Source organism: Dipteris shenzhenensis, chromosome 7, assembly GCF_047967505.1.
Source record: "Dipteris shenzhenensis isolate YYH24624 ecotype China chromosome 7, Dip_SZ_1.0, whole genome shotgun sequence".
NCBI classification, from domain to species: Eukaryota; Viridiplantae; Streptophyta; class Polypodiopsida; order Gleicheniales; family Dipteridaceae; genus Dipteris; species Dipteris shenzhenensis.
In genome coordinates this window covers 55,292,359-55,364,447 of record NC_141602.1, presented here as the reverse complement: position 1 = coordinate 55,364,447, position 72,089 = coordinate 55,292,359, and the positions used below count along the sequence as shown (strand labels likewise).

General features: G+C 42.3%; 1 protein-coding gene and 2 pseudogenes across 2 annotated transcripts; 2 read left to right on the top strand and 1 right to left on the bottom strand.

Annotated features, from left to right (window-relative positions):
* The first annotated feature begins 5,400 nt into the window (after positions 1-5,400).
* Positions 5,401-6,247, top strand: LOC147900531 (uncharacterized; annotated as a pseudogene).
* Positions 6,248-13,050: 6,803 nt separating this feature from the next.
* On the bottom strand, positions 13,051-13,685 carry LOC147900530 (uncharacterized; annotated as a pseudogene).
* A 39,941-nt stretch (positions 13,686-53,626) lies between these two features.
* Positions 53,627-71,202, top strand: LOC147900529 (uncharacterized). Of its 2 annotated transcripts, none has more exons than XM_087376555.1 (6): positions 53,627-53,791; positions 54,609-54,860; positions 55,250-57,124; positions 57,239-57,286; positions 57,485-57,557; positions 70,537-71,202. In XM_087376555.1, exons 2-6 carry the CDS (start codon positions 54,721-54,723, stop codon positions 70,726-70,728), a joined length of 2,328 nt encoding a protein of 775 aa, XP_087232681.1. In that variant the 5' UTR covers positions 53,627-53,791; positions 54,609-54,720; the 3' UTR covers positions 70,729-71,202. The 2 variants fall into 2 exon arrangements, with proteins under 2 accessions (XP_087232681.1, XP_087232682.1); XM_087376556.1 differs by having other exon boundaries at positions 55,017-57,124.
* Positions 71,203-72,089: the final 887 nt, after the last annotated feature.

The following is a 72,089-nucleotide window of genomic DNA, read 5'->3' as shown; positions in this document are numbered from 1 at the left end:
TCCCTCGCCCTCGTCGAAGTCGTCTAAGCCAAATCCCTTGAGACCTACCTCCTCGTCATCACCGCTGGCCTCCACTGATGGGACGTTCAAGCTTGCATCCTAAGAGTGATACCATATTAATTGGAAATTAGATTGGAAATTAAAGAATAAAACAATTTAAAAAGTGAGATTACAAGCAGGAGTAGACTTATACCGAGCGAGAAACCACCTCAGCCCAATTGATTGTCACTCCCTGCACCTCCATCTCAATAAACCACAACTTTTCTCCTATGTGGACTACATGTCTTGTCTCTTCGTTTGTGGAAAGGCGATCCATCGTAGCTTGCTATGGACCCAAATTACGAGAGCTAAATAAAGTGCATGCAATATGTAATAAAACAAATAGAATAATAAACGAAATGAGAAGAAGTAAACTTACCACCCATGCCTCGAACTCGCCTCGAATGTGGCCGTTCTGCCACTGCCGAGGTGTGAAGTACCTATGGTGTCTAGCCATCTCCTCGTAGCTCTCCTCTAAGTGTCAAAATTTTGGGGGTGGTCCCTATACTCCTTCTTTAAAAACTTATAGTTAGCTTTATCCACCCAGCTAGGTTTAGCCTTCTTCTTTGCGATGGAAGTTCGTAAGATTGACCTACGATGCTTCAAGACAGCACACATGCGCTCTCGCATGTAATTGTCATTGAACTCTCAATTGGAGGGGTTAGGGTATTGTCTTTTCAATTCCTCGATGACTACCTTCTTCTTTTCATCATCTTGGTACCGCCAATCAATATTTATGCCGCTCTTGAAGTGGTGGCTCATCAACTGCCTCATGGTGGTGGCCAACGCTTCTTTGCCCTTTTTATTTTCTATTTTCTTCCACCCCTAGTGACTTCATAGTACAGGCCCTCGGGTGAGAAAGGGGGAGTGGGAGTGGCAATAGCAAAGCTAGAGTGAGGGGTGGTATTGTAAGCACTTACAGAGTAAGAAGTAGGAGAGGGAGTGGGAGAGGTCAAGGGATCTCTAACTGGTATTGGGTCTCATGACTAAGTGGAGACCTATAGGGATGTGAGTGTGCTAAGCCATCTACATCCCTCAAGTCACCACAGCAACCTTGACCCTTCCTACTCTTCCTTCCCTTATGATTGGTATGCCTAGGTGATGATCCCTCGGTCAAAGGGGCTATAGGGGACGGCTGTCGAGTAGGTCCAGCCACCGTCGATGGCCTTGATTTACCCCCAAGGGGTGTAGGAATAGCTGAGGTCCTCTAGGAGAGCAAAGAAAAGAATATCATTTTCTCCGCATCGCTCATATGTGAAACAAACTCGTCGAGACTCCCGAATGAAGCCATGGGCTGCTAGCAAAGGAGTTCCCTTGGTCCCCAAGGAGTAGTCGTAGTGCTAGGCATGAAAGGAGTCGACCCAAGGGTAGTCATCACATGGGTTGGCCCCTGAGGAGTCGACTGAGTGGAATCAAAGTCCTCTGGAGAGTACAGATCATGATATCTCCTCCTACGAGGGGTTCCGTATTCAGATGACATGCGATGTAATGCCATGTCTAATTTCGGGGAATTGGACAAATGCAGACACAAACATGAAAACAAAAAAAAACACAAGAGTGGGTAAGAAGTGGAAAGACAATTTACCTAAAAGATAATTTATTACTTCAAACTCAAATTCAATTTAGTAAAACTATGAAAAGACAATTAATTACTCAAGACAATTATGAAAAGACATCAACACAGAAAGGACAATTACTTACTTAAGACAATTATGAAGACACAATTATGAAAGGATAAATATTTATGAAAGACAAGTGGAATCTAAGAAGGTTTTCATGTATAAAAAATATTGCAAAAGTTACTATGGTTAAACAAGAGTTCTCATATACAAAAAGAGAGCACAAAAAATAGTATGCTTAAGCAAAATGTATCTCCAAAAGAGACATTCTTCAAAAATGCCAAAATAGTGGAGAAGATCTACTGCTTTGCATTACTGTCCGAGGTAGTTTCCTCCTCCTCACCACCACTAGGCAAGACACTCAGGACCTCATCTTCCACTTCTTCTAATCTGAGGTCATACTCTTCATGGATTATGTACTTGCAGTCCATGAAGACCTCTATACAACCCAATATGCCATTTATACAACCATCTTTGTAGGTCTAGCAGCAATTGTGGTGATCTCTCCAAAACCTATGGAGATCCCATGGGTTGTTTCGTGTTTGCCTCAGTCGCGTTGTTACTCCATGTGCCTTTGGTCAGAACCCCACTCAAGCACATGCACTTTGGCATTATACTTCACCCAGTCTGTATCGTGTGCAATCTTCTCTGCTACATGTAATATCAGAGTTTGGATGTCCCAAATCACTCCAACATGGGGGACCCGGTTGGGGTTTTGGGAGGACAGCCATGGGTGAGGGCGTGGTTGTTCCATTTAAAATCTGTTTGAAAAAAAAAAAAACCAAATACGACTAAGGAGAAAAAGAAAAAAGAGGAAAATGTAAGAGAGAAAAAGATAGCCTGACATTGAGCAAGCATTTACAGACTCCTGTATATGCTTGCTCAATGTTAGGCTATTGAAGCTTCACACGGGTGGAAAAGAGAGAAGGAAAGAGAGGAAAAGAGAGAAAAAGAGAGGAAAAAAGAGAGGAGAAAAGAGAGGAGAAAAGAGAGGAAAAGAGAGGAGAAAAAAGAGGAAAAAAGAGAGGAAAAAAGAGAGGGGAAGAGAGGAAAAGAGAGAAAAAAAGAGAGAAAAAGAGAGGAGAAAAGAGAAGGAAAGAGAGGAGAAAAGAGAGGAGAAAAGAGAAGGAAAGAGAGGAGAAAAGAGAGGAAAAGAGAGGCAAAGAGAGGAGAAAAAAGAGGGAAAAAGAGAGAATGAAAGAGGGGAAGAGAGGAAAAGAGAGGACATGGGAAAGTAAGGAAAAGAGAGGGGAGGGAAAAAGAGAGGAAAAGAGAGAGGGTAAGAGAGGAAAAGAGAGGAAAAAAGAGAGGAAAAGAGAGGAGAAAAGAGAAGGAAAGCGAGGAGAAAAGAGAGGAAAAGAGGAGAAAAAAGAGGGAAAATGAGAGAATGACAGAGAGAGGAAGAGAGGAGAGGGGAAAGTCAGGAAAAGAGAGGGGAGGGAAAGAGGAAAAGAGAGGAAAAGAGAGAGAAGGAAGAGGATGAAAGAGAGGAAGAGAGATGAAAAAACAGAGGGGAAAGAAAGGGGAAAGAGAGGAAAAGAGAGGAAAAGGGGAAAAGCATATGATTATGCTTATGCATGGGCATATGATCATGCATAAGCATACGCAAATGCATATGCTTATGAAGAGAGAGAAAAGAGGATGAAAGAGAGGAAATAAGAGGGGAAAAGAAGACAAGAGGATGAAAGAGAGGAAGAGAGAAGAAAAAAGAGAGAAGAAAAGAAGAAAAGAGAGGAAAAAAGACTAGAGAGGAAAGAGAGGAAAAGAGAGAAAGCATATGATTATGTTTATATGCTCATGCATAAGCATATAAGCAAAAGCATACGCAAATGCACATGCTTATGAATAGAGAGAAAAGAGGATGAAAGACAGGAAGAGAGGAAATAAGAGAGGGGAAAAGAAGAGAAGGAAGAGGATGAAAGAGAGAGAAAGAGAAGAAAAAAGAGAGGGGAAAAGAAGAAAAGAGAGGAAAAAAGAGAGGGGAAAGAGAGGAAAAGAGAGAAAGCATATGATTATGCTTATGCATGAGCATATGAGCATATGCTCATGCATTAGCATAAGCATACACAAATGCATATGCTTATGAAAAGAGAGAAAAGAGGATGAAAGAGAGGAAGAAAGGATGAAAGAGTGGAAGGAAAAGAGAGGAGAAAAGAGAAGGAAAAGAGAGAAAAAAGAGAGGGGAAAGAGAGGAAATGAGAGGGTAGGAAAGCATAACCATACGCAAAAGAGAGGAAAAGAGAGGTGTGGAAGAAGAGGAAATAAGAGAGGGAGGGAAAGAGGGGGGAAAGAGGGAGGGAAAGAGGGGGGAAAGAGGGAGGGAAAGAGGGAAAGAAGAGGAAATAAGAGAATAAATAAGAGAAGAGAGGGGAAGAGAGGGTTCCTATGCCCATTACTATAGCTAGCACTTAAGGCGCTAGCTACAAGCCAATGCAATTACGAAAAAAAAATAGGAAAAGAGAGGAAGCACTTTCTTACCTGAAAAACCCGCTCAGAAGAAGAGGTGTTTTGCATATTGGCCCTACAAAAGAGAGGAAACATACCATCATTTAGATAACTAATTAGTGAAAGGAGGAGTTTGGTGAGGCAACTTGCCAAAGGGATTGAGGGGACAAAGAGAATCCTACAAACAAGGAGAAAGCACAAAAGGAACGGAAAGATGAAGTAGAGAAATACCAAAAAGAGAAGAGGTAAGCCTTCTTTCTTTCACCAAATCTCGTTTTTGGTTCTTTAACTCTAAAAATCAAGCATGAAAATTAGCATATGGGCTTAGCAATGCAAGGAGAAACATGCTTCAACACTCACAAAACAAAATCTCACAAAAAATGAACCTACATTGCTTAAATAGACACACCTTCTTCAAAAACATCCTTTCACACGAGCAGAGAGGGAAAAGGGTGGAGAGGGAGCACAAGTGTTGGGAGAGGTGCTCGATAGGGGTGAGGAGTGTGGGGAAGAGGTTGGAGGAAAGTGAGGTCTCCGAATATAACGAAGGAGGAGAGTTTTTTACTTTTCCCATAATAGAGTTATGAGGGGTGATGACACTTAGGGTTTTGGGTTTTAGCTCCTAGCATTGCTATATAGCGACTCTATATATCCTACAAGCATTGCTATATAGCGAAGGAACAGGGTATCATGTCGGTATATAGCAATGATTCAAGGCACTAAATATAGCAAGAGAAAGAAAGAGCTCATAAGTGGCTATTTTTGGGATCTTGAGTGGATTTCCTTCAAGATATTATATTTACACGAAACCTTGAGACAGGGTGAGGAGGGTGGTGAGGGTGCATGTATACCTTCACACTTTGAGCAAGAGGATAGTCTCTTGGATGTGCCAGATGATGACGAGGGTATGGTGGACATGATGGATTCTATTTTAGGGGCACTACATCACATGTACACATGATGTCTGAGTCTGAGGCCAATATGTGAGAGTTGCAATCAACATGGTTGTATGAGGGTGCTGGGATGTTAAAACTACGGGCTTGTCTCTTAATCTTGAATTTGCAAGCAAAGTATGGGTGGTTCGATACAAGTGTCTCGGCCTTAATGAGGTTAGCTCCTGCATTAATTTATCTCATAATTTGGATACTGTTTACATTTTGAGAATCATCATGGTTTATCATTATTCGAAGCCTATGTATGTTTGAATTGCGATAGGTTGCTCCAAAAGATGTTGCCTGCACGAAATACCATGCCTGCATCAAGAGATGAAGCGAAGAAGATGCTGACAATGGTGGGTATGGATTATGATACCATCCATGCTTATCGTAATGATTGTATTCTCTTTTGTCGTGAGTATGGAGATTTGGATAGTTGTCCGAAGTGGGGGGAACAATGATACAGAGATGACTTGTAGGGTGAGCAGATCCTAGTAAAGGTCCTAAGACACTTTCCCACCATTTCTAGAATACAACACATGTTCCGATGCAAATCCATAGCGGAGTTGATGACTTGGCATGCTACACATCGGTCCACTGATGACACATTGAGGATTCCTGTTGATTGTGTTGCTTGGAAGCATATAGACAATCAATGGTCGGACTTTGCGAGGGAGCCACGCAACTTACATCTTGGGCTCACCATGGACGGCGTGAACCCTTTCGGGTTACACTCGACATATTGGTCGACATGGCCTATAGTCTTGGTGAATTACAATGTCCCACCATAACTAACAATAAAGAAGGGACACCTCATGATTGCACTGCTTGTGCCAGGGAAGTACAAGGCTAAAAATATGGACATGTACATGGCACCTTTGATAGAAGAGTTACAGATCTTATGGAGAGGAATGCAAGTCTTTGATATTTCCAGAGCTCCTAGACATACTAATGACAGTTTGGTCAAGGGAATCTTGATGTGGACCATGCATAACTACCCAGGATATGGAGAGTGTACAGGTACGTGCTTGTGTCTTTACACGTATAATGATACTTTTATGACTCTCTTTCTAGCTCATGTCTTATACTAACACATTCATGCACACATGCAAGACTTGCAATAAGTAGGTACCATGCTTGTCCTATTTGTGGGAAGGGTTTGATACCACTTGCACGACACTCCAAACATATGAGGAAAATGGTTTATGAAGGTCATGCTCAATACCTTCCGCTAGATCATCTCGCACGTGGAGGCCATCTTGATCCGCCACCACCATATTTGAAGGCAAGTGACTAGAGATTCAGGCTTGGAGGGCAAATGGAGAGGATCCTCCTCTTGGTATGAAGAGGCTATCCATCTTTCACGAGCTTCCTTATTGGGGTCAGTTGCAAATCAACCATTTCTTGGATCCCATGTATATCTTCAAGAATGTGGGGGCTAGTATTTGGGCACACTTGGTTGGTGCCAAAGACTCAAGAGGAGTGCGAGAAGACTTGTGCACTATGAATAGGATGCCTCATTTGAGGTGTTGCCTATTTCAACACCTAGTGAGACATTCCTCAGAACCACCGTGGAAACACATCTAGCTGCAAGCTTATTCATTGCAGCCAAAAGCCAAATCAACTTTAATCCCTTGCCACATCAGTCAAAAAATAGGGCACCTATTCTCCAAGCCATCAGGATGCAGAACCCCTTAGTTAAAGTAGCAAAGTTCAAGGGGAAGAAAGGACAAGATCTAGATAGTCATATCAGACAGCAGTTCGAGACCCATTGGACGGCTAGCAGATTTGGAGCTCGACCTGATGTAGTAAAGAAAGAGAACTTTGTAGCTACTCTTAAAGGTAAGGTAATAACTTGGTTTATGCAATATGGTCTTACAAATTTTGCAGATTTTGATGCCTTGAAAGTCTCATTCGTAAGTAGATTTAAAAAAGAAAAAACACCAAAAGTAGATTATGATGCTTTGAAAGTCATTCCTAAGTAGATTTAGAAAAGAAAAACACCAGAAGCAGTTCTAAAGAAACTTCAAAACATGGTTGAACAAACATTAGTTGTTGACCAACCCGATGGCGTGGTTGAGCAAAACTTAACAGTAATATATTTCGCATCAGAAAATCAATATATTGTTATTCTACTAAACCATCCCGGTGGTTGGAACATCATGCAAATGTGGCAGCTTCAGCTCAATCACCAGTTATGTGATTGTCTTGAACTAGCGTGTTAAACAGACATTAATTCTTGACAGTCCTGGTTGAAATTACTTTGCTTCTTACTACTTAAATTAGTTAAATTTAATTTCTTGCTATTTGGGTCATATACCAAGATGGCTTGGACTTTTGATGTGATTGTCATAAACCAGTCCGCTGCTCTGATTGAAATTGTGAAATTCATATATTGTTATTTTCTAATTGTGAAATGTTATTTTTTCTAATTGTGAAATTCAAAAATAAAAAGCAATATACTTGTTATTGTTTAATATGTGAAGTGGAGACTGTAAGGCTAAACCAACCCCTAGTGGTTGAAATTGTGACTGTCCTAAACCAACTCGGTAGTTGAAATTGTGACTGTCCTAAATGTGTTCTAAACTATCCCGGTGGTTGACTGTCCTAAATGTGTCCTAAACCAGCCCGGTGATTGAAATTGTGACTATTCTAAACTAGCTCGGTAGTTGAAATTGTGACTATCCTAAACCAGCATGGTGGTTGAAAATTGATTTGCTTCATTATATACCTTAATTAGACCATGTTTTTGCATGCCGTTGTGTTTTGTCTTGTTTTAGTAGTGCAAAAAGGGGGCTCACTATACTATTGTTCCATTTAAAAGAGGGATCACTATTCTATTGTTTCTGCAGTGTTGGGTCAGCGCGGATGGAGTTGTATCTCAAGTTTATGGATCACAATCTTGACATTTCAATTGGGAAGAGGATCTTTGAGAATTGTAAGCCCTGGTACGTCAGGAAACTCAAAGAGAGGAATGTTTGTTGTTGCAAAACACACATAGACTTTGACCTAGACTAACATGCTGTGAATGACTTGAGATCTAATCGTGTTGGAGCATTACTTCATGGGGATTGATGCCCATGTCTCCCTGATGAATGTGTAGTTTATAGGTGACCTGGATCCTCATCATGTGTTGCAAGGGAGAGCAAGTTTTATAGCCTAAGGCCTCTGTGGGAGCCAGTGGTTTTTCCAAAGGGAGACCATGAGTGGCACCACATTGAGTGCATTCATGGCACATGCAAGCATTGCAGTCTAAAGCTAAAGAAGAAGACGTGTCATGTTTATCCAAATAAAATGAGGGAAGACAACCATGTTGCTCTAAAATGGAGAGACTTGAAAATGTTAAGGTTGAAGGATCCGATAAAAAGAGATGGCTACTATCACATAAGAGCACTCAGTTGAGGGATCTTATAGGTCATGTGGCTATTCCATCCCAAAATATGTGCTTCATAATTTCACGGTAGCTGGATAAGTAGTTCAGGATGTGCCTTGCCAATTTTCCCCATGACACTATTGTCTCTGTCATAGATTTTGATGAAAATTGTTCATTTCAAGAACAAGACATTAGGGGAGAATTGAGGTCTCAAAAGGGCCTCATAAGGAATGGATTAGGGAATGCTTAGTGGGCTAATGCAAGGGGCTTGGTGGAGGGTCCCAAAGAGGCCTAACTAGCCCAACCTAGGTGGGTTAAGCCCACATTTGAGCCCACCTCTCCCCCCATCAATGAGGAAGGGGGCCACTTTTTGAAATTTGAATTTCAAATTTTGAATTTCCCTCCCTCCCTCTCTCTCTCTCTCCCTCCCTCTCCCCCTCCCTCCTCTCTCTCCACCTCCCTCCCTCCTCCTCCCTCTCCCTGTCCCTCCCTCCCCCCCCTCCTCTGTCTTGCTCCTCCTCCTCCCTCCTCCCTCTCCCCTCCTCCTCCTCCTTCTGGATCCTCTCCTCCACCTCTTCCTCTTTCCCTGACCTGCTTCTCCTCCTCCCTCTTCCTTGCTACTCTCTCTCTCTCTCAATGCTCCATCTTTGATAGCTCTCCACTACATTTTAGCCTGTATCACTGATACCTCTCTTTGAGTTCTCATGGTACCATTCGAGGACATGTCCAACAAGTACCATGTGAACTTACAAGTGGAGGCAGAATATGCAAGCACATATAGTTTGGGGTTTATTGGAACTCCTCAAAGTGTGCTCCACAGTCTTCGATTGCAAGGGAAGAAGTATCTTGATCTTTGGGTGGATGGAAACTTGTATCCTTTAGACCCTGCCACCCAAAAGAGTCCTCCTTTACATATAGTGCATGACGTTGTTTGGTTTGTTGGCAATGGACATGCTAGATTGCTCTGTTATTGCAATCGATTGAACCATTCTCAGACATTGGCTATGCAAGCAAGTGAGGTGCAGAGAGCCCAAGAAAAAGAGCTTGCACATTTGAGAAATATTACTATAATTGTGGCAATGCATAGTAGTATGCAGGATCTCAAATTGCAAAACAAAGAACTCAGTAAGAAAGCATGTGCACTAGACTTGGAGTGATAGGAATTGGAAGAATCATTCCATAAGCTCGCTGAAAGCAAACAAGATTTGGAAAGGTCTATCTATGGCCAAGTTCAACGTGTTGTGGAGAAGGAACGACAGAAGTCGATAGAACGAGTACAAAAGTTGAAGGGAACACCTTTGGGATAGAAGGAGAGGAAAAGACAATTGCAATCTATGGATGCATTATCAACCAATAGTGGTGATTGAAAGAGGAGAGTACGGGCTGTAAGGTTAGTTCCCCAAATTTTCAATGAAATTTCTTACTCCAAAATATTTGTGGTGTTGCATTGTTTCCACTAACTCATTTGTACTCTACTTTTAGGAATTTCATGGAGGATGTGATGGGAACAATGGAAATGGATGATAGTGATCCTTCATATGTTTTAAGAAGTTTAATAAAGCCAAGTGATGTCATTGAAGTGTTGAACGACCCTAGACAAAAAGGGCTATGTGAACAAATTTCTAGAGAGATAATGAAGGACTTCAAGGGCCTCGTGGAAGCAAAGCAGGTGCTTGGAGCTTGTGATGATGCTAGTGTAAGTCGTGAAGCTTACAACTCTATTTTTTAAATTTTCATGTCTGCTATGGAGGAAAAGTATAAGATATCCACAATGCCATCGCCAATGCCATGGTCTGTAAGGCTTGCACATCAAGAAACAAACCAATGTGCTAGAGAAAAGCTTGGAGGATACCATTGTGTAAGTGGCACAATGACTTGGAAGAGTAAAAAGAAATCTGGCATCCAAACGTTTGACATGAATGCTTTCAATAATGTTTACGTGGATGTAGAGAATTTTCAGAGAGCCATGGTCAAATTCTATGGGATGAGAGAAGAAGGTAAGAGAAATTCCCTCTTCGCACTCAACTTTACTTCTTCTCATTTTTATATCATTACTGTATTTATTTCTCTTTCATTGTATAGATGGCAAGCTAGTATTTGTTATAAAAATGGATGAAGCTCAGTTGGTAGAAGAGTACAAGCTAGAGAATATTCTTTACGCACATGCACCATGATTTGTGGAGCAATGGGGCCCTTTGTCCATTTGGAATACTCAAGGAATGGAGAAATTGCACTATAGAGCAAAGGCAACATACTTCAAGAATACAAGGCATGGGGTTGGTATCACGTGAAGCAATGCACTACATGAAATGTTTGACTAGTTTTATAGATGTCTAGAGGCCAAGACTTTCAAGCACGATAAGTTAGAGGTCTCAAGTCTTGCAAAAGTGGTTCAACATGTCAAGAAGACAAGGAGATGTGCTGCTTGGAAGTCCTCAACAAGGACCCAAGGGGTTGCGCTTTAGTTGCAACATAGAGTCAGACAGGGGAGGCATTGGATCCTTAGAGAACCCCACATGTGAAGTGCTTGAAGAATAAATTTAACACTATTTTGAGTCAATTATGGATTCCTAAATTCACAAATTTGTTTGGAAATTGCAGAATTGCATGTGCGACATGCCAGGGCGGAGGGGTGGGTGGGTTGGGAGGGAGGGTGGTGAAGATTAGGCATTATCGAACTGGTGGCAAAAGAGTGTTGCAATTTGTGTATTTTCAAGATACAAGGCTTAAGTGATATTACAAGAACTTACAAACTTCTAAACTATACTTATAGAGTGCCTATGATCATGAAGGAGTGATACCAATTTAAAAAAGGTTCTATGTAGAATACTTCTATATGGGATAATTCAAAACTACAAAATCAGAATTTAATGCACAACCTATTCTAATAAGCATTAGGGCCTCTTTCCACCCTGTCCTTAAACCACTTGACATCCAAAACATACACAAAGAAGCATCTAAAGTCAAGCTTAGTAAGATCGTAGATTATGCCACAATAATCATCCATAGCTCCATTGACTCCTGCAAATCTAGAGCAATGATGCCGCAATCTTGTGTGTTTCTCTTATCATGAATCCGTTGTGTCCAAAAATGCTTGCCTTCACACCATATAGCATTGAACATAGTACACTACACCAAGACAAAATCAATTGAATAAGCAATCTAAATTGTTGAAAGCTCCTAACTTATGCAAAACATTCTATATACTGACCTTTTGCATGCATCCTCTAGCATACTCCCATTCTTCCATTGTGATATGCATCGTCTCGTCTCTCTTTGCTCTCTCCATTTCATCAAGTAGCCAATCGACATGAATATCCTTTGGTAGTGCTCTTAGATGCTCAGGGTATGGCACATGAGATCCATGGTGTGTATGAAAGAGGGCTCTTTCTCCTTGTATTCTTGCCTTTGCATCCTCATATCTTGTCACCCATCTTCTCATCACATCACTATTAAGAAAGCAATAGAGGTTTAGATTATTAAGAAACTTCCTCTTTATTACTTTGCTCCATCCTTTCCCTTGAGGCACAATAGAGGTCATCCTTAGGTCTTCTTCATCTCTCCATAGTCGTGGGAGAGAGCTATCCACATAGACAAGAAACTCAAAAATATATATAAGTGACGCTTGTACTAACCAGATGAAGTCTCATGATGAGAGGGAGGCCTACTCATGTCATCCACCTCAAAACCTCTCTAAAGTATCTCTAGCTGATCAATAAAAGGCTCCAAATAAGCATCCATGTTTTTTTGACTTTATGTTCCCTTGGAATTAGAAGGAATAACATAACATGTCCTTTCTTCATTGCCATAGAGAGTGAAAAATTCTAATTCACCAATATCACTAGCCATACATTATAGGAGGTGCTTTTGAGACCAAATGGGTTCACACCGTCGATAATCCAAGTCTCAAGTTCTTGGGTTCTTCCTTGAAGCTTGGCTACGTGTCTTCAATATGCATGGAGAGTGTTTGTGGGAGTTCTCCATTTGCCATCAGCTGATCGATGGAGGGAATTCCATGACATGAGCTCAGCAATGGATTTTCACTTGAACATATGTTGGATGCGAGAGATTATGGGGAAATGTCGCAGAACCTTACGAGGCACATCCAAATTTTTGAGCTTTCCTCGCCACAATTAGGACACTCTTGAACCTGCTTATGTGCTCCATGAAACAAAACGCAATCATTGACACATGCATGGATCTCGAGGGGGTCACTATGTATAAACCCTCTATATCACGTGCGTTCAAGGCGTATATTTAAAGTCCCTTATTAGTAAAAATTTTCATTAATAAAATGTACCCCTTTTCTATACAAATCTGTAAATTTTTTCCAAAACTATTTTAAATAGTCCCTTATGTATATTTATTTCTGTAAATTTTAGAAATTAAAAAAATCCTTCTGTTGAACTCACGTGATAGGGTTACATATGATGAGTGACCCCCCCAAGGCATGGATGCGCTTATAATCCAATCCTCCAAGAGATGTCACATAGTGCCTCACCATATCTCTTGAGGTCAGTAATTTATTCTACCTTGGAAGCATGTTAGACAACAGCCTGCATGTGAAGACCATAAATGAGAAAAAGTATTCTAGTTGGTCCATATCAGCATCATTCACCATGTTTGCAAAACAGAAAGCTTACTTGAGTAATGCATTCAAACTTGGATTGCTCCATCCATAAATGGTCTGTAAGTTCAGTAACTCAAGGGAGGCACATAGAATAGAGAATGTGCACCCCTCAAATACTAGTGTCGATGATGTAGTAAAAAAATGGTCCTGCTCCATGCTATCATCCCTCCTTGAGGACTCATGGGCAAATAGATCTCACACCATATCATTGAACACCTCCTCCTCCATGGCCTCATGAGGGAGTGGTGGAGAACTACTATCACCATCACTCCATGCATCCATAACGGTCCCACCTGAAGATCCCACCTCATATTTTCGATGCTTCTCCTCCTCACAACGAGCATAGGGAAACATATGCCGGTGTGGCACTGCATCTTGTATCAAATAGAAAAGGAGCATATATCAAACACTTGAACACCCATAGGTATCTCAATCAAAACCTCAAAGTTTAAACACTTACCATGGATACGATCACATCCCATTCTCCATCCTTTGAGATGTGACCGAGTGTAATTCTCCGTGCATAATACATGTTCCCTCGACATCGATCACACATACATTTGATTTTTTGCCGCCAACGACATTTCTCAATTGTGGAGATGGAGGGATTCATTCTCACTACTAGAGGTGCTTGTTGAAGACATCCTACAAATAAAAACAATCACAGCGAGATCACAGCTCAAAATGACTTGAAACTTTTTCCTAAACTCTACTAAATGCGTCTATTATCATGTCTACACTATCTGGAAACATGTCTATTACTATGACTACACTGTGTGGAATCACATCTAAATAAGTGTCTATCATCGCATCTATAGAAAAGTTAGACACGTTTTAGATGCTCAAATACTTTAAAACCTACACTAAGAATAGTAGATCCTCACTTTGCCACTTTGTTTTTCTATGCTTTTCCACTCTGTTGCCTACAAAATCTCCCCCTAAACCTCATCTCTATGACAATAAGGAAAAGAAGGAGGCCTCATCTCCAAGCACTCTAGCCACAGAAGGACAAGAAGAAAGGACAAGAAGGAGGACAAGAAGTGTTCCATACCTGTCCAAGGTGAGTCTATTTTCTTGCTAGATCTTGTACTTGTGCCAAGAGCTTTGGTCTCCAGTTTCATCCTCGTCGCCTGCAACTTGGAAGGCTTTTTTGGAATTTTTTGCATGTCATGAGGTCAAAATGTCAGTTGTCCTCACTGTCTATTTTGTCTCTTTTTTGTCAAAATGTAAGATTAGGAGCGTGTCTAGCAATGCGTTTGTGCTATTTTAAATCAGTGTAAGCACGTTGACAGACGCACTAGTAAATGCACACTGATAGATGCACAATAGAACATGTAGATAGGGGAAGAATGATGAAAGTAGGGGAAAGCATGTGAGGAAAAAGGGCTTGAGGGAAAGTATGTATATTTGTGTATATGTATTATTTTGTGTATTGTGTATCTTTGTATATGCCTTTTTATCTTTTGTATTTGTAGTTCATCATGTGGCCAGGAAGCTCTTCAGGAGGTTTGCCTAATCCTCGAGATGCATTCTTGCAACAATTCTATAATCTTTTGGGGCACCCTCCCACTCCAGAGGAGTTGTATAGCTACATGACAAACACTTAAAACATGCCATAAGAGTCGAGAGTATAGACTCCTACCCACCTCACACCACATGTGGTCACCCCTATGGAGTCGAGACAGCCTAGCAAAAGGTAGAGCTACCGGCCGACTCCTGTGCAGTCAAGATTCCCTTCTAGATCATAGAGTTGCCAGCCTACTCATGTGCAATCAGGTGCCCCTTCTAGATCATAGAGCCACACGCCTACTCTCGTGTAGTCAAGAGCCCCTTCTCTAGAGGCGAGTGCCCATTGCAATAGCTCATCTCACAACGTAGCAACAGGCATAGTATAGGAGGGAGAGTGGCCACACAGGATGCATTGCACAGTGCTTTGTTGGTGGGGTTGTTTCAGATGCAAACGTGCTAGAGGGTGATGGTATGTTATACAGTTATGATATCACTGAGACGAGGGGCATCTTGGAGGATGCACGAGGGAAGGAAATCATGTCCTTCATGTGCTCTGTAATTCATAAGAACTACAAAGATTACTTTACAAAATTCAAAGAGTAGAAAGAAAGTTTGACTACGGATACCATCAAGCATTTACACATGAGATATCCCAATCCAAAATACCATGATTTCAATGACAAATGGGAAGGACAAAGATTACCAATTTCCTTGCCAATAAGAGGTCTTTGCTAAAGAGGCAGGCACTGGCCGAGATTGCCAAGATAGAGGGTGGACAACTACCAAGGGGCCACCCGTACAATGCTCATAAGCGTGAGTGGAAGCAAGCCCTGAAGGTAGTGAAAGAGGACCCTAGTCTGTAGCACAGAGAGGCATGATGGATCCACATTGAGCAATATGGATCCTTGCATTTCTAAGCAAGGGGTATTGCATCATGGGAGGACTATTTTGTAAGTATCGATCTTAAATTATATTGTGTTTATGTGGTTCATTAGGAGGTTGTTCCTTTGTTCTAATCCCTCTGAGAATTGTGTCATCTTGCAGCTTGATATCATGGTTAGATACCCTACTCCTACCGAGATTGCCTATCATTGCGGACATGGAAGGGAGCGACTTGGAGGCACTTCTATGACGAGGGGATGATTACAAGGAGCAGTATAGCCGGGCTACTAGAATGCTCGTGCGGGTATTTAAATGTATTTAAGAAATGTCAATGTTGTAAATTTGTATTGATTTTACATACATACATTGATACATGTTGTCCCTTGTTTATAGGCTCCTGGGGGTATTGAGGAGGTCCTAGGAGCATGAGGGTATTAAGGAGGAAGAAGGCGACAAAGAAGGCTCCAAGGGCGGTAGGAGTGGTGATGAGAGCGATGATGAGGATGCCTCCGATTGGTCATAGAAGTAGTGCTAGCTAGCTAGTATTATTTTTTGTACGTAAAGCCATATGTGGCTTGGCTTCATGCTATATGTATATACAAACACTTTTGGGGCCATGAATTAATATACACTCCTATTATTTTTTTGGCATTCAATTGCCTTGTGCAATGTTTTATCCATGAATGCTTTGTGATGTAAAATGTTTTGGAGTTGTAATGTTTTATTCAGAATTGTAATCGTTGGCTTGTATATGACTTCAAATTACAGTAGTTCATCCTTTAACTCATTTAATAATATATAATGAATTACCAATAGTTATAGACGTGAGCAGAATCGTGCAAATTAAATGTTGTTGGTTGCAGGAATTCCATTTCACACTATGGAAATGGCATTCCTGCAACCACACATCATTCTATTTTTTGAAAAGTTTGCTGCAGAGCATCTATAAGTGCATGTATGAGCGCGTGTATAATAGTGTCCCACTACTATATAGACATGCATTTAAATGCAGGTCTGTAGATGTGTTAATAGATGTGAGTTTATATACACCTGTCAATTATTAGTTTAAGTCAAAAAATGTGTCTGAAATGTGTCTATTATCCTTTTTCCTTGTTGTGGTGATAATAAAAGCAAACCATCGTGCTGGTGGTAGTTAATATCCTAGTGTGCAACCAACCACCACACTGGCGACCAATTATCTTGTATTAGAAGGGTGGTCATCCCCTTAAAAAGACACGAGTAATATATATCCAATATTTACTCTTATACATTTTGAATTGGTTTCACTCAGAATGAAAAAGTGGTTCTGAGGTTGAAGCCTGGGTTGAAGCCTAGAAACAAAAAAAAAGACGGGTGAAAATAAAAACATAGAGTAGCCAAAGCTCCAATAGATCAAGTTTTCCATTTTTGAAGAACTTTATATTCACAAAAGGCTTTCAGGACAGTGGCACAACATAGAGCATAGTGGGAGCCTTTAGCAACATACTTCGCAAACTGTGGGTCCTTATAATATTGAAGGCCTTCCCACAGTTCCTCCTGCAATCGATCCATCTTCCGAATGACAATCTCGGGTTGATGTTGTGGTACACTAAGTACATCCTCCAATAGATCAATCTCTTGTATGACAATCCTGGGTTACCGAGGGACCCATTGCGAAATGGGTTCATCTTCTGCAGGACAATAGGCTAAACAAAATTCGTTGCTATCGTGGCTTCCCATCTATGTTCCTTCATTGTTCCTTCACTGGTTTGTATCGAAGAGCATGCAAATTTCAGCGATCTTTCTACAATATATAGACATATATATGTATATAGATATTCAAAATCTCTCGTCTGACATTATGGTCCTTGTCCTGGCAAAGGATTACTTCAATCACTTTGGAGCTTTGTACAGCATCACTTCAATCACTTTGTCTATAAATTTGGATATATAAAGACATATATATGTACATATTGGGTGCAACATCTCAATCCTTGGCCACTCTTGATAGTTTCCAGAGACTAGAGCGATCCAACTGCTCTCTCTCCCATCCTTCCTAGCCTTGAAGCTCTTCCGCAACTTCTGCATCACCACTCTAGTTTTTGCTTTCTCCCTTTTTAGTTCCTCCATCATTTGATCTTTTTCAATGTTCAATGCATTCTGCATGTTGCAAAGCCATTTGTAAAGAGCCTCCTTTTTGGCTCTCTGATCTTCAAGAGCCTTTTGCATCATTGCTAGCTCCTTGTACGCGATGTCCCCATCAGTTCTAACTTCTTCAAGCCTATCTTGGAGCTCCTTGATGCACTTCTCTGCTTTTTCTTCTCTTTGCCTTTCCATGTTGACTATTTTTGTAGCAACCTCAGCTTGCTCTCATGCCTGCAAGGCTCTCGCTTCTACCTCCTCTACATTGGCTTTCGTACCCCCCTGAGAATTTTCTCAATTTGCACTGCCTTTGCTGCATCGGTCGACAGTAGCTTTTACTTGTAGAAAAGTCACCTTTTGAGACATCTTCTTATCATTTTGCTCAAAAATCCCTTTGAGGGTAGATGTCATCAAGTGCATTGCAACTCCCGCACACTAAAATGAAATTTTGGATTTGCCATCCACGCAATTCTTCAAGTTGGTTGTAGATCGCCCTTGAGAAAGAGACATCACATCCTTTGAGTTGCTCTACTACTATTTGAACCTGCCACAAATTCACGGCTCATCTTGTCTTAGGAAAGAAGTGTGTTTTCTCCTTCAGCATCTCTTGGAGGTCATTTGGCAAGCTAGAAATCTTGACTCCACCATCTTTACTGATATGGGTGTTAGGGTATACATCTACAATATCTTGTCTCTTCCACTGCTTCTCGAAGAAGTGTGCTTGCAAACTGCCTCTAAGAATGCCTAGTGCATTGTCAATCATGCTTTCAATGATGGTAATATTTTGACCTTGACAGACTATTTGTCTATCCTTCACATTCACCTCCTATACCAACTTGGTGAAGTTGCTGAGAGCATCCAAATTGGGCTTTCGAAGAGCGAGTGAGAGGTCCCTAATGTGATTTCAAGACTAGGGGAGGAGAGGATCTCGCACTGTGCTGTAGAGGGGGAGGAAGATTGTATGAGGAGCTCCCGGACTATGCAGGAACACCATTGAGCTTGCATGCATGATTACTATGAGTGCAGGAAATTACTAGTCACTGGGCTTGCATGTGCTCAATACAGTGCATGATGGCAATTAGTGATTAGAGGTGATTAGGCTTCATGATTTACTTTTGTGGTAATTAATGCCCAGTGGTAGTGGCTCTCATCAGCCATGTTTGTGGTGGCTAAGACTCCACTTGGTTGGCAGTTAATTACCAGCACCGCAGTCTTCCGCAATTGCTCACCTACCAGTTACCACCATCGAGCTTGCATGAACCATCAGGCATCTGCTTCATGATTACTCGCCACATCGTATTAATTGCCATTGCCCATCTAGGATGGTGCCTAAGATTCCATCGGGCTGGCAGTTAATTACCATCAACCATGGTGGCCTGTAATTAATATGGATGGAACATTAAGCCTCTGGGCCTCTAGCCACCATGGTGACTTGAACTTTATAATATATAATATCCGTGGCATTTGGCATTTTGCTACGTTGCTCTCATCTGCCCCTACTCAATTACTTTTCCCCACATGCTCTGCTACTTTGCTCCACACACCCTCCTCCAGAGCTCTTCCGCCCCTACTCTATGTTGCTCCATGCTTCCTCCTCCAACTCTCATCACTCATCTACTCCCGTTCTCATCCACTCCAATGCTCACCCATGCCTATTGTAACTAGTACCACCTCTTGATGCAACATGATCCCAATGTTATCTGCCTTCTCGTATAAGGTGATTGTGTTGCACTCACATGGATTGAAAATGTTGGCTCTAGTGGGGGCCATGGTCAATTCCCCCCACATTCTGCATGTCACCAGCTGAGATGACATGGTCACAGAGGGCTTCTATATCACTCTGTTGTATGGCTTTCCCCTAGACATTGACAAAGACCTTAGAATTTTCAGAGCAGAGTACTCTCATCTTGTCGGGGAGGCCATAATCTGAGTCCTAGCAATGTGTGTGGTCTTTAGCCTCTCCATCCTCTTCTCCATTGGCTCCCTATAAAATTCGAATGCAAGAAGCTCGGCTAGCGGCAATACTGAGTTGTACAAATTTCATCTTGCTCAACGAGGCTCATAACCACTCAACAATAGCTGGATGTAATCTTTTGGCTTCTAAGGCTCTCACCAATCTTTTGGCTTGCTAGATGTAATCTTTTGATCTCTAAGGTTCTCAACAATTGCCGAGTTTTTACATTTATGTAATCTCTTTTCTTGAATTTTTGGCTCTCAGTATGCACTATTGTTAATTTTTATATTTGAGTGGTTATGATCGCTAGATGTAATCTTTTGGCCTCTAAGGCTCTCAGCAATTGCTGAGTTTTTATAAATGTAAGATCTTCTGTTCAATTTTTTCTCAGTACAAGAAGTTAATTTTTATATAACATGTTATTGGATGTAGATGTAATCTCTTTTGCTCAATTTTCACACGATGAATTGTAGTTGGTTATTTGGATGGCACCACCAGGGCCTCCAGTCACCGCGGTGGCTCGAAATACTTTTGCCCTCATTTAGGATTTAATGCAACAAGTACTAGAATACCAGTAAAGTAGCACTACAATTTCCTTGGTTCAGGACCAAAATAGTGCTAAAATAGCTCCACTAACCCACCGCTATGGTTGCATGGAGATACATCTAGAAAATTATTATTAAACTTTTAGAAAATGTAATTGACAATATGGCCCTTGAGGGGTCCCCTCTAGGTGGCAAGGGCCATATCGACATGCATTATACAATATCCAAGATGCCACTGGACAGAAATGGCACGTCGATATGGCCCTTGCCCCTAAAGGAGACCCCTCAAGGGCCATATCATCAATTGCTTTTTCCTTGGTTGCACAAAGAAATACATTTTCCTTAATACATATAACTGCAAGAACCAATGCGGTGGTTGTCATAGATCTTCTTCCGTTTTCCAGCACACTGGTTGTCATAGATCTCCTCTTGTAATACGTAAAGATAGGTAATGGAGCCATAACTCCAAGAACCAGTGTGGTGTTCGCTTGAAGCCAACCTTGAATTTTACTTATCTACATGGGCGTGCTGCCCGGCGTGACATGTGGCAAAGCTGCTATAAAATGATGGGTGATGATAGGTGGTCAAGCCAAAGACTGTGCGCTGCAGCAATATTCAGAATGAGAGATTGCATCTCATTATTATGCTAAGGACCAGCGCAGTGGTCTCTTCAAGCCAACCTTGAATTCTCATGATCTGCATTGGCATCTTCCAAGTGTGACAGGTGGCAAAGCTACGGCAAAAGGTTGGGTGATGATAGTGGTCAGGCCACAGCTCGGCCACAGACTGCACTACGCAAAACAATGCAAAAATGCATGATGTAGTTTAGAATAAGTAGATTGTGTCTCATTATTACACCAGTGCGGCATCATGACGTCGAAAAATTTTTCGACGAGAGCGCGGGTCTGCGCAAAATTCAAAATCTTACCGAGGAGCACATCACGTTTCAGCCCCAAAATGGCCCCAGAAATAGTTCAGCGGTTGGCTACACCCAAGCGAACGTTAACCCAAATGGATGTGTTATGCTACTTCAATTCACTTTCAACTGTCTTGTATGCCTAAAAATCAATTTGTATCGGGGAAAAGAGTGTAAGGAAACAATACAACGTCTGTGGTCAACAGATAACAGGATCTCGTATGCAAGAGAGAAAAACAGATAGTATGGAGAATCAAAATTTTGATTACTGTAGAACTGATATAATAGATGGCACTGCCTCCCAGCCGTGCACTCCTATGAGAGAAGCTTCAATGGCATGCTGGAAACAGTAGAGGATGGAGGCTAGATGCTAAGGAATCAGGGTTGCTGTAGCCAGTGATGATAATGGGCTTCACGGGCTTGCTCTTATATAGCCACCCGGTTAAACCCAATTGGGTGACCGACCCAGTCCACCAACCTACATATACAAAAATTAAGTGAGGTGAGGAGAATGAGACAATATGTAAAATAGTTTTGCCAATATCAATGATGGGGGCTACGGTTCGATCTCATCCTCAATGAGATCAACCCTTGCCAAACTATCTACTTCAAAATCCAAACCAATGTTGAGATCTACAAATACATTTATCCCACTACTACTTGTGCTATTAGTACATGTGCTCATCGAAATCAACATCACCAATGGTAGGCTCATCCTAGGTAATGGCGTCAATATCTGTATCTCCTATCTCATGATCATCCTCCTCTCTCGTATCACGGTCATTATCACCTCCATGGCCATGATCATCTTCCATACGCTCTGGACATATTAGTAAATATACTATACATGGAACATGGCGTAATAGGTATGACATGCCACCACCTATTATTATCTACCATTGGTTGATAGACAACCTAATTGAAACACAAATGCAATCATGTTATTTTCCTTGCATCGAAGGTATCTAATATTTAAAAGTGAGTATTTTTATATGTGTGTACAATACATGTTCATATTGTTGCGGTAGTACTAGTGTGTCCTTCTTACTTTGCCAAAACTTTGTGGAGTCAATAGTTACAAAGCCACTTGCATGGCATTTGATTGTTGCATCAGGGCCTCTTTCCACCACGTCCTTAAACCACTTGACATCCAAAACATACACAAAGGAGACACAAAGAAGCATCGAAAGTCAAGATTAATAGTATCTTTGGCTCCATTGGCTCCCTCAAGCTAGCAATGACTCGCAATCATGTGTGTTTCTCTTATCATCAATCTTAGTTACAAACCCTTACCGGCTCATGCCAAGTGGTGGAGAAGTCGTGGAACTATCCCAAATTCTCATCCAATCTCCTGTAGTGAGTGATTGTGGGGGGACTTCATTCCAAGGGGCGACATATCTAGGATGATCAAGTGGGAGAAATCGATGGTGATTCTCATAGATGACCTTATTCAATGTGTCTACTTGTGAGGCAACTAGTGAAGGACCACAAACAGGACATGCATGGTAACCCGATGTAGTGAGACCTAAACAATAGACACAATTAAGAGTTCAAGGTGGGTTCAGGGTGCCACATCAATTGTCTACTCATAATCAAAAGTTCAATGCTTACCTAAACACTTGCCATAGCCTGGGAAGTCATGCATTGTCCACATCAAGACTGCTTTGCAAGTTGAAGTCTCGTGACGAGGGAGGCCTACCAAAGTATCTCTAGCTCATTAATCAAAGGCTCCAAATAAACATGAGGATACCTCTCCAAAGTATCTCTAGCTCATCAATCAAAGGCTCTAAATAAACATGAGGATTTTTTACTTTATGTTTCCCTAGAATTAGAAGGGATAACATAGCATGTCATTTCTTAATCACCATAAAGGGTGGAAGATTATAATTCACCAATATCACTAGCCATACACTGTAAGAGGTGCTTTTGAGACCAAATGGGTTCACATCGTCCATATCCAATCCAAGTCTCAAGCTCCTAGGTTCTTCCTTGAAGCTTGGCCATGTGTTTTTAATATGCTTCCACGCAGGAGTGTCTGCGGGAGTTCTTCACTTGCCATTGGTTGATCGATAGGAGGAATGCCATGACATGAGCTCTGCCATGGATTCGCACTTGAACATATGTTGGATGCAAGGGATTATGGGAAAATGTCACAGAACCTTACGAGGCACATCCAAAGTTTTGAGATCTGCTCTATATCTTGCCCCTCCACAAGCAGGACACTTGCTTGCATCCTTATGTGGTCCACGAAACAGAATGCAATCGTTGACACATGCATGGATGCACTTGTAATCTAATCCTTCAAGAGAGGTCACATGTTGCCTTGCCATATCTCTTGAGGTCGGTAATTTATTTTCCCTTGGAAGCATTTTACACAATAGCTTGCACGTGAAGACCATAAATGAGAAAAAGCATTCGAGTAATTGACCCACTAGCATAATTCACCATGTTTGCAAAATAGACTTTAAAGCTTACTTGAGTAATGCATTGAAACTTGCATTTCTCCATCCATAGATGGTCTGCAAGTTTAGTAACTCAAGGGAGACACGTAGAATAGAGAATGTGCACCCCTCAAACAGTGGAGTCGATGCTACAGTAAAAAGATCGTCCTGCTCCATGCTATCATCCCTACCTGAGGACTGATGGTGGACATATAAATCCCACACCATATCATCAAACACTTCCTCCTCCATGGCCTCATGAGGTAATGGCAGAGGGCTACTATCACCATCACTCCATGCATCCGTAACGGTCCCTCCTGAAGATCCCACTTCATATCGCCAACGCTTTGCCTCCTCACGATGAGCATAGGGCAACATATGCGGGTGTGGCACTGCATCCTATATCAAATTAAAAAAGGATCAAATATCAAACACATGAACACTCATAGGTATCTCAATCAACCTTAACTCTTTAACACTTACCATGTTTATGGTCGCATCCCATTCTCCATACTTTGAGATGTGATTGAGTGTAATTCTGTGTGCATGATACATGTTTCCTCGACATTGATCACACATACATTTGATTTTCTGCTCCGACCACATTTCACGATGGTGGATACGAAGGGATTCATCCTCACTGGAGCTACTTTTAAAGATGAAGACATCCTACAGATAAACAACCCAAAAAATGTGTTCTTGCATGAGTTGTAAATGTCAAAACTCTATGTAGCATCTACAAGTCATCTAACACTGTGTTTGTACTGTGGAACATGTCTATAGGCACGTCTAAAACATAGTGTAGATGTGCTGATAGACGCTCTTTTAGATGCGCTTTTAGAGACATAGACTACGGGCTGATTTTCGAACCTACTTTTAGTGCGCTTGCTTTCCTTCACATAGTTTTAGCGTTGCACGACTTGGTTTCCTAATAACATACACAGCTCTAGGCATCCACACTCATCTTCAAGCACCCACACTCATCTCTAAGCTTACACAGTCATCCCCAAGAGAAGAAGGTGAGCAAGGAAGAGAAGAAGGAGCATCTTTGAAGAAGGACAAGAAGCTTCCATACCTCTATCACAAGTAAGTCTCTTGGTGGTTGGTCTTCTTTGGAAGTTGCTCTCCTTGGATTCATCCTTTGTCGTATGTATGGAAGGGATGTTTTTGCTACTAGTGTTGTTCTTTTTCGGGTCGGGCCCACGTCCTTTTTAGCTTCTTTTAAAAAGGCATCTATTGGAGCGCATCTAATTTTTGGAAAAATAGGCAGCCGTGCCTATAGACGCACTATTAGATGTGTCTATAAATGCACTACGATAGTTTTCTTATGTTTTCTTGTGTGTTCTTCCCTTTCCCCTTCCTCTTTCCCCTTACCCTTCCCATTCCTTCTCTTTCCCCTAAGCATTCGTGAGGCTATAAGGGATTGCATGAATGATGAAAATAAGTGATTGCATGAGGGCGGGTTCAAGAAAGAGGAAAATTGGATTGAAGCATGAGGGCGGGATAAAGAAAGAGGGCATGCATGATGGAGCATTCTTTTTCTCTTTTTTTTCTCCTCTTTGTTCCTCTCTTTTCCCCTCTTTTCCTCTATTTTCTCTTCTCTTTCCTTCTCTTTTCTCCTCTCTTTTTCTCTCTTATCTCCTCTTTTTCTCTCTTTTTTCTCCTCTCTTTTCCTTTCTCATCTCCTCTCTTTTTTTCTCTTTTTTCTCATCTCTTTTCCTCTCTTTTCTCCTCACTTTTTCTCTCTTTTTCCTTTCCCTTTTCTCCTCTTTTTCCTTCTCTTTTTTCCTCTATTTTCTCTCTTATCTCCTCTCTTTTTCTCTCTCATCTCCTCTCTTTTTCTCTCTTATCTCCTCACTTTTTCTCTCTTTTTCCTTCTCTCTTTTATCCTCCCTTTTTACCTCTCTTTTCCTCTCTTTTCTCCTCTCTTTCCTTCTCTCTTTTTCCCCATGTGAAGCTTCAATAGCCTGACATTGAGCAAGCAGATACAGAATTTTGTCACTCTAATTCAAAGAATGCAAGAGTCTATAAATGCCTGCTGAACGTCAGGCTGTCACTCTATTTTTTCTTTTGCATGATGGAAAGAGGGCATGCTCGATTGTAAACTTCTTCTTTTCTTTTCTTCAATTCATCGTGTGGCCAAGAAGCACTTCAGCCTCACCTAATCTTTGGGATGCCATCTTTTGGGAGTTATATAACATTTTGGGGCACCCTTCCACTCCTGGGGAGTTATACACATACATGATGGATACTCTAAACAACCCCCAGGAGTCGGCAGTATAGACTCCAAACCACCCCAACCCCATACCAACTGAGATTACCCCAATGGGAGTAGATACAACCCAGTCAGCTATAGAGCTGCACCCCTTCTCCCTAATCATCAGCACTCTCTTCTCCCCAGTGGCGGTCTGGAGCCCCTTCTCCCCCCTGTCAGTCAGGAGGCCCTTCTGCTGATCAGAGCCGCCAGTGTACTCCCATGCAGTTGAGAGTCGCTTCTCCAAATACGAGTGGCTAGCGTACTACCTCAACACGACAAGACAGCAGGCATAATAATAGGGAGAGTGGTGGGGGATGTAGGGCACAATGCTTGGGGGGGGTAATGGTGGGGGTGGGGATGATTCAGACAATGCAGACGTGCCACAGGGTGATGGTACGATCTTCTATGACATCACTTAGACAAGAGGCATCTTGATGGATGCACAGGGGAAGGACATCATGGCCTTCATGTGCTTTGTAATTGCTAACAACTACAGAGATTGCTTTATTCACTACAAAGAGTAGCCAAAAAATTTGGCTGATGAGACCATCGCTACTGTTCGCTCTAGGTATCCCAATCCCCCCAATGTTCAGTTCACAGATAAATGGGCAAAGTAAAAAATTTTTATGATACTTGCCAATAAAAGATCTTCGCTTTCAAAATGCCCAAATTCGCGCCATGGCGGGTTTTGGGCTTTCTAGGGTCCTAGCAACGTGCCAAACACTTCCCTTCTGTGCGATGGTGAAATTCCTTCATGATTTGACAGAAATGAACTCTTGATACCCAGAATTGGTGAAAATGATACTCAATTGGCTAGAAATTTATTAAATTAACACAATTAAAATGATGGAGAAAATATATCATCAACAACTCAAACAAAATACAATGGAATTCATGATGAGCAATGATAACTTAAAACAAATAATAAAGACATGTAGTCATGTATCCATTGAAATATCCATTTAAATATATGTTTATATACAAAAGGCCTCACAGGCTATCTTTCTTCTTGGCTAGTTCAATGATGAGGGGGGACAAGCACCATAATTTTGAGTTTGGGTCAACGGTCTCCGATGCAGATTCTTGCTCTACTGGGGGCTCTTGAAGTAGGCTCAATGCTTGAGCTGCTTCCATCTCCTCTGTTGGATCATCAAGACTCTCTTCCATGTAGATGTCCGAGTCTAGTCTAGGGACGACCAGCACAACAAGACAAAGCACCTACAGACGCACACACACATGCGTTTACTGAACTTTAAAAAAAACTTATGGGCATCTATTTGCACATCTATTTGTGCGTCTAGAGACCCGCATCTAACGACGCATCTATATAGCAGATAGATGCACATATAGACGCATAAATAGACCACAACAACACAAAGCAACTATAGACGTGCTTGGTAGACGCGCAAAATAACGGGCGCGTCTATAGGCATTGCTCTAGTAGAGAAATTACGGGCGTGTCTATTAGCGCGGCTAAATGCTCGTCTATTTGTACGTCAATCACCGCGTTTATTTGCGCGTTAGACCTGAGAAAATACGGGCCCGTCTAACATCCCATCTATTAGCGCGTCTATTTGCGCGTGTATTTGCGCGTTTATTTGCGCGTTTACACTGAGACTCAGATGCGCATTTAGACGCGGGGTTAGACGCATTCCAGAGAATACAGAAAGTGAGATTCTGGTGTACATCATTGCTTTCCAAACATTGCCCATGATTACCAAAGCACATAATTTTTTGCAAGCCCACATATACAAGAATTAAGGGAAATGAGGAGAATGAGACAATATGTAAAATAGTTTTGCCAATATCAATTGTGGGGCTACGGTTCAATCTCATCCTCAATGAGATCAACCCTTGCCAAACTATCTACTTCAAAATCCAAACAAGTGTTTAGATCTACAAATACATTCAACCCACTACTACTTGTGCCACTCATGTGCTCATCGAAATCAAGATCTCCAATGGTAGGCTCGTCCTCACGGGTAATGCCGGCCTCAATATCTATATCTCCTATCTCATGATCATCCTCCTCTCTTGTATCACGGTCATCATCACGTCTATGGCCATGATCATCCTCCATACGCTCCATATTAGTAAATGTACTATACATCACTTTGGAACGTGGCATAATAGGTATGACATACCACCACCTATTATTATCCACCATTGGTTGATAGACAACCTAATTCAAACACAAATACAATCATGTTACTTTTCTTGCATCAAATATTTAAAAGTGAGTATTTTTATGTGTGCACAGTACCTGTTCACATTGTTGCGGTAGTATTAGTGTGTCCTTCCTACTTTGCCAAAACTTTGTGGAGTCAATAGTTACAAAGCCACTTGCATGGCGTTTGATTGTTGCATTAGGGCCTCTTTCCACCACGTCCTTAAACCACTTTACATCCAAAACATACACAAAGAAGCGTCGAAAGTCAAGCATAATGATATCTTGGATTATGCCACAATAATCATCCATGACTCCATTGGCTCCCTCAAAGCTAGCAATGACGCCGCAATCTTGTGTGTTTCTCTTATCATCAATCCGTTGTGTTCGAAAATGCTTGCCCTCACACCATATAGCATTGAACATAGTGCACTACACCAAGAAAAAATCAATTAAATAAGCAATCTAAATTATAAAAACCTCCTAACTTATGCATAACATTCTATATACCGACCTTGCTCATGCATCCCCTAGCATACTCCCATTCTTCCATTGTGATATGCATCCCCTCGTCTTTCTCTGCTTTCTCCATTTCATCAAGTAGCCAATCCACATGAATATCCTTTGGAAGTGCTCTTAGACGCTGAGGGTATGGCACACGAGATCGGTGGTGTGTACGAAAGAGGGCCCTTTCTTCTTGTCTTCTTGCCTTTGCATCCTCGTATCTTGTCACCCATCTTTTCATCACATCACTATTAAGCATGCAAAAGAGGTTGATACTATTACGCAACTCCGTGTCTATTACTTTGTTGCGTCCTTTTCCTTGAGGCACAATAGAGGTCATCCTTAGGTCTTCATCATCTCTCCATAGTCGTGGGAGAGAGCTATCCACATCAACAAGAAACTCAGAAATATATACAAGTGACTCTTGTACCAACCAACCCTCGGCCATGCTACCTTCGGGTCTTGCATTTTGTCTTCATGAAGCGCTCGAGGAAGAATAACCATCGTGCATGTATAGTACCGCATATAGCAATCTCATCCACCAAATGCACTATGAGATGTAGTTGGCTTGTGAGAATAGAACGTGGAAATGTCTCCTCCACTAAACAAACCGCCTCCACTGACATAACTCGAGCATTCTCAAGCGTGGTGGGATCTATTTCCTTTGAGCTCACATACCTCACAAGCTCGCCCATCTTGTAAATACAATCTTTCACGTCCTTTGATGCACACCGTGAAATGCTAGTAGGTAGTATGAACTGAACCCGCGAGGAGGTGGTTGATTAGTTGCTTATAGCTATGCACTCACAAATTTGAAAGGAAAAAGATATTATGCATATAAAATACTTACTTGGAGCATCTTGTGCCAATCATGAGATTTCAAGCCATATAATTGCTCTACACCTCTTTTCTTGCTCTTTGTAAAGGCTCCCTTCAAACACCTCATGCATCCCAGTGGGAGTACGAATTGTAGTAATAGCGCGCTTCACCGTCGCCATCTCTAGATTTGATAACATCCACAGTGCACGAGGTAAAAAAACACGCCCATTTGGTCTCTCTTGAGGCCAAGCTTCACACATCCTCCCTGTGGTACGTAGATCCTCCCTTATGCCTGCCGAATCTCGTGTCCCATTCAAATGCTCCCAAATGGTAGATGCTACATTCTTGAAGATATGCATGGGATCGAGCAGGTGATTGATCTTGAGGTGGGACCAATATGGTAAACGATAAAAGATGGAGTATCTAAACAAAATAAAGTGTTAGCGTGCAATCCTCACTTTCAACCAATATAGCCAATCTTTACTTCCAGCCAATAGTTACAAATCCTTACCGGCTCATGCCAAGTGGTGGAGGAGTCGTGGAACCGTCCCAAATTCTCATCCAATCTCCCGCAGTGAGTGATTGTGGGAGGACTTCATTCCAAGGGGCAACATATCTAGGATGATCAGGTGGGAGAAATCGATGGTGATTCTCATAGATGACCTTATTCAATGCGTCTGCCTGTGAGGCAACTAGCGAAGGACCACAAACAGGACATCCATGGTAACCCAATGTAGTGAGACCTGAAACAATAGATGCAATTAAGAGTGGAAAGTGGGTTTAGGGTGCCACGTCCTTGCCTATTCATAATTAAAAAATGCAATGCTTACCTGAACACTCGCCATAGCCTGGGAAGTCATGCATCGTCCACATCAAGACTGCTTTGTAGTTGAAGTCTCGTGACGAGGGAGGCCTGCTCACGTCATGCACCTCGATACCTCTCCAAAGTATCTCTAGCTCATCAATCAAAGGCTCCAAATAAACATCAGGGTTTTTGACTTTATGTTTCCCTGGAATTAGAAGGGACAGCATGACATGTCCTTTCTTAATAGCCATAGAGGGTGGAAGATTGTAATTCACCAATACCACTGGCCATACACTGTGGCCATACACTGTAAGACGTGCTTTTGAGACCAAATGGGTTCACACCGTCCATACCCAATCCAAGTCTCAAGCTCCTAGGTTCTTCCTTGAAGCTTGGCCATGTGTCTTCAATATGCTTCCACGCAGGAGAGTCCGCGGGAGTTCTCCACTTGCCATCGGTTGATCGATGGGAGGAATGCCATGACATGAGCTCTGCAATAGATTTGCACTTGAACATATGTTGGATGCGAGGGATTATGGGAAAATGTCACAATACCTTACGAGGCACGTCCAAGGTTTTGAGATCTACTCTATATCTTGCCTCTCCACAAGTAGGACACTCTCTTGCATCCTTATGTAGTCCACGAAACAAAACGCAATCGTTGACACATGCATGGATGCGCTTGTAATGTAATCCTCCAAGAGAGGTCACATGTTGCCTTGCCATATCTCTTGAGGTCGGTAATTTATTCTCCCTTGGAAGCATTTTACACAATAGCCTGCACGTGAAGACCATAAATGAGGAAAAGCATTCGAGTAATTGACCCACGCACATAATTCACCATGTTTGCAAAATCGACTTTAAATTAAAGCTTACTTGAGTAATGCATTCAAACTTGCATTGTTCCATCCATAGATGGTTTGCAAGTTTAGTAACTCAAGGGAGGCACGTAGAATAGAGAATGTGCACCCCTCAAACAGTGGAGTCGATGCTGCGGTAAAAAGATCATCCTGCTCCATGCTATTATCCCTCCCTTGATGGACATATAAATCCCGCACCATATCATCAAACACCTCCTCCTCCATGGCTTCATGAGGTAATGGTGGAGGGCTACTATCACCATCACTCCATGCATCCGTAACGGTCCCTCCTGAAGATCCCACCTCATATCGCCGACGCTTTGCCTCCTCACGATGGGCATAGGGTAACATGTGCGGGTGTGGCACTGCATCCTATATCAAATTAAAACGGGATCATTATAACTCAAACATATGAACACCCATAGGCATTTCAATCAACCTTAACTTACAAATCCTTACCCTGTTTACGGTCACATCCCATTCTCCATACTTTGAGATATGATTGAGTGTAATCCTGCGTGCACGATACATGTTTCCTCGACATCGATCACACAGACATTTGATTTTTTGCTCCAACCACATTTCGTGATGGTGGATACGGAGGGATTCATCCTCACTGGAGCTGCTTATTGAAGATGGAGACATCCTACAAACAAACAACCCACCAAATTTGCTCTTCTTCAAATGCTTAACTTAAAAACTCTGTGTCGCGTCTATCGCCGCGTCTATCGTCGCGTCTAATGTCGCGTCTACCTGTGCGTCTAAATGCCCGTCTACTCTGTGTATTTAAACGCGCCTGTAGACACGCTAATAGACGCGACTATAGATGCATTTATTCTGTGTATTCAGACGCGACTATAGATGCGCTAATAGACGCGACTATACCCGCGACTTTTAAACCTACTTTTCGGCGTGCCGCTCACTTTGCTTTTCTTTTGACTACTTAAACTTCGCGAGCGGCTTTCTTCCTTCTTTATTAGCAGTTCTATAGATTCGAAGCTTAAGAGAGAGCCTCCCATACACAGTTCCAAGCTTTCACTCAAGACAAAGGGACCGTACCTACACAGCTTGCTTCCAAGCCTAAAGAAGAGGAGGAGTACGAACAAGGAGAAAAAACAAGTTTGGAAAAGAAAGATCCTTCCATACCTTTTTCCAAGTAAGTCCTTTTGAAGTTGTTCTTGCTTGCTCTTTCCAGTTTTGTACTTTTTCGCATCCACGAAACGCAACATCTAGGTATGAGCGACACGTTCTTTTGTCGAGCAAAACGTCCTTTTCGACTTTTGAGTATTCTCGACTGTCGGAGCGCGTGTATAGAGGCGTCTGAGGGCGCGTCTAAACGCGCGTCTACAGGCGCGTCTATATGCACGTCTGGCTTGTTACAGACACACACAGACGCGTATAGAGATGCTCACATAGACGATCTGTTAAACGGAGTTTTAAACAAATTGTTAGACGCACTTTTAGACGCGCTGTTAGACAGATGTTTGGACGGACTGTTAGACACGATGGTAGACGCGCTTTTTAACGCACTGTTAGACGGATGTTTGGATGGACTGTTAGACGTGGTGGTAGACGCGCTTTTACTTGAACTGTTAAATGCTCTGTTAGAGTCGTTTATAGATGCGAAGATTAGACGGGTCTATAGACGCGCTCTGACAGAGCCTCTTTTTTTTTTTTCCCCTTTCTTCTCAGCTCCCAAAGTAATAGATTTGTTTATTTTTTTTCCAGTTTAACATGTGGGGAGGAAGTGCTTCTAGCTCACCTGATCCGCGTGAATCGATATGGAAGAATTTATATAATATTTTAGGGCACCCTCCTAGTCCTGCGGAGTTATACGGGTACATGATGGGTACCCTTAACACTCCCCAGGAGTCGGCACTACAGACTCCGAGCCACCCCACACTGCCTGAGATCACCCCAGCGGAGTCCACACAGCCGTCTTATGCCTCGTCTTATGCCCCTTCCCCTGTACCGTCTTATGCCCCTTCCCCCATGCCGTCTTATGTTCCTTCTGCCATCCCGTCTTATGCCCCTTCCCCCATGCCTTCAGGAGGTCCTTCTGCCTCAGCGAGCCGTCGACGTACTCCCCAGCCGTCGAGACTCGGTTCTCCAGCTACGAGTGGTCAGCGTAGTCCCGCACAGTCCCCAGCTACGAGTGGCCAGCGTACGAGCTCGACACGACAGGGTGGCAGGCGTAGTAGTAGCAGGGAGAGCGGTGGCAGATGCATGGCACAGTGCTTTGGGCCATGTGGCGGTGAGGAGGATGATGATTCCGATGATTTAGACGTGCCTCTGGGTGATGGTACAATTTATTATGACATCAGCCAGACAGGAGGCATCTTGATGGATGCGCGGGGGAAGGATATAATGGCCTTCATGCGCTCTGTAATTGCTAACAATTACAGAGATTGCTTTATCCACTATAAAGACCACCCAAAGAGGTTGGCTGATGAGACCCTCGCTACTGTTCGCTCTAGGTATCCTAACCCCCCCAATCGCCAGTTCACAGATAAATGGGGGAAGTCAAAGATTGTTACGATACTTAGCAATAAAAGATCTTCCCTTAAGAGGCAGGCACTAGCGGAGCTTGCCAGACTTGAGGCAGGTCAACCTCCAAGGGGCCCGCCCCACACCGCTCAGAAGCGTGAGTGGAAGAAGGCAATGAAGTTAGCGAGGGAGGAGCCCAGTCTGCAGCATGTGGAGGCACGGAGGATCCAGATGGAGGAGTATGGGAGCGCGCATTTTGGAGCAGGGGGTGTTGAATCATGGGAGGCCCAATTTGTAAGTATCGATCTCAAATTATATTGCTTATGTAGTTTATTAGGAGGTTGGTTGTTTCTTTGTACTAATCCCTCCACAAAGTGTATCGCGGTCATGCAGCTTGAGATCGTGGGCAGATACCCTACTCCAGTGGAGATAGCCTACCACTACCACCATCGCAGAGGAGATACGTGGAGGCACTTCTATGATGACGGGTTGATTACTGAGGAGCAGTATACCCGAGCTACTGAACAGGCCCCCCAGGTATTTGAAAGTAATTAAATAATGCCAAAATTATAAGTAAAGATTTGATTTTTCATACATTGATATATGTTGTCCCTTGTTTACAGGGCGCCCCTGCACACAAGACGACGAGGAAGACGAGGAAGGAGGTGCAGAAGGGAGCGCAGAAGGCAGCGTAGAAGGGAGCGTGGAAGGCAGCGAGGATTAGTCGTAGAAGTAGTGCTACTATTCTTTTTTGTACTTAAAGCCATTGGCTTGGCTTCGTGCCTCTTGTATATAGACTCCTCTTATTTTTTGTACTTGAAGCCACATGACATGGCTTAGCTTTCTTATTTTTTGTACTTGGAGCCACATGACGTGGCTTAGCTTCGTGCTATATGTATATACAAGCACTTTTTGAGCTTTCAATTTTATTGCGTTTTGGAGTTGTAATATTTTATTTGGAATTGTAATTAAAATGCGGTTGGCTGTAAGAATTGAATTACAGAATGTGGATATGGGATTCTTGTAACTATATAGCATACACAACATACACAGTATTCTGTAAAATTTATTTAAAAAAAAAGGCGCGTCTATCAGTGCGTTTACAAACGCGTTTATATTCGCGTCTGTCTGTTCGACTTGCGTCTATACGTGCATCTATCAAAGTGTTTATATGCGCGTCTATTTACGCATGTATGAGCGCGTCTATATGCACGTAAGTCTGATATATAGACGCGCTAATAGACGCACCCGTAAGTTTTTTATTTAGTTCATGAAACGCGTCTGTGCGCGCATCTATGGGTGCTTTGTCTTGTTGTGGACGTTCTGCTAGAAAATTTTAAAAACAAATAGAAGCATCGTTAAACGCGTGTATAGATGCATTTATAAACGGTTTTATAGACGCGCAAATAAACGCTCCTCGAACAGACAGACATGTATATAGATGCATTTATAGACGCTCTGATAAATGCACTACATAATATTTTTTAAATTTACAGAATGCTGTGTATGTTGTGTATGCTATGTAGTTATAGGAATTCCATTTCCACATTGTGTAATTCAATTCTTATAGCCAACCGCATTTTAATTAGCACTCTTGCAAGCATGTCTATAGCCGACAATTATAATTTCAAATAAAACATTACAACTCCAAAACGTTTAGTTCACAAGGCATTAATTGAAAGAACGTTGCACAAGAAAATTGAAAGCTCAAAAAGTGCTTGTATGTATATATAGCATGAAGCCAAGCCACGTCCTGTGGCTTCAAGTACCAAAAATAAGAGGAGTGTATATACAAGAGGCACGAAGCCAAGCCAGTGACTTTAAGTACAAAAAAGAGTAGCTAGCACTGCTTCTACAACTAATCTAAGTTCTCCACATCCTCGCTCCCTTCTGCGCTCCCTTCTCCACCTCCTTCCTCGTCTTCTTCCTTATCTTCTTGTGCAAGGGCCTGTAAACAAGGGACAACATATATCAATGTATGAAAAATTAAATCTTTACTTATAATATTGACATTATTTAATTACTTTCAAATACCTCAGGGGACACTCCAATAGCTTGGATGTACTGCTCCTCAGTAATCAACCCGTCATTATAAAAGTGCCTCCATGTATCTCCTCTGCGATGGTGGTGGTGGTAGGCTATCTCGACAGGAGTAGGGTACCTGCCCACGATATCAAGCTGCAAGATGACACAATTTGCGGAGGCGTTAGTACAAAGAAACAACCTCCTAATAAACTACATAAACAATATAATTTGAGATTGATACTTACAAATTGGGCCTCCCATGATTCAACACCCCTTGCTCCAAAATGCACGCTTCCATATTGCTCCATTTGGATCCTTCGTGCTTCCACGTGCTGCAGATTAGGGTCTGCCTTCACTGTGAAGATAGTGGGAGAGAGGGAAGGAGTCTCACTTGCGGCTTTCTCACATAAACAATTGGGGGAATACACACAAAGGTGGAGGCTGAAAACAGTTTTCCTCTTCTTAGTTGTGAAAGCCAAAAGAACTCTCATACAAAGAAATAGAAGAACCCTATATGTGGGTGTCAAACCAAACTCAACTAACTAAGGTGGCATACTAACTGAGCCATGAACTAGTGTAGATAAGGATAGCTGTCATCCAGCTATTATTCGTGGGCAGTGTACCAACCGCATCTCCAGCTAACAAGTCGGTGACATAAGTACACAACGGTCACCCTGGCATATCTCGAGTGGAGCTCGATATCTCAACACTCCCCCTTGAGCTCAATCCCAAATCCTGCACACCAAGCAGGTCTCTGAACTTGTGCAGCTTCTCTACACCCAATGCTTTCGTGAATATGTCAGCTACCTGATCCTCTGTGCTGACATAAACTAGATCAATAAGACCTAGTAAAACCTTCTCCTGCACATAGTGATAATGCACCTCAATGTGCTTTGTTCTAGCATGAAAGATTGGGTTCTTTGCCAAGTGTATACTGCTCATGTTGTCACAATAAATGACAACCGGCCCCTGATGCATATCATAGAGTAGCTTATGCAACCAAGCTACCTCACATGCAGCCATTGCTGCACCCCTGTACTCAGCCTCTGTGCTCGACAAGGCAACTGTAGGCTGTTTCTTGCTGCTCCAAGTGACTGCAGCACTCCCAAAAGAGAACATATTATATCCACTGGTAGATCGTCTATCAGAAATACTACCAGCCCAATCAGCATCAGTGTATCCATGCAACTGTATCTGAACCCCAGCCTCATAAAATAGTCCATACTACAATGTGGACTTCACATACCTGAGTATGCGTCTAGCCGCATCCAAATGCGGTTTCCTTGGAGCCTGCATAAACTGACTTACCAACCCAACAGCATAGCTCAAATCTGGCCTGGTAATAGTCATGTAAATCAAACTTCCTACTATGCGTCTGTACATAGTAGGGTCTTCCAGAAGCTCACTTGCATCTGTGCTCAGCTTCACATTCTGCTCCAAAGGAACTGAAATAGGCTTACAGCCTGTCATCCCATATTTGGACAGCATGTCCAATCCATACTGCCTCTGCAAGAGCTGTATCCCACTTGGTGATCTAATCACCTCAATGCCCAAGAAATAATGCAGCTCTCCCAAATCCTTCATCTCAAACTTCTCCCTCAATAGCATTTTCACATGAAGGATATCTTCATCACTATCACCTGTGATGATCAAATCATCAACATTAATGACCAGCAGCATAATCCCTTTCTCTGTTTTTCTCACATAGAGTGAGAAATCTGCCTTGGAAATCTGAAAGCTAATAGTGACAAGATATTGTCCTATCTTGTCAGACCATGCTCTAGGTGCTTGCTTCAAGCCATACAAGGCTTTCTTCAACCTGCAAACAAACTCAGGATGAGTAGCATGAACATAACCTACTGGCTGCTCCATAAAGACCTCTTCTTGCAAATCACCATGCAAGAAGGCATTCTTTACATCCATCTGATGTAAAGACCATCCCTTTGATGCAGCCATAGCAATGGCTGCTCTTACGGTTGCCATCCTTGCAACCGCGCTGAAAGTTTCTTCATAATCAATGCCATATGTCTGTGCATACCCCTTGACAACTAATCTTGCCTTGTATCTATTCACAAAACCATCTGCATTGTGCTTGATCTTATAAACCCACTTACAGCCAATTGCATTCTTGCCTTTAGGCAAAGGCACCAATTCCCATGTAGCATTAGCATCCAAGGCATCCATTTCTTCATCCATGGCTTTCTCCCATTTTTCATTTCCCATGGCTTGCTCAAAAGAAGTGGGCTCTGGTTCCTGTATCACTTTGATCATATAGGCATAGTGAATGGCTGTAAATCCATCATATTTCAGCCTATCCATAGGATACCTAACCCTGGTAGACCTGCGCAAAATAGACTCACTTCCAGGTGCTCTCAAAACATCCCTGGTCTTCCTTACTCCAGGTGTAACAACAGAAGGAATACCCAACTCATCATCAATGCTCTGTTCTGAGCCACTGGATTCACCATCCACAGAAGAGTGACCTGCATTCACATCAAACATGGGCTGATCTACCTTCTCTTTTCCTTTTCGTGATACCTGTGTACCACTCTCTGCATTGCTTTGAGGAGATTCTCCTGATCTCAATCTGCCTGTCCATGGCGAAGTATGTGAACCACTGCTAGAGGACACTGCAGGTCCACTAATATTTTGTGATTGCTGCTGTGACTTTTATGCAGCATTACCATTTTGTGCATCTACATCAATCATCACATTTACTGGTTTATACCAGCTACTCATCTCATTAAAAACATCTCTGCTCACTGTGAACTTACGTGTAGAAGGGTTATAGCATCTATATCCTTTCTGCTGCAGAGAATAACCAATAAAGATGCACGTCTCAGCCTTTGGATCCAACTTGGACCTCAACTCATCTGGCACATGGACATAGGCAATGCAACCAAAAATCTTCAAATGAGAAATATCTGGTTTCCTACCAGTATACATCTCCTCTGGCGTCATGCCATGTATTGCTGTAGTGGGAGTCCTGTTCATTATATAGACTGCTGTAGCAACTGCTTCAGCCCAATAATAATCTGGTAGATCTTTTTCATTTAGCATAGCCCGAGATCCCTCTCCAATATGCCTGCTTTTTCTTTCTGCAATTCCATTTTGTTATGGGGTATGACTGCATGAATATTGCTGCTTTATACCATGCTCCTACAAGAACCTTGCAAACTCATTTGAGAGGTACTCTCCCCCTCCATCTGACCTTAGGCATTTTATTTGCAGGCCTGTTTCTTTTTCAACCATAGCTTTGAAAGCTTTGAAGTGCCCAAACACTTCACTTTTCTTTTTCATAAAATACACCCACAGTTTTCTGCTGAAGTCATCAATAAATGTGACAAAATAGTGACAGCCTCCAATAGATGCAGCTTTTGTAGTCCACACATCAGAGTGGATTAATTCCAATGGCTTTTTACTCTCTTGAACATGCCTAGGAAAAGGTTTCCTTGCCTGTTTCCCAAATTGACAGGCGTCACAAACCTTGTGCATTTCTGCAACCTTGAATTTAGGCAATCCTGCAACAATATTTTGGGCTTGCATTGATTTAAGTCGCTGTATATTAACATGACCAATGCGTTTGTGCCAGATATCAATATCTGCAACTACACCGGTCCCATGTGCAAACATTGCTGCACTCAATTCAGGCATGTCTGCATCCAACGTAAACATCCTGCCCTTCTTCTTTCCTTTTGCTATCAAGCGACCGTTATTTTTCATATCCTCAACAAAGCATCCATGAGGATTAAATCTAACCTGCAAGCCCTGCTCAACCATTTGACCAATAGAAACCAGGTTCTTGGTGATGTTCGGGACATGAAATACATCAGACAAGTATTTCTTTTTCCCATCCTGCATAGACAAAGGAATTTTGCCAATCTGCACAATAGGATGTGCAGTATCATCACCAGTCTCCACAAATCCTGGTTTTTCCATTTTTCTTGCATCCTGCATCCATTCAGCATGACCTGTCATGTGGTTTGATGCACCCGAGTCAACATACCACACATCATTGCTTTCTTCTGCACTTGTTACAGAATTTGTCATATGCTGCACCATAAACAAATGCTCATTTCTGTCATCACCCTGTCTACTAGAGGATGCATAATTGCCTTGCTGCAATTTTCCATTCATAATGTCATTCTGCTTTTTATAGCAGTCCTTAGCCATATGACCCATTTTGCCACAATAGTAGCATTCAATATTGCTGTTTGCATTTTGGCCTCTCTACCATCCACCACGGCCTCTTTGGCTCCCCCTGCCTCTAGAGTTACCACGTCCTCCTGCATAGGACTGGTTTTCTTGCGTTTGTTGCATATTCTAATTTCTACCACGGCCTGCAGATCGGCCTCCTCTACCTCTGCCTCTACCTCTGCCAGCATTTGAGTAGAAGACAGTTTCTTTTGAAGTTCCTGCTGAAGAAGATGCACCACCATTTCTCTGCTCTTCGGAAATTAGAAGAGCAATCAACTCCTCAAAATCAGGAAATTTTTCACGGACGGCAATGGATGTCCGGAACTGTGCATAATCCTTTCCTAGACCATTCAAGGTCACAGAGACCAAATCGTCATCATCCACTAGCGACCCAATGGAAGCAAGTGCATCTGCAATTTTCCTCACTTTCATGTGGTAGTCATTTATGCTCAAATTTTCTCTCTGCACATTGTGCAACTCCTGTTTGAGTTGCATTTTCCTGGCTTGCGTATTTGTGCTATACATTTTTGCCAAAGTATCCCATGCCTCCTTTGGCATATTCGCATCCTGAATATGCACAATCATGGAGTCCGAAATACTGATAGACAGCCAGTACATAACTTTCCTGGCTCTCTCATGCCATCCTTTGAATGCCTGCATTTCCTGTTGACTGGGAACATTAGGAAGAACAGGTTCTTCTTCATTTCCTGTAATGAACTCCCAATAGCCTTTTCCCATCAAGAAATTCGTCATTCTAAACTTCCATGCCTGGAAGTTGTTCTTGTCAATCTTTTCAGTGACAATCTGTGAAAGAGAATCAGATGCCATTACAGAACACTGCAAAATATTCTGTCACTGCAAAAAACACAAGTTTTGCCTCACACGGGCAGAACTGCAAAACTGACGAAAGTGGTATTTCACCACACAGTCACTTCCTAGTGACGATTTTTGCATCAACAGGAAACAAGCATGAATCTGCAACTCCCAATATCTCTGCACGAAGGCATACGATGCAATTTCTGTGGCAACTTTTCACCGACCCACAGAACAGTGGTCGCATAGCAAAAATAGGGCCTTTTTCTGAGTGCCTGCGGAGAACTTCCGTCTCCAAAACGGGCCCCGTAGCATATATTGCGCTCTCGCCACACCGCGAAGGGCGTCTCAATCTGAGACAGTGCACTCTTGCACTTCTGGCTGTGCTACCTGCAGAGATTTGCTCCCAAACTCGAAATAGGAAAGCAACACTGGTCCTCTTACCAGGACACCACGAACTTGGCTTGCTTTCTTGAGCTCCTTACCACGAACAAGGCTCTGATACCATGTGAAGATAGTGGGAGAGAGGGAAGGAGTCTCACTTGCGGCTTTCTCACATAAACAATTGGGGGAATACACACAAAGGTGGAGGCTGAAAACAGTTTTCCTCTTCTTAGTTGTGAAAGCCAAAAGAACTCTCATACAAAGAAATAGAAGAACCCTATATGTGGGTCTCAAACCAAACTCAACTAACTAAGGTGGCATACTAACTGAGCCACGAACTAGTGTAGATAAGGATAGCTGTCATCCAGCTATTATTCGTGGGCGGTGTACCAACCACATCTCCAGCTAACAAGTCGGTGACATAAGTACACAACGGTCACCCTGGCATATCTTGAGTGGAGCTCGATATCTCAACATTCGCTATCTTCATTGCTTTCTTCCACTCACGCTTGTGAGCGTTGTGGGGCGGGCCCCTTGGTGGTTGACCTCCCTCGAGCCTGGCAAGCTCCGCTAGTGCCTGCAGCCTCTTAAGCGAAGATCTTTTATTGCCAAGTATCGTAACAATCTTTGACTTGGCCCGTTTATTTGTGAACTGAAGATTGGGGGGTTAGGGTATTATAGAGCGAACAGCAGCGAGGGTCTCATCAGCCAACCTCTTTGGCTAGTCTTTGTAGTGGATAAAGCAATCTTTGTAATTGTTAGCAATTACAGAGTGCATGAAGGCCATGATGTCCTTCCCCCGTGCATCCATCAAAATGCCTTCTGTCTGAGTGATGTCATAGAAGATCGTACCATCACCCGGAGGCACGTCTGAATCATCCTCGTCCCCACCACCACCCCTCCCAAAGCACTGTGCCATGCATCCCCCACTGCTCTCCCTGCTACTACGCCTGCTACCGTGTTGTGTCGAGCTAGTACGCTGGCCACTCGTGGCTGGAGACTGCATGGGACTACGTGGACCACTCGTAGCTGGAGAACCGAGTCTCTGCGAGACAGAAGGACCTCCTGACGGCATGGGGAAAGGGTCATAAGACGGCATGGGGGAAGGGGCGCGGCTGTGTAGCCGGCTGGGCTGTGCTGACTCCGCTGGGGTAATCTCAGGTGTTGTGGGGTTGGGGTGGTTTGGAGTCTGTAGTGCCGACTCTTGGGGGGTGTTTAGAGTACCCGTCATGTAGCCGTATAACTCCCTAGGACTGGGAGGGTGCCCTAAAAGGTTATATAACTCCCGAAAGATGGTCTCCCAAAGATTAGGTGAGCCTGAAGAGCTTTCTGGCCACATGATGAACTGGAAAAAAGAAAAAAAGAAAATTACTGATGAGTTGAGAAGAGAAAAAGAAGTGAAAATTTACCACGAAAAGAGAGGGAAAGAGAGGATAAAAGAGAGAAGGAAAGAGAGGCCAATATAGGAAAAGAGAGAAGAAAAGAGAGACAAATCCTTTTCTTGGAAGTAAAAGTGAAAAGGGAAAGGGAAAGGGAAGAGGAAAGAGAAAGGAAAGGGAAGGGAAGGGAAGAGAAGAGAAGGGAAGGGAAGGGAAGGGAAGAGAAGGGAAGGGAAGGGAAGGGAAGGGTCTAAAATTGTCGGAGCGCGTCTATAGATGCGTCTGAGAAGCGTGTCTATTTTTGCGTATAACAGCACATCTATAGACGCGGCTATCTATTTTTGAAAACAGAGTAGATGCATCTATAGATGCCGTTTTAGACGCGCTCTGAGACGTGTCCATAGACGCGCTCCGACAGACGGACTATTCTAAAAAGTGGAAAAGGACATGCACCCGACACAAAAGCGTAACACTGAACCCAAAATCATTCGTTTCTTGGATACGACAAAGGACGAATCCAAAGAGAGCAACTTTCAAAGAAGATCAACCGTAAAGAGACTTACCTTGGATAGAGGTATGGAAGCTTCTTACCCTTCTTTAAAGTTGCTTCTCTTCCTTGTTCACCCTCTTCTCCTACGTGCTTGGAGATGATTGTGTAAGCCTGAAAGTAGTGCCTGGAGATAAGTGTCGGACCGTGGATCTGTTAATAGCAAAGCAAGCAAGTCGCACGAAGCTTATGTGAAGAAAAGCAAAGCAAACACGCTAAAAGTAGATTTGAAAATTGTGTCTATAAGCGCGTCTAATGGCACGTCTATACATGCGTCTAAATACGCGTGTAATTGCGTGTCTAAATACATAGAGCAGATGCGATTTTAGACACGTCTATAGACGTGTACCACAGAATAGACAGATGTGGTTTTAGATACGCCACAGAGTTTTAAGATTAAATATTTGAAGAAAAGAAAAATTTTTTGGGTTGTTTGTTTGTAGGATGTCTTCATCTTCAAGAAGTAGCTCCAGTGAGGATAAATCCCTCCGTATCCACCATTGCAAAATGTGGTTGAAGCAAAAAATCAAATGTATGGTGATCGATGTCGAGGAAACATATATCGTGCATGCAGGATTACACTCAATTACATCTCAAAGTATGGAGAATGGGATGCGACCGTAAACATGGTAAGTGTTAAAGAGTTAAGGTTGATTGAGATACCTATGGGTGTTCATATGTTTGAGTTATGATCCCGTTTTAATTTGATACAGGATGCAGTGCCACACCTGCATATGTTGCCCTATGCTCGTCGTGAGGAGGCGAAGCATCGGCGATATGAGGTGGGATCTTCAGGAGGGACCGTTACGGATGCATGGAGTGATGGTGATAGTAGCCCTCCGCCATTACCTCATGAAGCCGTGGAGGAGGAGGTGTTTGATGATATGGTGCGGGATTTATATGTCCATCAATCCGAAGGGAGGGATGATAGCATGGAGCAGGATGATTTTTTTACCGCAGCATCGACTCCACTGTTTGAGGGGTGCACATTCTCTGTTCTACGTGCCTCCCTTGAGTTACTAAACTTGCAAACCATCTATGGATGGAGCAATGCAAGTTTGAATGCATTACTCAAGTAAGCTTTAAAGTCTATTTTGCATACATGGTGAATTATGCTAGTGGGTCAAATACTCGAATGCTTTTCCTCATTTATGGTCTTCACATGCAAGCTATTGTGTAAAATGCTTCCAAGGGAGAATAAACTACCGACCTCAAGAGATATGGCAAGGCAACATGTGACCTCTCTTGGAGGATTAGATTACAAGTGCATCCATGCATGCGTCAACTATTGCGTTTTGTTTCGTGGACTACATAAGGATGCAAGAGAGTGTCCTACTTGTGGAGAGGCAAGATATAGAGCAGATCTCAAAACTTTGGACGTGCCTCGTAAGGTTTTGCGACATTTTCCCATAATCCCTCGCATCCAACAGATGTTCAAGTGCAAATCCATTACAGAGCTCATGTCATGGCATTCCTCCCATCGATCAACCGATGGCAAGTGGAGAATTCCCACAGACACTCCTGCGTGGAAGCATATTGAAGACACATGGCCAAGCTTCAAGGAAGAACCTAGGAGCTTGAGACTTGGATTGGGTATGGACGGTGTGAACCCATTTAGTCTCAAAAGCACCTCTTATAGTGTATGGCCAGTGATATTGGTGAATTATAATCTTCCACCCTCTATGGCTATTAAGAAAGGACATGTTATGTTGTCCCTTCTAATTCTAGGGAAACATAAAGTCAAAAATCCTAATGTTTATTTGGAGCCTTTGATTGATGAGCTAGAGATACTTTGGAGAGATATCGAGGTGCATGATGTGAGCAGGCCTCCCTTATCACGAGACTTCAACTGCAAAGCAGTCTTGATGTGGATGATGCATGACTTCCCAGGCTATGGCGAGTGTTCAGGTAAGCATTGCACTTTTAATTATGAGTAGGCAACCGATGTGGCACCTTGAACCCACCTTCAACTCTTAATTGTGTCTATTGTTCAGGTCTCACTACATCGGGTTACCGTGCATGTCCTATTTGTGGTCCTTCACTAGTTGCCTCATAGGCAGACACATTGAATAAGGTCATCTATGAGAATCACCATCGATTTCTCCCACTTGGTCATCCTAGATATGTTGCCCCTTGGAATGAAGTCCTCCGACAATCACTCACTGCGGGAGATTGGATGAGAATTTGGGACGGTTCCACGACTCCTCCACCACTTGGCATAAGCTGGTAAGGGTTTGTAACTATTGTATGCTATATTGGCTGGAAATAAAGATTGCCCGCTAACACCAGCTTTTGTTTAGATACTCCATCTTTTATCGTTTACCATATTGGTCCCAGCTCAAGATCAATCACCTGCTTGATCCCATGCATATCTTCAAGAATGTGGCATCTATCATTTGGGAGCATTTGAATGGGACACGAGACTCCATAGGCATAAGGGAGGATCTACGTACCACAAGGAGGATGCGTGAAGCTTGGCCACAAGAGAGACCAAATGGGCATGTTTTTTTACCTCGTGCACTGTGGAGGTTATCAAAGCTAGAGATGGCAGCAGTGAAGCGCGCTGTTACTACAATTTGTACTCCCACTGGATGCATGAGCTGTTTGAAGGGGGCCTTTACAAAGAGCAAGAAAAGAGGTGTAGAGCAATTATATGGCTTGAAATGTCATGGTTGGCACAAGATGCTCCAAGTAAGTAGTTTATGTGCATAATATCTTTTTCCTTTCAAATTTGTGAGTGAATAATTATAAGCAACTAATCAACCACCTCCTCGTGGGTTCAGTTCATACTACCTACTAGCATTTCTCGTAGTGCATCGAAGGACGTGAAGGATTGTATTTACAAGATGGGCGAGCTTGTGAGGTACTTTACATGATACAAAATATGATGCATATTAATGCTCCATGCAAGGTGTTCATATTGCTAATATGGTGTACTTTTTCATTTCTAGGTATGTGAGCTCAAAGGAAATAGATCCCACCACACTTGAGAATGCTCGAGTTATGTCAGTGGAGGTGGTTTGTTTAGTGGAGGAGACATTTCCACGTTCTATTCTCACAAGCCAACTACATCTTATAGTGCATTTGGTGGATGAGATTGCTATATGTGGTACTATACATGCACAATGGTTGTTCTTCCTCGAGCGCTTCATGAAGACCTTAAAGGGATTCGTGAGACAAAATGCAAGACCCGAAAGTAGCATGGCCAAGGGTTGGTTGGTACAAGAGTCACTTGTATATATTTCTGAGTTTCTTGTTGATGTGGATAGCTCTCTCCCACGACTATGGAGAGATGATGAAGACCTAAGGATGATGACCTCTATTGTGCCTCAAGGAAAAGGATACAACAAAGTAATAGACACAGAGTTGCTTAATAATATCAACCTCTATTGCGTGCTTAATAGTGATGTGATGAAAAGATGGGTGACAAGATACGAGGATGCAAAGGCAAGAAGACAAGAAGAAAGGGCCCTCTTTCGTACACACCACGGATCTCATGTGCCATACCCTTAGTATCTAAGAGCACTTCCAAAGGATATTCATGTGGATTGGCTACTTGACAAAATGGAGAAAGCAGAGAAAGACGAGGGGATGCATATCACAATGGAAGAATGGGAGTATGCTAGGAGATGCATGAGCAAGGTCGGTATATAGAATGTTATGCATAAGTTAGGAGCTTTCAATAATTTAGATTGCTTATTGAATTGAACTTTTCTTGGTGTAGTACACTATGTTCAATGCTATATGGTGTGAGGGCAAGCATTTTCGAAAACAACGGATTGATGATAAGAGAAACACACAAGATTACAGCGTCATTGCTAGCTTTGAGGGAGCCAATGGAGCCATGGATGATTATTGTGGCATAATCCAAGATATTATTAAGCTTGACTTTCGACACTTCTTTGTGTATGTTTTGGATGTAAAGTGGTTTAAGGACGTGGTGGAAAGAGGCCCTAATGCAACAATCAAACGCCATGCAAGTGGCTTTGTAACTATTGACTCCACAAAGTTTTGGCAAAGTAGGAAGGACACACTAGTACTACCGCAACAATGTGAACAGGTACTGTGCACACATATAAAAATACTCGCTTTTAAATATTTGATACCTTCGATGCAAGGAAAATAACATGATTGTATTTGTGTTTGAATTAGGTTGTCTATCAACCAATGGTGGATAATAATAGATGGTGGCATGTCATACCTATTATGCCACGTTCCAAAGTGATGTATAGTACATTTACTAATATGGAGCATATGGAGGATGATCATGGCCATGGAGGTGATGATGACCGTGATACGAGAGAGGAGGATGATCATGAGATAGGAGATATAGATATTGAGGCCATTACCCGTGAGGACGAGCCTACCATTGGTGATGCTGATTTCGATGAGCACATGAGTAGTACAAGTAGTAGTGGGTTGAATGTATTTGTAGATCTAAGCACTTGTTTGGATTTTGAAGTAGATAGTTTGGCAAGGGTTGATCTCATTGAGGATGAGATGGAACCGTAACCCATCATTGATATTGGCAAAACTATTTTACATATTGTCTCATTCTCCTCACCTCACTTAATTCTTGTATATGTGAGCTTGCAAAAAAGCATTGATGTTTTTGTAAAAATTATGTGCATTGGTAATCATGGGCAATGTTTGGAAAGCAGTGATATACACCAAAATCTCACTTTCTTTATTCTCTGTTTTGCGTCTAAATACGCGTCTAATTCTCAATGTAGATGCGCTAATACACGCGCAAATAGATGCTTCGATAGATGCAGTATTAGACGGGCCCGTATTTTCTCAATGTAGACGCGTTAATAGACGTCTCAATACACGCCCAAATAACCGGCCTATTAAACGCGCTATTAGACGCGCCCGCTATTTTGTGCGTCTATCAAGCACATCCATAGTTGCTTTGTGTTGTTGTGCAGATTAGCAAGTCTTATAGAGGGGGTGCTAGACGATGAGGCTTCTTCCTCTAAATTTCCTTCTTGGAGAAGGAAGATGAATGTCATCTCCCATGAAAGGAATTTGGTGCCTGTATTTCCTATGATCCCTACATCTAGGATGTCTTGAATTTCGACTATCCTAAACCCTTCATCTGTAAGGTTGTCACAAAAGCGAGCCAAGCGCTTTACAAACTTGGGTTGCTCTACGAACAGATACTTTATGTAATCTATGGGCACCCATCTCTTTGAAGTGTGGTCAAGTGTATAGGCAAAATTTGAGAAATTATCTTGCATGTAAAGGATGAGATCTGAGAAGTCATCCTTGGCTCGCATATATGTGCCTAGGACAACTAAAGTCCTATCAAACAGTCCTATCAAACACTAAAAATAGCTCTTCCTCATGATCTGCAAATGCAGTTTGTGAGATGAAGTCATGGAACGCAGTTCTAGTTGAATCCATGGCAAATAGCAGTTGATGCAAGGAGTAACTTCTGAGGATGGGAGTTTCTATGGCTCTCTAAATGTGAAAGTGAGAATGTGATGTAAAAGGGCTCTGACTCCTTAATATATATCAAAATCCTAAAAAATAAAATTAATCATAAAATCCCCAAATTTTTTGAAAAACATTTACCACCATGAACTGAAAGGAGAAAACATTAAAAGAAAAAACATTTTAATTTAATTGTCCATCATCTTTTGAAGCAATAACTAGGATTTGACAAACAAAAAATTAAATGCTACACTAGTCAAACACATTGTTAGCAATCTTCAAAGTTGCAGGAGGAATGAAATTGGCACTATGCATGCACTTCTCTACACGGCGGCTGATCTTACCACGATTTAAGGTAAAGTAGAAAGACTTTGACATGCCATCCTCCATGACCAATAGGTGTTCTCACACATCCCTTAGAGTCCATTGCGATGTGACATTCACATTCTTGACATCTCCCTCTTCAACATCAATAGACAAACTTACCCCCGTATTGTCTTCATCATTAGAGTCTAGGGGAAGCCACCAGCCATTTGTTTTCTTCCAGCGCCTGTACTGAAAAGCTAAATACAACATTTGGCGTGACAAATGGTATCTAATAACCACATTGTCTTTACATGCATGACATTGAAACACATCACCCTTTTGGTCATCTGACCTGGTTCCCCAATTCATCCCAAGTAAATCCCCAAGAGCATTTTCATCTACATGCTTGCAGGACCACATAGTTTTTGTTCTATGCATATGTATATTCTGAAATAAAGAAGCAAAAATATGCAAAGGCATAAACCAAGATAACCTTGCCCATTTGGATCCAAATGTAAACTTCATGGCCATGCCCACATCCTTTGCAATCTTGTCCTTGTACGATTACAATGTCCTCCAGTCCACATTGCTGCAATCCATGTCTTGAAGTTGTGGTGGTGCAATGGTTTGCAGACGGCCATAGCTTGATGATGTTGTTGGAGTGATGTATGTTGCATTATACCAATACACATTCTTCATTTACAAGGAGGCTAACTTCTCCCCAGCATGCATTTGCTTACCTAAATCCTCATGAATCGGAGTGAACTTGCCTATGAATGATTCAATCGGTTCCCACTCCTCGAGGTCTGAAGGGAAGACATTTGCCACCATGAATAAGAGCTCTTAGAAAATAAACACAAAATTTCCAAATGGACTCGTTACACTTACAGGTGAAAAAGGTACATAGATAGAAAGGCTCACAATGTGATGGTATCCTAGATTGATTGAATGATGGAGGAAGCCGCATATCTTTTCCCATGTAAACATGTTGTACTTTTGCAAGCCATTCTTTCTTCCCAAACTTGAACTTCAAGATGCGCCCCTTCCACTCATGCAAGATGTCACCTCTCTTGCTCTTAGAGGTCACAGCATTGCGTGGTCTTGTAGCCTTTCTCCTCACCCTGCTTGCAGAGGTTGCAACAGTAAGAATGGGACTCCTACACAAGGCAATATAGCTCCAGCAGAGGCACAAAAGAGGGAGAAGGAGAGGGACAGAGCAACAGCAACAGAGGCACAGGAGAGGGACAGAGCAGCAGCAACAGAGACACAGGAGAGGGAGAAGGAGAGGGACAGAGCAACAGCAGCAGAGGCACAAGAGAGGGAGAAGAAGAGGGACAAAGTAGCTCCAACAGAGGCACAGGAGAGGGAGAGGGGAGAGAGAGAGAGGAGCTGCAGCAAGCAGGCCAGAGTTGGAGGGAGCAGAGAAAGAGGGGGGGAGAGGGAAAATGCATGGGATTTGGTTCAAATCTGAGTGATTTGGCAGGCTGGACTAGAACAATGGGAGGCAGAGGTCGTAGAAAGAGGGAGGGGAGAAGAAAAATTCGCCACAAGGGCCCTACCATCCCATTGAAGGCAGTTTTGGGCTCATGTGGGGGAGGTGCACCTGGTAGGAGGGTCAAACATGGGTTAAGAGGGGGAGGGATGGTTTGGGTGGTCCCTAGTGTAAGGGGAGCAACCAATAGGGCCTCTCTGCAGGCCTACCCACCCTCCACCTCAATATACCATTGCCCCACACCTTCTAGCACTCTCATTGGTACACCTCAAATCACTCTCTAATCCCTTGAAATTAGGAAACACTAATTGGAGTCCCTTTTGAGACCCCAATTCTCCCCTAATGGCTTTTAATGTTCATAACATATTGGAAAATATAATTCATTCTTTGATCCAATGTGAGTAGTAGTTTCCTATACGTGATGCAGTTGTAAGTTAAGAGCTACAATTTCTTATATGTGATGTAATTGACAATCATGAAGCTTAGAGATTATATCAAATGGCATAGACTACAAAGATTTATCTATTATTATACTTTAAATATAAGAAAAGAACACGTGACCAATGTATTAAAGAAAATGTTGTTTTTTTCTTGGAAAGAGAAGGGAATGTTTGGATTGCTTTCCATCGTGCGGAGTATACAAGTCATGTCCAAATAACTGTATTAAAGCAACTTTTGTGGTTGCATTATAATGAGCAATCGTTTGTTAATATTATTCTCTCTTTACCTTTTGAACTTTGCTTAATTGTAAACATCTTGAAGCTGTTATGGATGGAAATGCATAATTGTCAAAAAGTGGAATCTTTAAGGCTTTGACTTTTTCCATTTCTTTGAGAGGAAGATGAAGAAAACCAATCCTTACAGAGAATGACACATTTAGTGCGCATAATAAATGGATCTTGCTAAAAATCAAACTCCACAAAATGGTGTATATAAGATAATTTTTCCCTTTTAAATATAATTTTTAGCTCCTTATGGCGTCGTTTGAGATCCTTTGAATGTGGAACCATTGCTATGATTCCACTTCATAGCACATGCTTCTACTTATGAATGGTTGAACTTCTTCAACGTGTACAGATGTGCTCGAGATCCTATTCTATCAACGATGTGCTCAAGATCTGTTATCCTAAAAGTTGTTCTCCTAATAGAGTGCTTAGATTAGATAATCATGAAACAATTAGATATAATGCCAAATTAGCTAGCTCATCCTTAGCATGCTAGTGTAGCTTGGTGGAAATGACCCACAAAGTTGAGTATAACATGGAAACTTGTATAGAGATTTTGAGCATGTTAAATGATTGCTGTTGTTTTGGAGTATATATCTTGTACATGTTCGGAAAGGATGTCTTTAGATTCTTTGTATCGTGGGTAGGTGGCACACTTCCATGCTAGGACTTGGTATAAGAAATTCGGAAGTTGCACGGATATGAGAGGGCATGTACTAAGTGAACAAGGCAAAGTACTCATTCCACTTGGAGTGCGAGGTAAGTTAATGTATGTTTTTCTCACGACGTTGGCATATTCCCTTTTGTAGGGCCACACATTGCTTTAGAGGAGTGATGGAGCTGTAGAAAAACAAGGAAGTACGAGAATACTAATATGAAAACAAAGAATTAAAAAAAAAAGTCATGGGGCAGCACTTCAATTTTGAAAGGCAAACGATCTCAAATCCATAGAGAAGATTTGCAATGTGCATGGCATTTGCGGCAACACTTCACTTCTGAAAGGGAAACGATCTCAAAATCAGTAGACAGGATTTGCAATGTGCATGGCATTTGCCAGCAGCGATTGTGCATGGTATTAAAATTAATTGGTGTTGAAAGGGGTCAACCCTTTGAGTGAGGCAGAGAGCTTATTTAACGATTAAAGGGCGAGTGAGCTGGGGTGAAAGTTTCGACGACATATAATAAGAAGAATTTACGGATGAAGAGAGAATTTGTGGGAAGGCCGGGCCAGTACAAGGTGAAGGGACTTGCCGAGTCCCAACGGTCCTGCTGCTCCTGCGCCTGCGCACACACTGCACAGTCGCAGTGGATGATTGCTGCCACTATGTGCGTACTTTGAAGGAGACGCTTTCGAATATTTGGTGTTACGGCCAGGGGCCGTTGATGCCGATTACATTGCAGTACTTTGTGTCGACGAGGATGGTTTGAACAATCCTGGGGAGGCGATTCTCATCAGCGAAAATTGGTTGCCAATCCAATAGGTACGTAAGTCGATGGACCATTGGCAATGAGTAGGAGTAGACTCCCGCTGGCATGCTTGCTGCTGTTCCTGCATTAGTAAAAAGAGTTGGATGATGCGACCACCCCCCACTAGCCCAAAAATAATGTGTGCTTGAAGAAATGGCAAGATCTATTCCGCAACAATAATAATAATAATAATATACTGGCTCGTTTTGCGACGCTTTGGCTAACGCTGTTGCTTGCTGGGTACAGTTCAATCAGATCACATTGGTTTCCTAAGACAGCTGGTTATTACGATTGAACAGTAGTCAGTGGAATAACCAGACCGATTCTTTGTTAAATGGAAGATTCTAGGCAACCGGAAGCGTCAGGAGTGTCTTGGTGTACCAGCTGAGGAATCAGTTGTGCGATGATATAAGTAAGTAAGTAACCAGGCAGAGCAAAGGGGATCGGGGTTGCACGATTAAAAAATAAACAAGGCTAACCGAGCGCTGCATATAACAGCCGGTTTGGAATGTAAAGAAAGAGGCATGATAAAACACGAGGGCGCAGGGAAAGGCAGGCAGGGAGCCGAAAAGCGAGGGGGTCACGAGTCCCAGCGCGCGCGAATATATGCAGGGGTTGGACGGAAAGGAAAGATGGGGGGGGGGGGGGGGTTGGGGAGGGGCCATCTTGAACTAGATTCACATAAAACGTGCGCCCCATGATGCGGCGCCATGCATTTGAGAGGAGAAGGCGGGGGGTCGGGCCATTCTCCCGTATGAATGGGACATGTCCCGCGGAACAGCCAACGGCGGGGGGAAATGGGGGTGTACACTGTATGGGTACATGGCCATTGGAGGATGGTAAAAATAATATGGCAAAGGTGGAGGGTGAGATGCATGCATACCCGACCGACGGCCGGATCCAGGCAGCGTGAAAGCGGCCAAGGCGGGACGAGCGGGCAGCTCAGCAGAGCAGTGCGGGCAGTGGAGGCATGCATGATGCAGGTACGTGGGGCGGGACTCGGGAGCATGGTGTCATGATGTGAGAAAGGGGAAGCGTAAAGAATAGGCCAAGCGGAGAGAGATCCACGTCTAGTAGGAGGAAGCGGGTGTGCCGCTTATTTGGCGGTGGGGGCGTCAAATCACGGTACTGGGGCGCGCAGGCAGCCGCTTCCAGGCTCTGGGTGCGTGACTGAAACATTCCTGAGGAGCGTGGCAGGGGGGTTGTCGCCGCGCGGACGAACAAAGGGGGCACGGGGACGGATGCGTATGTGAATCTGGTTTTTTTCCCCGGATTTGAAGACGGCTGAAGGGATTCGGGAGAGGTGGCGGCGGCGGAGGCCGTAGGGCACGAAAAAGAAGAGGGGTGGCGCTATTGAACCGCCCAAAAAGTGAAAAGAGGAGTTTGTAATATCTTTTACCACGCGTATCCTGATCTCTTACCGCGGGCGCTGACACACCTTGCGCAGCGCGTGACTGAAACAAATTTTAGGGTCCCATCCATCCAATACAACTAATAACACATCACAACACAATGGACGGATCTCTCTTCTCTTTTCTTCTTTTTTTTTTTCCCTCAACTGCATTCTTCTTCTTTTGCTGCTCTCTCTTTCCTTTGCGCATCGTCTTCCTCCTCCTCCATCCCTCCCGAGCTCGCTCCTGCTTCCCCTCCAAGCACCAAATCCTCCATCCACACAACATCCTTTGCGATCCCATCCTGCACTTCCTCACCTTGTAATCTCTCTTCCCCCCCTTACCTCTTTCAGAATTTTGAATCATCGTCAACAGTACTCTAAAACTATCGTTCCAGCCAGAACTTAGATTCAAACTCGTACCTCCCCTTCGTCGTGTTTACCTTTCCGCCCTTGCTTGCCATCCCCGCTGCCCCTGCTCATCAATTCTCCATGCCCCTTCTGTACGTCCCAACTTCCGCTTTACGTGTTCTGGCAGCGTTTGCGCTGGCAACATACGTGAAGAAGACGTCCCGCTCCCGCCTCCGCTGCCTCTCAAAATACCTAGATCTACAGTCAATCGTAAGCTCTGCATGGACAACTTCTAATAAGAGGCTTGCTTGTTTCAGCTATCAAATGCGATTACATTTGAATGGCATGCCCGGAGCTATCACTCACTTCTGTAGCACTTTTGCTGAAACCTCGGTGGCTCAGTGGACGTCTCCATAGCTAAGTGCGTTATGAGCCCTTCGCGATCTTCTCACGGTCTCTCAAAGTCTCAATCCATTAGCTTTCCCGCTGCTTAATGTAACGTGTCCAGCGGGAATGCTCTCAAAAAGCCGATATCCCGTGGCGATCCCTCCGTTTCTCGTTCACTCGCGATTCGATGGATTCTTGCGTTGTGAACGAAGGAACACGCCTTCGGCCTCTTTCTCCGTAGAAGCGAATATATAACCTCGTACTCGAATGTCAGCTTTCCAGCGTTCTTAAAAATTTCGAAAATACTGTTCACGCAATATCAGTCCAAATTCTCTGAAAAGTTGCTTACACAGTGCATTCGATGGCAGTGGAACTGACAGGCTGTGTGTTTTGTATCTCAGATGTAACTTGACGATCGAAAAACTGCGCTTCCGCCTTTCTGAAGGACCGTTTAGTTTCTGAGATTCTGAAGGTGAGCTGCGCAGTACTCATGGTGCCAGTCATTGGCGCAATATGTTGAAATTTAGGGGTCAGACCATGTTCCCGCGGACAAATATCGTGAAAACCCTGGCGTCAAACTCTGTCGGAGGTTCCTACGTTGCAGATCCGGATCCCGGCCAAGAGCTCCCCTCGCCACTGATAGATGCTTCTAGGTGATGTTACCTTATCTGCGCTTTCAGTGATCTTTCTTTAGATGGCTTCTTTGGTCATGACAATCGAAATCTTGTGCACGAGGTACTGCGGCAGTGCCGCTCATGAGCTGCAATTCTAATCCCCGAAGTTTTCTTGTGCCTGGATTCTTTACGCAGCGAATCGCATGCTTCGGAACTCTGTCTTGCTCCGAAAAGCCTTGATTTTTCCGTATGCTGCCTCGTCCAAGGCCTGTGTTACATTGCAGCACGCCGAATGCCTATGTTACCACTTAAATCATGAGAAACCTCCTGCTTTCTCCATGTAGTAACAGAACCAATCGGCACTGAGGTGTCGATCGGGGCACGGTTCCCTGCTAGTTTCTGACGTAGATGTTACGTCAATGGCGCAGGTTTACTGCCGAGAAATTGACTCCACGCACAATCAAGGTGCAGGCTAATCTATTGAGGAGTGATCCAGCACAGTACAACATCTTCTCACCAGATCCCGTGTTTGACAAATCGGCCGCTGAGTTTAGAACGACAACACACGCGTTAGGGAAGTTGCCGGATGCAAACGAAGCTAGGCATGGTGTTATGACAGTTGACACAGAAAACCCTCACGAACCCAAGACTGTGAGGTGTGGGAGGAGCAAAAGGGGTAGCTCGGATGAGGATGTAGATTGGCAGGAGGAGGGAAGGAAAAAGCGTCGGGTGAGTAAAAGGGTTGGGATAGAGGCATTGTTTCCTACGGCTGAGTACGTAAGTGGAGATTCAGACATTACGGCGGAGCATATGGCCGAGCGTAGCTCACGCACAAGCAGTCTGGAGGACGGATGCACCCTATCATTAGACAGTGCAGCGGAGCCAATTTCCAAGGGATCTATCTCCCCGAGTGCGGCACTAGGGCTTTCGGATGAGGACTGTGAGGGCATAGTCATCTCCAGGGGAATTGCGAATCGGGGAATTGCGCAAAGTATAGGAACGGCAGCAAGCTACTGTGGAAAGGTCGCGTTGGAAACAGAAGACGACTACGATTGGCTTCAGCTCGGGCTTGGAAGCAACCTTGCTCAACGACCTAGGGCGGCCAATCCGAAAGCTTCAGCTGACGCCACAAGATGTAGCCCGCAGCCGGAAAGTGTAGCCACGCTAGACCTCCTGCCGCAGAAGCCGGATTGCGAATTGCTCAAACGGCGAGAAACCCTCGTGAACAGGAGGAGATGCAATGACGAGCCCCGGAACGTCCTCACCGCTCCCTCTACCAGATTGGAGGATTGTACTGGAGTAAATGTGGGAAACTTGATGGAAATCCGTGAGCATGTCGACGGTGTAATTCCTCAACGACCGCTCTCTTACAGCTCCTTGATAGCAGCCGGGGCCTTTCAAACCGCTGCTCGTATTCCAACGCTTCCTGAAGGACGAAGTTCCGCTTTCTGTAAAGACAAGAGGACAAGCTATGCAGGTTCCATACTCAGAGCTGAAGAAGAGAGCATCAACGTCTCGTCCAGCAGGTTTGCGGCATATCCGCATGCATCTTACTATCCGATACCGAACAGCACCCTATGTCAATCTTCGATTGATGACAGATTTAACAGAGCACCAAGGTGCCAAGATCCAATTGCTTCCAAACCAGGAATGGATCACTTCAAATACGAAGGGTGGCAACATGCGGCAAACGCCAAAGTGTTGCCAACATGGTCCATCTTCCACGATCCGCTAGCAAACGTTTTCAGAAACAGTACTGCAGACACCTATTGCTCTATGGAACCCGGGATGACAATGCAGCATCACACATTGACGAGTGCAGGAGGTCAGCAGCCTTCCGATGATTGGTCACGTATAGTGAAGAGATTCAACACAAGCTTGAGTTTCCAGAACCCAGAGACGGAGTTTCGGCTTACGCACGGTGGAAGAATCGGTGGGGCGAGCTTAATGCCAGGCCATGATGTAGCCACTGTCCAGCAAGCCATTGACAGATATCAGTTCAGCAGACCTCAAGATCGGCCTGTTGGACCTTCGTGGCTTCCAGAGCCCCCTGCGCAATCCGAACTATTGAATCAAACGATGATGTCGCAGCTTGGTTTCGGTCAAATGACCACTGTTGGTGACATTCCGTATTGCAATAGATCGTTCCTTCCCCCGACTCCACTGGCTGGCACAGCAAACATCGGTTCCCATCTTATTCAGAAGCAGTTTGCGGATTCGTTTTCAAGATCGAAGCGTATCCCAAAACCGCGAAGAGGGTCGCCAGGTTTCTGGTTTGCTCTACAAGCCGCAGCTGCTGATCAGTAAGAGTTATAACATGCTTGCAATTCTTATCGCACAGGGACACAATCTTGTCACAGAAGAACTGTTTTTTTTTTTCCCAAATTGTTTACTGAACGGGGAACTTATTTCTGCAGACCTTATGATCGAGAATCACACCGACCGAAGTCTTACATCCGGATAAAGTGCGTAGTTAAGCTCCAAAGTTCACCATTTGTACATTTCATTTATGCAAGGACGTTGTGCGTTCTTTAAGAGTTCATCTAAAAAACTAATCGTAGGGCATAGCCATTGTTACTTGGCATGATCTATAGCTTACGCGGGCACAGTTAAGAGCGATGCCCTTCATTTTGTGGGCTGAATTGTGTGCGTGCTTCTTGCAGAGATGGAGAGATGCCAGTATCAGTCGTAAAAAAGTACTTGGTCGCTAAACTTGGACTCTCGAGCGTCTCTGAGGTACGTCTTCGTATCGTTGCTAGTTTTTCGCAGGATGTACATAATTACACCGAACGTGTTTGCTTTGTACATGCTTTTACCCGCACAAACGTGAAAACACAGCCATGCCTCATGACTAACAGCGAAAGGGCTAGCTAGCTGTCCGAAGGTCTTTTACTTCATGCTCCTTTGCACCTTCCTGGAATCATCGGTGTTTGACCCTTTCACAATGTCACTTGACTGTCTTCAATACTAAGGGCGGGTTCAGACTAGGCTGAAGCATTTTGAAGCCTTGTCTCCCCGTTGTGGTAGTTCACACTACCTGGTGGACAAACCTTATACAAAGTAAGAGGCAATAATGGCATGCAAATTTGATTGGCTTGATGGGAAGGCAATCAATGTATGGGTCCTCATCGTGGGTTCCATCCCCAATCAGGTGGTCTCGCAACCTCTCTCTTCTGCCGGCCATCTTATGGGCGGCCTTCAACCCACGGACAAATATTTTTGGCTGCAATATCTAGATTTGCAATATGACCATACATGGGTTTTCACCAATTGGAGGTCGTTTGAGGAGGACTTGGAATACATGGGCTTAAGTCTTAAAAAAAAACAAACTAAGGATAACAAGCAACTTTAAGACTAATAAATATATATACCATAGGTGTGTGTGTGAGTGAGAGAGAGAGAGAGAGAGAGAGCGCCTAGCATGCCATGAAAAAATAGAAAAAACTGTTAGCGTGTAATGTAAACATATTTGTGTCATTAAAAAAATTGGCATGGATATCGTATATAGCATCCAATGAAAGTGATATACTGGAGGCATGTACCTTCCATGTTAGTGCTCTATGACACCTTCTTTAAACCTAACTGACTCTTATGTCACAAGCACATGAATGCTTTTTGGGCAAACTCTTTGATGTGGCTTTCTTTTCATATTACATTGCCTAGTCATTTGCTTTTCATAGGTCTTGGATGATTGCTAATGTTATACTTTCTTGTTGATACATAGCGTTGTTCTCATCTTGGATAGAGTAGCTTGGTTTGTTACTTTATAAGCTTCTCACTACAATTTGTCTCACACACTTTAATTGTTAGTACTTTTCCAATCTTCTCTTCATATGACTATGATCACCATTTTATGTCTTAGAATATTGGTAATATTATCGTCACCTAGCTTAGTTCCTTCGGCACATTCTAGCTTCCCCTTGGCTTTTCAGACTCTCTTGTGACTTTGCTTCATCTTTTCCTTACCCGTGATTAAAAGGGTTTATTCAATCTCCTAATATAAGCTTATTATGAAGTCTCATACTTGTGATTGTGTGTTGCTCCTAAGATGCTATCCATCATAGATTTTTCTTCAAAGATAACCAGCTAGCATAGACCTTGAATGTTTGCATTTTGATTACCTTTTACTATTTGTTAAATGGTTTACAAATTGGTGTTTGATTTCTTAGTTTTGTTGTCCTCCTTGGTGTCGGTATCATAAGCTCAAATGGATCATGTTTCATCCAGCTTCTAGACATTTCTTGCTCTCTAGAACTTACTCTCCATGAGTTTCACACCCTTTGAGAGAGAGAGAGAGAGAGAGAGAGAGAGAGAGAGAGAGAGAGAGAGATGTCTTTCTTTGATGTCTCATGTTGGCCTTGGTATGTGTATTACACCTTGTTTTAAAAAATAAGACTTGCTAAACTTCAAAGATATCAACCACTCTTATTGTGAGAAGTAAGGTGGTTTTAAAATTTTTATGCCATATGTTGGTAATCTCTTTGATGTCTTTTCTATTGCATCAAAATTTTTATAGCCTCAATGGCTTTCTTTGAAAACCATGATTTCCACTTTGATATTTTGTGCTCCTTACCCTAATTACTCACTTATGGTAATGTCATTACCGCTTAGTACCTTATACTATAGTGTAGCCTCTAGATTCATTCTTTTTTAAAGTACATATGTGCTAAAGAGGTCTATTAAATCTCGCATCTTTAAGTTACAATAGCCTTACATGATATTCATAGCTTATTCCTTGTTATATATTACTTGCATGCGGTGCACACTGCAGTGAAACGAGAGATCAAGTGGTATACTATTGGTCAACTTATTCCTAGCTCATATTTATATATTTGTTAAATATAAATTGAGAACTAAGACCATTTTGCAAAGAAGTCAAAAATCAAACATGAGGGTGTATTGACCTCTACCTACTTAAGGAAATGTCATTAGATAATTATAAAATCGAAGAAAAATCTATGTAATTTCAATTCCCATTATAGTCTTTGATAACAGTTACAAGTTCAAAAGAGCGGTAGTGGGCTAGTTGGGAATTAAATTGATTTGAAGATTGTTTTAGTAATTTTGGGATGAATTTGATCATCTCGCTCCCCTTTCTCTTTATCCTCTTTATTGAAAAGTATACGCTAGTGCTCGAACTTCAATTCAAGCATGGAACACTTGAAAATTATAGGCCATGCTCAAACTCAAGTTCGAGCATGGGATGAAAGTAATAGTGAATTTTGTATAACATATGGACTTGGAATTGTCCCAAAATTACTAAAACAATCGTTGTTAAGATAATTTGCTTTGTTGCTCGAAGATCTAGGTGAAAGTCTTCAATTCAATAGAATTTTCAACTAAGGGAGAAAATATATGATACTTTAAGTTAATCTATTAAGATGTTAATCTTGTTGTTTAGTTCTAGCACCATGTAAATCACTTGAATGATTATAAATTCAAGTTTTTGTCCATATCTAAACTTGATCTACAAGGATTTTCCTTTATTTGTGACTTGTTATGGGAAATAGTTGTCTTTTCTACTTCGCTTACATTTAATGGAAGATTTGTAGAATATCGCTTTCTTAGAGGATGTCAATTTCACATTTAATTTAAAATGTAATTCACGGAGATTACTTGTTGATTTAAAATTTCAGCCATTAGAATCCTAGCTTTATTCAATGCTTTTGGTTTGGAATAAATATATATTAGGTAGCATGTAATGGTAATACTTTTAGGCTTTATCGATCTTACCTTTGTAGAAACCAAACTTGAAAACTATTAAAAATTTAAAAGCATCTTATAGACAATGTATTAGAACATGTCATGTTTTTTTTATAAAAAACATCATGTTTTGGTGAACTAGGAACTTTAAGTTATGATGCTTATCAAAAGCATGTTTGGACAATTCTTTGTAAGTCAATTAGTAAATATTTCTATCAATCTTTTATATTATATATTAGATGTGCAAAATTAATAGATTTCATGTGATGGAAAAAATGAATGATCGTTGAAAGAATCTCTTTGATGGGCTGCCTAAAGCTCATATATGTCTTAGGTATGAAAGATTATGTAGCCGTCCACATAGATGTGATGGCCACTTAAATCTCATCTCTCCCAAAGAAATAGATATTTAATAATATTCAATATGTTAAAAGATTTTAGTTCAACATTATTTTTATGCCATCTACTATACACAATATTAACTTGCACCAGGTATGAAGTGTTGACCTTATTACAAAAACTAAGACTTTACATATGGCATGGAAGCATTCCTTAAGCATACACGTCTCAAAGCTAGTTATAACGATTTTCTATTGAGGTATAGATGCTTAAATGACCACATAAACTTCTAAGGCCACAATACATCAACTGCAAGCTATACATGTGCTTATTCGGAAGGGGTGCCTGTGTAGCATTGCGCAAAAGGACACCAAGCATCTAAAAGAGACGTAGCATGATTGAAGGGCCCTCATTAGTCTATGAAATTTAACTGTTAAGAAGTTTAACAACCCTTCCAAATGTTTGACATAGTTGAGCTATGACGCAAACACTATGAAGAACATCACCCATAGGAGAATTCCTGGCCTTGACAAACTTTTCAAGAGTGAAGACAATTTCAATCACAAGTTTGAACATGTAAACTATATCTTCCTAAAGGTATCATTCACAATATTTTGAATGCAAGTGTAGTCATTACATTTAGTGAAATTGCAAAAAATATCATGGAAAAATGAAGAGTATTTACTTGGTAATTATTAAGGGGTCATCAATTTGGGTCCCTATATGGCATACATGTAGGGAGTAGGTCAGATTGCAAAAACTATGTGTCACTTGAGAACAAATCCCAAATGATGTGCCTATCTAGTCCAGGCTATTGACATGCTCTTAACATGTAGTATTGCAAGGATTATGTTACACATCTTAGGGTGAATCATGTCCAGGATGACTGAGGGGATTATAGTAAGGCTATGTAAATATAGAAGTAGATCAAGCCTTTATAGGCATCTAAGAGGTCATGTAAGATATGTCATATTGCTAAACGACAATAAAAGGGAACAAGCTTTGTTTATTGATTATTGAAGTCGCTGCTTGGCTTTCATAATCTTTAAGTAGGATCTTTACAGCTAGTATTTCCAAATCCAAGATGATTGATTTGATACTTGTCTTACCACTTCTCTAATTTACATGTTCTGTTGTCTAAAATCTTACATTACCTTTCTATCTGTTCATTACCTTTCTATCTGTATCTCCTACTCAAAGACCACGTATAGATAGAGCGTAAAACATCACTGCCACATCTTCAATATACCTCTCTACAAATTGGAATCTACGGGCCTTCAAAGGCTTTAAGCTTCAGACTGTCTAATTTCATGCAAAGGCAGTGCCATGGAAGCTAAAATCAAATCAACAATACTCACTATGGCTATGGCATGGGAATCTATTCTATGGTTACTTGATACTAGTTGGGAAGACCGTGGGAAGCCACGGAGAAAAGCTATCACGTCACTTGTTTGCAAAGGTGCGACCGCTTTACGTTGATGTCTGTCTTCGTCCCTATCTTTGATTTTTTATGTCCATAACTTTTCAGTTGGCTTTCATACACTTGTAAAATCATTAGGCAAGATGTGGCAGCCGTTGTTGATGGCTTGTGAAGCATGGTTGGAAGCATGGCTAGAAGAAGATTGTAGAGGAGCATCCATCTAAAGCGATTGGTGCTCCATCGAAAGCACATGCAAGTTTTTGTAGAGCATTATCATCCACTGGGAAACTCCAAGCATTGCTATTACAAGGAGAGAGGCCACAATCGTTGCAAGAATTGACGGAGTATTCGAAACCAACAATACTCCATATGTATGCTCTAGCAATTGCATCCTTTTTTGCTCATACAATGCTACGGGAGGTATCTTGTCGTTGCCAATCATGGGAGAGCTATCATTAATGCCTTTTCCATCCGATGCTTCGTGCCTCATGGTAGAGATATCAAAAGGTGTGAATGAAAGTGACAAATCTATACATTCCCTAGAATCCAATGAGCTCTTTTCAAGGCAGAGAAGCAAAAGCTTTGCCTTCATCTTTATGCGAGGGCAAGGGAACATTAGAGGCCAGTCAACAAAGGGAAACGAATAGGGAGCGTATGAAGAGATTAAGCCAGAAGTGGAACATTAGAAGCCACAGAACAAAGGGAAACGAATAGGAAGCGTATGAAGAAATTAAGCCACAAGTGGAAGAATGGGAGTTAGATTTGCTTCACGGTTTGACCTCGGGCACGTTTGATGCTCCACTTATGCCCTTTGCTTCTACAGGAACATAATTATTTTGAGCATTGATATGCTCTACGGCTTCAATGTCGTCTTGACTGGGATCTTTGTCTTTAGGCTCTTGCACCCATTGTTGGGGTGCAATTTGATTTGGTTCTAACGCAGGTCTTTGCCTTGGTGCGATGACAGTAGATTCTGGTGCGACTTCAATCATTCGTGGCTGATCGTTATGTGTTGCTGTATTGCCCTCACAGCTCTCCTTTGTTGTGGCTGCTGATGGTTGTTTTCCTCTTATGGAGGGTCTCCATTTCCTCTTGGGTTGCAATTGTGTCCAAATTGTCTTGGATAGCAAGGCTGGAGCCACCCGAATAACTCTCCAATGCTTCGTGATCTCTAGCAACAACCTCTTGCAAGCAATAGTAGCAAAAATAGATTGAATATCGAATGGACACGAGGACACGAATTGAATGGTCAAAGTAATAGTTTTTTGCATGTAAACTTCCATCCAAATCTAATCCAATGGTCCATATTTATCAAATTTAATCCAATGGTAGATATTTCCCCAATCGTCCTCCCCCAAATCTCTCCTTAAAAGAGAAAAAGAGAACCCACACCGTTTTGCAAGATCTTGACACTAGTCTCCAAAGACATCTCGATCCATGCAAACGAAGCGAGTCTCCAAGTAGATTTGTATCTAATGATCCAAATCCCTTCAGGATCTTTCCTTTGCTAGATTTTAACATTCCAAAAGTGCTGCGTGGTGGAAAGTCGACGTTTGATACCATTCTCTCACGGAATTTCATACTCAAGTGATAGAGTGTTCGAACTATGAATGTGTTCAATGCAAATGCAAAAGGAAGAGATTAGCGATGAGATGGGAAGCACCAAGAGAAGGAAGTCGTGTTTCATTCATCCAAGGCTGCTTACAAATAGGTAGGTTCTTTCCACAACAGATTGGGCGTTACAATGAATTATTAAGGTCATTCTCACAAGCCATGCTTTAGCGTCGTTTCAATTCTCTCCATCTAACGTGGTCACTACTAACATGGTGTATTGCTAATAGTGGTTGACTTAGCTTATTCTAACATCCTTTCATAAGTCAAGCACTATCTTTGTCCATCTAACAGTCTATCAAATCGACAACCTATCTGACAATCTAACATTCTTTTAAGGATTCCACTCTAGAATCATTTCAGAGTGAAGTCTTTCTCCATCGAGGCTGCATTTGTATCGCTCCTCCCGATCTTCAGGTCCTCCATCTTCTTCCTACAGTTGGGAGCAAAATGTACGTATTTTCCACAATAGAAGCAGTCCCTTTTGCTCATGTCTACTTGCGAAGAGCTGCTTGCATTCCAAGCACTTGGTACCTCCTTTTGCTGGCCTTTCTTCTTGAACCGGCTTGGTATCTCCTTTTTCTGACCTTTCTCCTACTGCATAGAGGGCCATTGGTGTAGTCAGCCTTGTGCTTGTGCTTTCTGCCATTGTTTTTGCATGATCTCCTCTTGAAGGAGAATTGTTGTGAGCTCTTTAAACTTCATCTCTTTGGTGACAGTGTCGAGCATAACATTCAAATGATCGTAAGATTTTGGCGAAGTATTCAAGAACATCATGCAAATCTCATCTTCACGAATGGTGGTTCCAATCGACGCTAGTTGATCAATGAAGGTTTTGAACTTCAAAATATGAGTCACGATCGAATCTTCAATGCCCATTTCCATGTTGATCAATTGATGCCTTAAATAGGCTTTGTTTGCAATAGACTTGGTTTCGTAGAGAGATCCAAGCATGTCCCAGACTTCCTTTGAAGTCAATATCATTTGAATAATTGCCCTCACTTCTAAATGTAGCGCATCCTAAGCTGTCTCAAATTCTCCGTACAACTAGTCTACGAACCCATGCCAAGGGCTCTGTGTTAGAGTAAGCACAATAAACCATGTTAATAGTGATCATGTTAGATGGAGAGAATTGAAACGACTCTATTAAAGCATGGCGTGTGACAATGGCCTTACCTATTTGCTTAGAACTTACCTATTTGTAAGCAGCTTTTGATCAATGAAACACACACAATTTGCTTCTCTTGGTGCTTCCCATCTCACTGCTCCTCTCTTCCTTTTGCATTTACATTGAACACGTTCATAGTTCGAAAATGGTATCAAAGCATGTAGTTCCCTCTTGAGCTTGACGGCAAATGCTCTACTTTGACGGCAAATGCTCTACTTTGACGGAAAAAGGTATCAAAGCCAAATGCTCTACTTTGACAATGGAGGGTGAAGCCAGCACTGATCATTGATACATGCGAATGAACTAAATGCTCGAACGTAGATATCTCTCAACAAAGGAAATGGAGCCCTCAATCCTTCGCCTTATAGACCGATTCGATGGCCAAAGCTTCCACACATAAAGCAGCTTTTGATCAATGAAACACACACAATTTGCTTCTCTTGGTGCTTCCCATCTCATTGCTCATCTCTTCCTTTTGCATTTACATTGAACATGTTCATAGTTCGAAAATGGTATCAAAGCATGTAGTTCCCTCTTGAGCTTGACGGTTGCCAAATGCTCTACTTTGACGATGGAGGGTGAAGCCAGCACTGATCGTTGATACATGCGAATGAACTGAATGCTCGAACGTAGATATCTCTCAACGAAGGATATGGAGCCCTCAATCCTTTGCCTTATAGACCGATTCGATGGCCAGAGCTTCCACACATGGAAGATACGCATGATTGCAGTTCTACAAGGGAAGAAAGTATGGAAGATCGTGACTAGAGATGATCCAAATCTTGCGAAAGAGGCAGTCGAGTTGGATGTGTGAGAGCGACAAGATGCAAAGGCAAGGCAATAGATTTATCGCAATATTGTCAAAGATCAACTGCTACATTCAGAGATGCGCATGAATACGAATGGGTGTGTATTATGATAGAACGTGAATACATTTGTAGATGTAGGTGTGTCGATCAATAGCGGTTGCACCTCTTCGAATCACCGTCAGTGTGTGTGAGTAGACTTATGAAGTCTTACTTCCCGTAAACTTTTCGTCTTACGGGGGAGTATTAGTAATAAAGTATGGAATTTCAAGACTGTGTACATTCACCAGTTTTAAATTGGGGGTGAGTCGCCAATTACTAGTGTCAGTTTATTGTTTAGAATTCATCGAGGATGAATGTGTACATGAATGGTGAGCAGAAAGATCCAGATTCTTCTTATTCTTCTTCCTCCTAGCTTGACTACATCTGAATAAATGCAGTTCCTCCTCAATGGGACGAAAAAGTTAAAGAGAGTAGCCTTCAATATAGCCCGATCGTGGGAATTATCTGCATCATCTTCATTTTGATCACATCATATTCAGCATCATTACAATCTGATTTTACGTGGTAGTTCTTTGCTTCATCTCGTCCATCGTTGGCAATTGCTTGAGCCGCATGTTTGTCTTCAGGATCCTCAACAAGGTCAACAATATGCAAGACATGCAGACTAGCTTGTGTGCGTACTTTTGTGCCATATACGGCATTTTCATTGCAGTCTTGATCGCGACCTCTACTGATTTCATCTTCATTCGATTGATAGTCCTTCGGTTCTTCGTTGTCAGCGCCATTTTTTGATGTGGGTTTCAAATACAAAGCAGTGCCATGACGTTCCCCCAGGTGGAGAAAACACTTGAGCAAGTGCATGAGATGAAAGCTCTGCCTTCATTTGGAAATGATGGTGTCCTCCGCTTCATTTTCACCCGTGGACATGGGAATTCCTGCAGCCTTGCATCAAATCGTTGCAACGATGGGAGAAATAAGGCTGAAAAGGCTGAAATTCCCTTACCAATGAAATCTCCTTGCGCATGAGGACGATCGGGATTTACAGGGTCAGATCGCAAGAATGGAGAATTTCAAGGTGTCCTGGGGAATTAGTTGTAGAGGAAGGAGCGTCAGATCGAATCGGTGCTTCTTTTGCAGGCGTATCTATTGATTCGTTTGTATCTACAGCGTTGATTGTTGCATCAATCAGAAATTGTAGGTTTCTTCGGACGTGGAACTGATCGTCCACATTAGCAAGGCCCAGATCGTTGTCTTCAGGCTTGTTTGAGTGTTGGGGAGGGTCGACGTTTCTTCCTTCCATCAAAGGTTGCAGATCAAAGTTGTCTGCGTGTCGATTTTGCCCTTCGATTGTGGACTTTTGCGGGTCAGTGTTTCCGCTGTCTTCATCTCCTCTCTTAAGAGGGACTAAGTCATTTTTGACGTTCAGGGTTGTCGCCCTGTTCTTCTCCATTTGGTGGCTGGAGTTTACCTTGCTGAACATGCAGATTTGTGTCTGCGTCTCCGTTTCTGGCCTGGAGTGTGGCTCCGTTGGGGTCTTTGCATCCATTATCTGTGGTGTTTTTGCCCAGGAAATTGAAGAATTCATGGAGTGGTAGACATGAAAAAATGCGAGGGATTCTTCTTAGCGGAAGGAGTGGCTGGGTTGGACCCATACAAGCTCTGATACCATATAGAAATTCAGAGATGCGCATGAATACAATGGGTGTGTATTATGATAGAACGTGAATACATTTGTAGATGTAGGTGTGTCGATCGAATCACCGTCAGTGAGTGTGTGTGAGTAGACTTATGAAGACTTACTTCTAATAAATGATGACAAAGTAGGAGAAGATTGAAGCATGGTATAGAAATTCAATAGAGTACGTAATAGCAGAAGGAATTGTATTAGTCGAAATGAGTACAACATGATATAGTCTTCATCGTGACAGTTTCTCTGAGAGGCATGTCAATTTGTATCACCTCTTCAATGTGTGTGAATGGTGTAAATAAGACTTACGTCTTATTTCCAATACTCTCCCTTGAGACATAAAGTCTTATGAGTAATAGAGCATGAAGTTTGACTGTGTGTAACTCACCAGTTTTGAAGTTGGAGGTGAGTCGCCAATTATTACAAATATGATGTGTAATTTATCTATCCAATATCAAGTGTATCTTGAATGATAAGAAGCATTATTAATTTGGTTTTTAGTTTCTTTTCGGTCATTCTTGGATCATACATCTCTACTATCTTCATTTCTCGAGCTTAATGTTGATCACAGTTTCTCCCCCTCAAGTGAGAGAAAAGGAAGAAATTACTAGGATTTACCTTGGTCTAGCTGTGAATTGCTGTTGATGTCTCTTCATGTTGATCTTTAACGCCAGCACCATTTACATGATGCCAATTGCCAGGATCGTCTTCATGTAGCTCTCTATTTTCTTCATTCTGTTCTTGATCGTCAGCTGGATCTGCATTGACTTGCTTGTCTTCAAATGCACTGACTTGCTTGTCTTCAAAAAATTTGTAGGTCGTGGCCTTAATCATCTGAGGCCCTTTCTCCCCAGGATTAAAAGGGGTATCAATTGTAATGCATAGAAGTACTAGTGCCATTTTCTTCTGAACTTTCGGATCACCACAAGGCTTTGGAGGATCTATACTTTTTTAATCTTGCAAAGATTGATCAAAGGCATGTTTTCGAAGAAATTGAGCAAGTGAAACTTGAAAAGAAATCACTACTGCACTTTCCTTTGGGCAAGGGTTCGATCTCTTCTCGGGTGTAGAACCGTAGTTCTACACGGGTCTTTGTTGCCGCAGATTATGGACAAATTGTTGCCACATCCTTCCGGTTGCTTTGGCAGGAGATAGGTTTGACAAACTTTTTTGTCTTCCCTTTCATTAGGGATGGGCAGACCGTTTTGGACTACTCTTGGATTGTGCCATGTTGATGAGGGCTGGCGCAGGATCGTGTGATCTGCAAAGTCTCCACCATTTAGGAGAATGGAGAAGCCATTATGACACGAAATGCGTAGAGGTTTTGGGCCTCGAACTAGCTCTGATACCACATAGAAATTCAACAGAGTACGTAATAGTAGAATGAATTGTATTAATCGAAGTGAGTACAACATGATAAAGTCTTCATCGTGACGGTTTCTCTGAGAGGCATGCTGATTCGTATCACCTCTTCAATGTGTGTGAATGGTATAAACTTCCAATAGCTGGGTGTCGCTCAAAGGTATGCCATGCATCACACTTGAGGCATTGGCTTAAGTTTTAGTACCGTGTATACTTCTACACATACATCATAGAACACATTCGGATAGGAGATCTAAGAAAATTGGCACATTGTGAGAAACAAGCTTCTTAGAACCAAATAGAAGCACTAATCAGTATAAATTCACATTCTTTTGAAGGGATGATTAATTTTTCTAATACATCCCATAATCCACGCATCCAATTCACATTTTCTTATCTTTATCATGGATAAGGTTATTCCAGCACTTAACGTGTTTTGCTTTTGAATAATTGTGTGTTGTGAGGTCTATAAGCCTTCACATTGCTCGAAAACACATCACAGGCTACAGAATTCACATAGATGAGCCGAATGAATAGGGATATGTCATCATATTTATGAGGTACCTTTAAATTTGATGAATTTGCAACTTTTCCTCCTGTCCAGAAGAATTACTTGTGCAGAAATGTCCGCATAATTCCAGAGAATATCTTATAAGTAATGCCCCCAATGGTTTGAACCTTTTTCTTCAATGTCATCACCTTATGCATATGTATATATGCATTCCGGATTATACTGAGCAAGAAACTACCAACTCCAGTAGACTGAATCGTTTTCTGCGAATGGAATATCCTCAATGCTGTGAAGCACTTGGTCACACGTTTGTGTTGAATGCTACACTGCTCTAAGTAGACCTCTGAATGAAATATTTCTATAGCTGTTTTACTTCTGTGATAACGCAGATAAGTATCACGACTTCTTATTTTCCTCTGCATGGAAGGAAAATCCATAATACACTGATCAGGAACCCAAAGTATATATCACATCAGGTGGGACGTATTTCTATATACTTAATTTAAGCCGGTTTGAAGGATTCCAATATAACTACGAGTCCCCCTGGGCATCTATAACGTCCATTCCTCGACCTGGGAAACTACCCTGACGTTGCATGTCAAATGCGACTGTTTTGCACTGCATTCGCTACTGATCCTCGTGACGTGAATCATGTAGAGCTTCTTGTATGGAGACGATTTGACTGCTGGCACTGCATTCGCTACTGATCCTCGTGACGTGAATCATGTAGAGCTTCTTGTATGGAGACGATTTGACTGCTGGGCTTTTGCGTAGAATACTGTGTACACTAGTACAACTGTTGCGTTTCTCGTTATGCCCCGAGTTGTATATTCATATGGAACCAAACCGTTGAGACAAAATAACAACGTATAGTACATTGATTTTTTTCCACAATGCCTTGAGATTGTACATGTATGCAAGTTCGACTGATGTAAACGCGATGCCATTGAAAAGGGGAGTAAGACGAGAACTAGCACGTGCTTGAATGCACGTACTCTTCTGGCCCTCAAGCAATCCTGGAGTGTTAATTATTTGCAAACTTTTAGTTATCATTTCCGATAACAGGTGGATTAACAAAATTATTGAATTGCTGATTAACAACCAGGTGGAGATTACCTGCCGAGGCAAAGATCTGGTAGAGAATGCATCTCTACAGGATATTCGAGACGAAATTTGGTTCCCGCCTGAGTTCGATCAAGGAGCACCTTGGAGCTTTAGGTCAGCAGGCGGCATTTCTTCCAGTTCAGAGCAATACGTCATGATCTTAACATATCAAGTCTCTGACCATATACAATAACCCATATCTCTTCAGCAAAATGTATTGGGTATACAATTCCTCTTTCCACTGGTTGATTAAAGTTTTTGTTCTTGTACTTAAAACACTTTTTACAGTAGAGTGTAGAGCACCCTGCCTCCTTCAAATTTCTATTCCTTGTATAACAATTTGATGGATACATGCAGCTTCCCTAACTACAATTCTTTCTGCCGTTCACAGTCTACAAATTTGTAATCGAACTAGTTAAGAGCCATACAAGCATAAAGGCAGACTTAAATCTTAATGTATGATGGTTAATTGTGTGCTTGGTTTTTCAAAGCATATATGGGATGTGCAATTACTTGCTTTGGACAAGAGGCATGACGTGCTTAGGCATGAGGTGCTTTTCCAAAGACAAGGTTACGCTCAAAGCTAGGATAAAGTACTTGCGAAGAGACAAGCTTGGTATTTATTGGGGAGTAGAGCCAAGTCCTTAGAAGACGGATATGTTCAAAGCAATGGGGTTTTCATGCAAGGTGAGTGATGAGTCACATCCTTGACATGAGAAAATCTTTGGATGGAATGCTAATTTGCTGATTCTTAAGCCTGTACTTGCAGAATCTTTGTGTAAATGTGGGTTCTATTTGATTATATTCAAATCGATAATAGTTAAGGAGTTTAGAAGGTTCTGCCTGACAAAGGAATCAGGTCACAAGATACTACATTATATTTTTTGTGGGAGGTCAGTCCCTAACCCACATGGAGGTTACAAATCTTTAGCTCAAGGGTATAGAGAAAGGAGATTTTAATGCATACAATGAAGAGGAGATTCACTCTTTCCAAGCAATAAATGCTACTTAGAATGTATAAAAATAGTTCTATGACACCACACAAGACCACTTGTAGTTGATATTCAATCGCCTTAGTTTATTAAGTCATCGATTCATGTTTAAGTCATGATTTTAATGAAACCTTAAGCTTTGGCTTCCTAACCTTGTTTTTGTCGGTTAGTATTTGTGTATTGCAATAGTATCCCATTGAAACAAGGCCACTCAAGCAATTAGCACACTTAGTTTCCCTTTAGTCTTCTTTCTTTAAGTATTGAGATTGTCCCCACTCCATTAATACTCCGAATCATTTTCCTTTTGGTTGATGGTCTTTAGATGGAGTGATCATAGTTTGTTCCAAAATACTTTTAGGTTTTCATGTTTTTCTTATGATTTGGATCGAACTTTTTTCATGCATAAATTATTTTTACAATCTCATGATGCATCTTTTATGAATAGCGTGCGAAATAGATGAATTGTTTGTCTAGCATTATTTTGCTCCTTGTATATAGTAGGAATGTACCAAGGGTTCAATTCATGTTCCCACCAAGTTGTGTGGTCTGGTGGAGTCGTCAA

Excerpts from the sequence above, each read along its gene's own strand:
- LOC147900529 (XM_087376555.1), top strand. The coding sequence starts at position 54,721 with ATGTTGAAATTTAGGGGTCAGACCATGTTCCCGCGGACAAATATCGTG. Across the intron at positions 54,861-55,249 it reads CCACTGATAGATGCTTCTAG|GTTTACTGCCGAGAAATTGA; the intron begins GTGATGTTACCT and ends TCAATGGCGCAG. Across the intron at positions 57,558-70,536 it reads GACTCTCGAGCGTCTCTGAG|GTGGAGATTACCTGCCGAGG; the intron begins GTACGTCTTCGT and ends ATTAACAACCAG.